The sequence below is a fragment of the Hordeum vulgare genome, chromosome 1H, assembly GCF_904849725.1.
Source record: "Hordeum vulgare subsp. vulgare chromosome 1H, MorexV3_pseudomolecules_assembly, whole genome shotgun sequence".
In the NCBI taxonomy this organism is placed as follows: Eukaryota; Viridiplantae; Streptophyta; class Magnoliopsida; order Poales; family Poaceae; genus Hordeum; species Hordeum vulgare.
This window is the reverse complement of record NC_058518.1, coordinates 428,737,973-428,810,061: the sequence shown is the minus strand read 5'-3', so window position 1 is coordinate 428,810,061 and position 72,089 is coordinate 428,737,973. Positions and strand designations below refer to the sequence as shown.

The following is a 72,089-nucleotide window of genomic DNA, read 5'->3' as shown; positions in this document are numbered from 1 at the left end:
GGTTCCGGGAGTTCACCGGGGGGCAACCCACCCCGGGGAAGCCCATAGGCCTTGGGGGTGGCACACCAGCCCTTAGTGGGCTGGTGGGACAGCCCAAGAAGGCCCTATGCGCGATAGGAAGAAAATCAAAGAGAAAAGAAAAAAAAAGGAGGAGGTGGGAAAGGAAAGAAGGACTCCACCCACCAAACCAAGTAGGACTCGGTTTGGGGGGGAGACCTTCCCCCCTTGGCTCGGCCGACCCCCTTGGGGCTCCTTGAGCCCCAAGGCAAGGCTCCCCGTCTCCCACCTATATATACGGAGGTTTAGGGCTGATTTGAGACGACTTTTCCACGGCAGCCCGACCACATACCTCCACGGTTTTTCCTCTAGATCGCGTTTCTGCGGAGCTCGGGCGGACCCCTGCTGAGACAAGATCATCACCAACCTCCGGAGCGCCGTCACGCTGCCGGAGAACTCTTCTACCTCTCTGTCTCTCTTGCTGGATCAAGAAGGCCGAGATCATCGTCGAGTTGTACGTGTGCTGAACGCGGAGGTGCCGTCCGTTCGGCACTAGATCGTGGGAGTGATCGCGGGACGGTTCGCGGGGCGGATCGAGGGACGTGAGGACATTCCACTACATCAACCGCGTTCACTAACGCTTCTACTGTAAGGTCTACAAGGGTACGTAGATCACACATCCCCTCTCGTAGATGGACATCACCATGATAGGTCTTCATGCGCGTAGGAAAATTTTTGTTTCCCATGCGACATTCCCCAACAGGGAGTTGCCCATACCACTGCTTAGTTGTCTTCCTTTGGTGGTGATGGTGGTGGAGTCTTTGAAGCAGTATGATCCTCCGTCTTCCAAGGCATAGGTGCTCCATCATGGTAGGATGAACGAGTCGCCGGAATCCTCAAATCTGCAGCCAATCGTATTGATTTAAATCTATACTCATACTCACAGTTTTGGTTCTGCAGGTCATAGATCTGACCCTGGAGTTGATCAACCCTGTCATAGAGCCTGGAGAGGTGCTTTCCAATGTCAATGGCATCCATCTTGTGATTGTTGGTGAACTCCGTGATCATCATGTGGTTGGCGTTGAGTCCACGCTCCACCATCCCTTGGCACTTGAAGACTTGTTGCTCTGTTGCTTCGAGCCTCGTCTCCATGCTTCCGGTCTTCTTAGGCCCCTCAACATCACGGATGTGCAACATCCCCTCACTCATCTTGATAGATTGAGGGTGATGCAACACTTTCGCGAGGTAAGGATTGATGACCTTCTCGAAGATCTTGTCCTTAGGAGCTTTTGGGGAAGTCATGATGATCCAGATCTGCAACAGAAACAGGCTCGAAACAAAAACAGAGGAAAAATGCGCGATACGGAGATCAAAACCCTCGGGCGTATATATAATGATTTTTTCAAGACCAGAAGGAGTGCTCCACAAGAAAACGGAGTCCGGGAGGCACACGAGGTGCCCACAAGCCCTGTAGCCGCGTCCAGGGGGCAGGCGGCGGCTACCAGGCTTGTGGCCGCCTCGTGCGCTCTCCTGACTGCTTTTTATTTTTCTATTTTTCCATAAATTCCAAAACGGAGAAAATTTCCTATTGGAAAAGATTTGGAGTCCAATTACTTACCGAAACACATACCTCTTTGTTTTCAGAGTCTGAAACAGGCTGATAAACATCCCTTATGTACTCCTCTGGAGTTATGATATTGATGATATTGGTCTCAACATTTACGGGAGTACCAGAGATATAATATTTGATTCTCTGCCCATTTACCACTCTAGGAAAATTACCTTCCGTGTTATTGATTTTGATGGCACCGGAACGATATACTTCCTCGACAACGTAGGGACCTTCCCATTTAGAGAGAAGCTTGCCTGCGAAGAATCTTAAGCGAGAATTGTATAGCACGACATAATCACCTACATTGAACTCTCGTTTTTGTATTATTTTATCGTGCCATCTCTTAACCTTTTCCTTGAACAACTTGGCATTCTCATATGACTGGGCCCTCCATTCATCTAATGAGCTGATATCAAACAACCGCTTCTCACCGGCAAGTTTGAAATCGAAGTTGAGCTCTTTGGTTGCCCAATAAGCTTTGTGTTCCAGCTCAAGAGGTAAATGACAGGCCTTACCATAAACCATTTTATATGGCGACATGCCCATGGGATTCTTATAAGCAGTCCTATAAGCCCATAGTGCATCGTCAAGTTTGCTAGACCAATTCTTTCGAGATCTATTGCCAGTCTTTTGTAAGATCAATTTGATCTCCCTATTACTCAACTCCACTTGACCACTAGACTGAGGATGATAAGGAGATGCAACTCTATGGTTGATATCATACTTAGCGAGCATCTTGCGGAAAACACCATGAATGAAGTGTGAATCGCCATCAGTCATCAGATATCTAGGGACTCCAAATCTTGGGAAAATGACGTCTTTAAGCATCTTAATAGAGGTGTGGTGATCAGCGTTTCTAGTGGGGATAGCTTCTACCCACTTAGTGGCGTAATCCACAGCAACTAAGATGTGAGTATACCCATTGGAACTCGGGAAGGGTCCCATATAATCAAAGCCCCAGACATCAAATGGTTCAATGACAAGTGAATAGTTCATAGGCATTTCCTGACGCTTACTGATGTTCCCTATTCTTTGGCATTCATCACAAGACAAGACAAAATTACGGGCATCCTTGAAGAGAGTGGGCCAATAGAAACCTGATTGCAATACCTTATGAGCAGTTCTGTCTCCCGCATGGTGTCCTCCGTAGGCCTCGGAATGACACTTCTGCAGGATCTATCCATGTTCATGTTCAGGCACACAACGTCTAATAAAACCATCTACTCCTTCCTTATAAAGGTGAGTGTCATCCCAAAAGTAGTGTCTCAAATCAAAGAAGAATTTCTTCTTTTGCTGGTAGGTGAAACTGGGTGGTATGTATTTGGCTACGATATAGTTTGCATAATCAGCATACCACGGTGCACTATGTGAAGTGTGGATGACATTCAATTGCTCATCAAGAAAGCTGTCATCAATAGGTCGTAGGTCATCAAGGACATTCTCTAGCCTGGACAAGTTATCTGCTACAGGGTTATCAGCACCCTTTCAGTCAACAACATGCAGATCAAATTCCTGTAGCCGGAGAACCCATCTGATTATCCTAGGCTTAGCGTCCTTCTTCTCCATAAGGTACTTAATAGCAGCATGATCAGAGTGAATAGTGACTTTGGAGTCAACTATATAAGATCTGAACTTTTCACATGCAAACACGACTGCTAAAAACTCCTTCTCCGTAGTGGCATAGTTTCTTTGGGCACTGTCTAGAGTTTTACTAGCATAGTGAATGACATTCAACTTCTTGTCAACTCTTTGTCCTAGAACAGCACCAACAGCATAATCACTAGCATCGCACATGATTTCAAAGGGCAAGTTCCAATCAGGTGGTTGAACAATAGGTGCGGTTATCAAGGCCTTCTTAAGTATTTCGAAAGCTTCCTCACAATCCTCATCAAAAACAAAAGGAACATCCTTCTGCAAGAGGTTGGTAAGAGGCCTAGAAATCTTAGAGAAGTCTTTAATGAACCTTCTATAGAAACCAGCATGACCTAGGAAACTTCGTATACCTCTGATATCTGTGGGGCAAGGCATTTTCTCAATTGCATCAACCTTAGCCTTATCAACTTCAATGCCTTTCTCAGAGATTTTGTGTCCTAAGACGATGCCTTCATTAACCATGAAGTGGAACTTCTCCCAGTTCAAGACGAGGTTGGTATCTTTGCATCTCTGTAAAACTCGATCAAGGTTGCTGAGGCAATCGTCAAAGGAAGAACCATAAAAGGAGAAATCATCCATGAAAACCTCAACAATCTTTTCACAAAAGTCAGAGAATATAGCCATCATACATCTTTGAAAGGTGGCAGGTGCATTGCATAAGCCAAAAGGCATACGTCTATAAGTAAAGGTACCGAAGGGGCAGGTGAAAGTGGTTTTCTCCTGATCAGATTGTGCAACAGGTATTTGCGAGAAACCTGAATAACCGTCTAGAAAGCAGAAGTGTGTGTGTTTAGATAGCCTTTCTAGCATTTGGTCGATAAACGACAAAGGGTAATGGTCTTTCCTGGTTGCCTTGTTCAGTTTTCGGAAGTCTATCACCATCCTATAGCCAGTAATAATCCTCTGTGGGATTAGTTCATTCTTATCATTAGGAACGACGGTGATACCTCCCTTCTTAGGTACGCAATGTACTGGACTTACCCAATCACTATGAGCAACAGGATAAATGATTCCTCCTTCCAGAAGCTTTAATATTTCTTTTCTCACGACCTCTTTCATCCTAGGATTTAATCTCCTTTGATGATCAGCAACTGGTTTAGAATCAGGATCAGTTTTAATCTTGTGCTGACATAGAGTGGGACTAATACCCTTAAGATCATCGAGAGTATATCCAATAGCCGCACGGTGCTTCCTCAAAGTTTTTAATAACTTCTTGTCTTCGTGATTCGAGAGGTGATCACTAATAATAACATGATATATCTCCTTCTCATCAAGATAGGCATACTTAAATGTATCTAGTAACTGTTTTAGCTCGAACACAGGATCACCCTTTGGCGGGGGAGGATCCCCAAGCAGTTCAACATGCAGATTATTCTTAAGGATGGGATATTGTTCTAAAGCAATTTTATCTATCTCATCTCTTTCATCCATATGCATATCATTCTCATGCTCAAGTAGATATTGCTCTAAAGGATCCGTAGGAGGTACGGCAATAGAGGCAAGAGCAATGATTTCATCCCTACCAGACGACTCTTTTTCATGGGGTTGTCTTCCAAACTTGGAGAAGTTAAATTCATGAGACACACCCTCGAAACTAACAGTGACAGTCTGTTTAATGCAATCAATATGAGCATTGACAGTGTTGAGAAAGGGTCTACCAAATATGATGGGACGAAAGCTATCTTGTGTAGTAGCAAGGATGAGGAAATCAGTAGGATAGTTCGTCTTACCACACAGGACTTCTACGTCTCACACAATTCCCACAGGGCAGATAGTGTCTCTATTAGCTAGAGTAATAGTGACATCAATGGGTTCTAACTCAGCAGGTGCAATCTCATCTTTGATTTCATCGTATAGGGATCGGGGTATTGCACTAACACTAGCACCAATATCACATAAACCATGATAACAGTGATCTCCTATCCTGACAAAAACAACGGGCAGGCCAACTACAAGTCCGTATTTGTCTTTCGCGTGAGGTTTAGCAATTCCAGCGGAGTCCTGACAGAATTTGATAACATGCCCGTCTATGTCTTCGGTTAAGAGATCTTTGATAATAGCAACACTAGGTTCAACTCTAATTTCCTGAGGGGTGCAAGTGGTCTGATGTAACCCCTGCGTATTACAGTTGGAGCTTTAGAATAATCCTTTTTCCTAGCAGGGTAAGGTGGTTTCTCAGTGTAGGCACAAGGAACAATAGGATCATTATAGGCAATGACTTTCTCTTCAACTAGATTGGGTTTAACTATGTTGACTTCTACAGGAGGATGATACTTAAACCACTTCTCTTTGGGAAGATCAATATGAGCAGCAAAAGATTCACATAGAGAAGCTACTATCTCAGAGTCAAGTCCATACTTAGCGCTAAAATCTCTAGAAGTGTTTGTTTCAACAAAAGATTTAACGCAATCAAACTGGAAATTCATACCTGACTCCTTACCTTCTTCAAGCTCCCAATCTTCAGAGTTACGTTTGATTCTTTCCAATAAATTCCACTTGCGCTCAATATCCTTCTCCATAAAAGAACCGGTACAAGAAGTGTCAAGCATGGTACGATCTTCATGGGAAAGCCGAGCATAAAAGTTTTGAGTGATAATTTCTCTCGAGAGCTCATGATTGGGGCATGAATATAGCATTGATTTAAGCCTCCCCAATCTTGAGCTATGCTTTCCCTGCCACGAGGCCAAAAGTTATAAATATAATTGCGATCACGATGTACTAAATGCATAGGATAAAACTTTTGATGAAATTCCAATTTCAACCGATTGTAGTCCCATGATCTAGTATCATCACATAGCCTATACCATGTCAACGCCTTATCCTTCAAAGATAAAGGAAAGACTTTCTTCTTTACCTCATCCTTGGGCAAACCAGCAACCTTAAATAAACCACAAACTTCATCTACATAGATTAGATGCAAGTCTGGATGTGAAGATCCATCTCCTGTAAAAGGATTAGCCAACAGTTTCTGAAGCATACCCGAAGGAATTTCATAAAATATATTTTCAGTAGGTACCTCAGGTTGAGGAGCAACCCCTCGCGCTTCCGTTCGTGGTGAAGATACCCCGAACAAATTCCTCAAAGGAACAGTTTTCATAGTGACAAGTGACAATAAATTTCAGCACAGTATATAAATGTTTCCTTACCAAATTCCACTTACCAAAGGCGCTTGCCTCCCCGGCAACGGCGCCAGAAAAGAGTCTTGATGGCCCACAAGTATAGGGGATCAATCGTAGTCCTTTCGATAAGTAAGAGTGTCGAACCCAACGAGGAGCAGAAGGCTCTGATAAACGGTTTTCAGCAAGGTAATAACTGCAAGCACTGAAAGTAGCGGTAACAAGTAATGGTGTAGTGAGGTGAAACGTAGCAGGTGAAAAGTTACAAGTAACAAGTAGTAGCAATGGTGCAGCAAAGTGGCCCAATCCCTTTTGTAGCAAGGGACAAGCCTGAACAAAGTCTTATAAGAGGAAAAACGCTCCCGAGGACACACGGGAATTTCTGTCATACTAGTTTCATCATGTTCATATGATTCGCGTTTGTTACTTTGATAGTTTGATATGTGGGTGGACTGGCGCTTGGGTACTGCCCTTACTTGGACAAGCATCCCACTTATGATTAACCCCTCTCGCAAGCATCCGCAACTACGAAAGAAGAATTAAGACAACGTCTAACCATAGCATTAAACTAGTGGATCCAAATCAGCCCCTTACGAAGCAACGCATAGACTGGGGTTTAAGCTTCTGTCACTCTAGCAACCCATCATCTACTTACCACTCCCCAATGCCTTCCTCTAGGCCCAAATATGGTGAAGTGTTATGTAGTCGATGTTCACATAACACCACTAGAGGAAACGACAACATACAACATATCAAAATATCGAACGAATACCAAATTCACATGACTATTATTAGCAAGACTTATCCCATGTCCTCAGGAACAAAAGTAACTACTCACAAAGCATAATCATAATCATGATCAGAGGTGTAATGAGTAGCATCAAGGATCTGAACATAAACTCTTCCACCAAGTAATCCAACTAGCATCAACTACAAAGAGTAATCAACACTACTAGCAACCTTACAAGTACCAATCGGAGTCGCGAGACGGAGATTGGTTACAAGAGATGAACTAGGGTTTGGAGAGGAGATGGTGCTGGTGAAGATGTTGATGCAGATGACTCCCCTCCGACGAGAGGAGTGTTGGTGATGACGATGGCGATGATTTGCCCCTCCGGGAGAGAAGTTTCCCCGGCAGGATGGTCCTGCCGGAGCTCTAGATTGGTTCTGCTCAAGTTCCGCCTCGTGGCGGCGGAGAATCCACGAAAAAGCTCCACCCTGATTTTTTTTCGGACGAAACCCTTCATATAGCAGAAGAGGGGGGCCAGTGGGCCACCAGGGCGCCCACAAGCCCTATAGCCGCGGCGAGGGGGAGGCGGCGGCTACCAGGCTTTTGGGCCCCTGGTAGCTCCCCTCTGGCACTTCTTTCGCCCAGCATTTTTATATATTCCCAAGAAATTATATGTTTATTTTCAGGTCATTTGGAGTTATGCAGAATAGAGGACTCAGACTTGCTCCTTTTTCAGTCAAGAATTCCAGCTGCCGGTATTCTCCCTCTTCAAATAAACCTTGCAAAATAAGAGAGAAAAGTCGTAAGTATGGTACCACAAAGTATAATAACAGTCCATAAAGCGATAAATATCAACATGATGCAAAATGGACGTATCAATGCATAATCATGATCATTCCACCAAGTAGAGTTACACCAAAGATGCATGATATTGTTATCCTTCACTTTCATTGTTCATATCATGGGTTGTTTGCGAGTACATTCAAAGTACTCATTGGCTTGCCACTGGTTATGTTATTGACCAGACATGGAAGGACCGGAGTTTGGAGATGAGTACGTCTTCGGAGACGCCCCTGCGAACTAGGATGCTTCCGAGTCAGAATGCTTGTCCGTGTAGGCTTGATGGCATGGGCACCCGCTTAGCCCCTATGTTTTCCGCTACTAGTGTATCAGAGTGATTTGGCCTTAGGCCCTGCCTTCTGAACTTGACCATTCGGTCATGTGTTGTAATAATCGGTACTCGGATGTAAGACTCTTTTATTCGATATATGTGTTCGGTGAGCATTGATCTCTGGGATCACTGAGCGCGGCGATCTCGACTCGTAAGTCGGGGTCCCCACACATCTTAACTAATAGTATTTAGTACTTGTTATGAACTTCACACTTAGTATTTCTATTCTAAGTGTTATTATGTTAGGGTGTATAAACTTGGAAGTAATTGAGTTTGTCTAATAAAAGTATTGATCTATAATGGAATGGCATTCACATATATAAGTTATCTTTGTTTGACATTCTACATGCTTGAGGGCGAGAACAGATTAATCTTGGGGCGCACTTTTGTATGTTTTATCTGGTTTATATCATTATATTAACATTTATACACACTGTGTGTACTCCTTTTTATCATTTTTTATTATTTCACTAATTAATCAAGTGCCCACTATCAATTCCTATTTTTTGGTTTTTCTTACAGGGAAAATAATTATTTTAATTTTTGGAAAAAACAAAAAAATGCTTTCTTATCTAAAGAAAAATTATATTGGAGAGTTTTACACCAGAAGACACCCAGGAGGTCTAGGCCCCAAACCTAGATAAGCACAGGGTTCCTATACGCCCAAAAGCACAAGGCGCATGCACACGACGCCTAGAGGCTACAAGAATCTCTTGGAGCTATACTTTTTCAGCAAGACTGTCCCCAAAGTTGTGGAATTGTCATAAGTTTTTCACATTTTTTGGAGGTACGAATCTCTATGAAATTACAAAACGGTGACTCGACTCAGTGAAAGTGCAACTAATCCCCGGGAGGTTTTGGTAATTCATAACAACATGTACTTCATTGAACTAACACTTACTCAATGAATATTTCAGGAAATTTTAGGTATGGCAATGGGATGTGAAAGTGGACTCCTCAAAATGATAAGGAACGATGTTGGCAAAGCTTCAAGAATCTACATTTTTTATCAAGTGATCCAAGAACACATTGTGTTCATAGTAAAGCCAGTTGAAAGGGGATGAGGTTTTGATCATGGGAAAACGGCTCAAGTGCTTAGAGATATTCCTCCAAAACCCTCAGCCACACTGTCACATTCATCTATGTCCAAAGCCCTAAAGTCTATCCCGGTCCCTGTTGGTGTCAAAACCGACAGATCTCTGGTATGGGGTCCAGAGCTATGAATCTTGGATCAATGGTAACACAAATAAGGGAGACGATGTTTACCTAGGTTCGGGCCCGATTGATGGAGGTAAAACCCTACGTCATTGATACGTCCATTTTGCATCATGTTTTCATGTTGATATTTATCGCTTCTTGGGCTATTATTTCACTTCACGGTACAATACTTATGCCTTTTCTCTCTTATTTTGCAAGGTTTACATGAAGAGGGAGAATGTCGGCAGCTGGTATTCTGGCCTGAAAATGGAGCAAGTCTGAGATACCTATTCTGCGCAACTCCAAACGCCGTAAAAATCAACAATGATTTTTTTCTGGATTTATAAAAAATATTGGGCAGAAGAAGTGCTAGAGGGGCGCCAGCAGGTGGCCACAAGACTGCTAGGCGCGGCCACCCCCCTGGGCGCGCCTAGGGGGCTTGTGGGCAGCCTGCTGGCCCACTGGCCCCCATCTTCTGCTATATGAAGGGTTTCGTCCGGAAAAAAATCAGGGAGGATCTTTTTCGTGGATTCGCCGCCGCCACGAGGCGGAACTTGAGCAGAACCAATCTAGAGCTCCGGCAGGACGATCCTGTCGGGGAAACTTCCCTCTTGGAGGGGGAAATCGTCGCCATTGTCATCACCAACACTCCTCTCATCAGAGGGGACTTGTCACCATCAACATCTTCATCAGCACCATCTCATCTCCAAACCCTAGTTCATCACTTGTAACCAATCTCCTATTGGAAATATGCCCTAGAGGCAATAATAAATTAGTTATTATTATATTTCTTTGTTCATGATAATCGTTTATTATCCATGCTATAATTGTATTGATTGGAAACACAGTGCATGTGTGGATACATAGACAAAACACTTTCCCTAGTAAGCCTCTAGTTGACTAGCTCGTTGATCAAAGATGGTAAAGGTTTCCTGACCATAGGCAAGTGTTGTCACTTGATAACGGGATCACATCATTAGGAGAATCATGTGATGGACTAGACCCAAACTAATAAGACGTAGCATGTTGATCGTGTCATTTTGTTGCTACTGTTTTCTGCGTGTCAAGTATTTGTTCCTATGACCATGAGATCATATAACTCACTGACACCGGAGGAATGCTTTGTGTGTATCAAACGTCGCAACGTAACTGGGTGGCTATAAAGATGCTCTATAGGTATCTCCGAAGGTGTTCGTTGAGTTAGTATGGATCAAGACTGGGATTTGTCACTCCGTATGACGGAGAGGTATCTCGGGGCCCACTCGGTAATACAACATCATGCACAATCCTTGCAAGCAATGTGACTTAGTGTAAGTTGCAGGATCTTGTATTACGGAACGAGTAAAGAGACTTGCCGGTAAACGAGATTGAAATAGGTATGCGGATACTGACGATCGAATCTCGGGCAAGTAACATACCGAAGGACAAAGGGATCTTCATAGAATATGTGGGATCCAATATGGGCATCCAGGTCCCGCTATTGGATATTGACTGAGGAGTCACTCGGGTCATGTCTACATAGTTCTCGAACCCAAAGGGTCTGCACACTTAAGGTTCGACGTTGTTTTATGCGTATTTCAGTTATATGGTTGGTGACCGAATGTTGTTCAGAGTCCTGGATGAGATTACGGACGTCACGAGGGTTTCCGGAATGGTCCGGAAACGAAGATTGATATATAGGATGACCTCATTTGATTACCGGAAGGTTTTCGGAGTTACCGGGAATGTACCGGGAATGACGAATGGGTTCTGGGTGTTCACCGAGGGGGGGGGGCAGCCCACCCCGGGGAAGCCCATAGGCCTTGGGGGTGGCGCACCAGCCCTTTGTGGGCTGGTGGGACAGCCCAAGAAGGCCCTATGCGCCATAGGAAGAAAATCAAAGAGAAAAGAAAAAAAAAGGGAGGTAGGAAAGGAGAGAAGGACTCCACCTTCCAATCCTAGTTGGACTAGGATTGGAGGAGGACTCCTCCTCCCTTGGTGGCGCAGCCCTTGGGGACCCTTGAGCCTCAAGGCAAGCCTCCCCTCCCTCCTCCTATATATATGGAGCAATTAGGGCTGATTTGAGACAACTTTTTCAAGGCAGCCCGACCACATACCTCCACGGTTTTACCTCTAGATCGCGTCTCTGTGGAGCTCGGGCGGAGCCCTGCCGAGATTAGATCATCACCAACCTCCGGAGCGTCGTCACGCTGCCGGAGAACTCATCTACCTCTCCGTCTCTCTTGCTGGATCAAGAAGGCCGAGATCATCGTCGGGTTGTACGTGTGCTGAACACGGAGGTGCCGTCCGTTCGGCACTAGATCGTGGGACGGATCGCGGGACGGTTCGTGGGACGGTTCGCGGGGCGGATCGAGGGACGTGAGGACGTTCCACTACATCAACCGCGTTCACTAACGCTTCTGCTATGCGATCTACAAGGGTACGTAGATCTGAAATCCCCTCTCGTAGATGGACATCACCATGATAGGTCTTCGTGCGCGTAGGAAATTTTTTGTTTCCCATGCGACGTTCCCCAACAGTGGCATCATGAGCTAGGTTCATGCGTAGATGTCTTCTCGAGTAGAACACAAAAGTTTTTGTGGGCGGTGATGTGCGTTTTTCTGCCCTCCTTAGTCTTTTCTTGATTCCGCGGTATTGTTGGATCGAAGCGGCTTGGACCGACATTACTCGTACGCTTACGAGAGACTGGTTTCATCGCTACGAGTAACCCCCTTGCTCAAAGATGACTGGCAAGTGTCGGTTTCTCCAACTTTACTTGAATCGGATTTGACCGAGGAGGTCCTTGTATAAGGTTAAATAGCAATTCATATATCTCCGTTGTGGTGTTTGCGTAAGTAAGATGCGATCCTACTAGATACCCATGGTCACCACGTAAAACATGCAACAACAAAATTAGAGGACGTCTAACTTGTTTTTGCAAGGTATGCTTGTGATGTGATATGGCCAACTATGTGATGTGATATATTGGATGTATGAGATGATCATGTTGTAATAGATAATATCGACTTGCACGTCGATGGTACGGCAACCGGCAGGAGCCATAGGGTTGTCTTTAAACTAACATTTGTGCTTGCAGATGCGTTTACTATATTGCTAGGACGTAGCTTTAGTAGTAATAGCATGAGTAGCACGACAACCCCGATGGCGACACGTTGATGGAGATCATGATGATGGAGATCATGGTGTGACGCCGGTGACAAGAAGATCGTGCCGGTGCTTTGGTGATGGAGATCAAGAAGCACATGATGATGGACATATCATGTCACTTATGAATTGCATATGATGTTAATCCTTTATGCACCTTATCTTGCTTAGAACGACGGTAGCATTATGAGGTGATCTCTTACTAAAATTTCAAGACGAAATTGTGTTCTCCCCGACTGTGCACCGTTGCGACAGTTCTTCGTTTCGAGACACCACGTGATGATCGGGTGTGATAGACTCAACGTTCACATACAACGGGTGCAAAATAGTTGCACACGTGGAACACTCGGGTTAAGCTTGACGAGCCTAGCATGTGCATACATGGCCTCGGAACACATGAGACCGAAAGGTCGAGCATGAATGGTATAGTAGATATGATTAGCATAGAGATGCTTACCACTGAAACTATTCTCGACTCACGTGATGATCGGACTTGAGATAGTGGATTTGGATCTTGTACCACTCAAATGACTAGAGAGATGTACTTTTTGAGTGGGAGTTCTTAAGTAATATGATTAATTGAACTAATTGTCATGAACATAGTCTAATGGTCTTTGCGAATTACGATGTAGCTTGCGCTATAGCTCTACTGTTTTTATATGTTCCTAGAGAAAATTTAGTTGAAAGTTGATAGTAGCAAACTTTGCAGAGGATTGTCATCGTTGCTGCGCAGAAGGCTTATGTCCTTAATGCACCACTCGGTGTGCTGTACCTCGAGCGTCGTCTGTGGATGCTGTGAACATCCGACATACACGTTTTTTATGACTACACGATAGTTCAGTGCAAAATACTTAATGGCTTAGAAGCAAGGCGTCGAAGACGTTTTGAAACGTCATGGAACATAAGTGATGTTCTAAAGAGATGAAATTGTCATTTCATGCTTGTGCCCTTGTTAAGAGGTACGAGACCTCCGACAAGATTCTTTGTCCATAAAGTAAAGGAGAAAAGCTCAATCGTTGAGCATGTGCTCAGATTGTCTGAGTACGACAATCGCTTGAATCAAGTGGGAGTTAATCTTCCAGATGAGATAGTGATGGTTCTCCAAAGTCACTGCCACCAAGCTGTGAGAGCTTCGTGATGAACTATAACATATCAAGGATAGATACAATGATCCTTGAGCAATTCGCGATGTTTGACACTGCGAAAGTAGAAATCAAGAAGGAGCATCAATAGTTGATGGTTAGTAAAACCACTAAGTTTCAAGAAAGGCAAGGGCTAGAAGGGATACTTCGTGAAGCGGCAAAACAATTGCTGCCCTAATGAAGAGACCCAAGATTAAACCCAAACCCGAGACTAAGTGCTTCTGTAATGAGGGGAACAGTCACTGAGGCGGAGCAACTCTAGATACTTGGTAGATAAGAAGGCTGGCAAAAGTCGAAAGAAGTATATTTGATATACATGATGTTGATGTGTACTTTACTAGTACTCCTAGTAGCACGAGGGTATTGGATACCGGTTCGGTTGCGAAGTGATTAGTAACACGAAATGAAAGCTACGACATAAACGGAGACTAGCTAAAGGCGAGGTGACGATGCGTGTTGGAAGTGTTTCCAAGGTTGATATGATCAAACGTCGCACGCTCCCTCTGCCATCGGGATTGGTGTTAAACCTAAATAATTGTTATTTGGTGCTTGCGTTAAGCATGAACATGATTGGCTCGTGTTTATTGCAATACGATTATTCATTTAAAGAGAATAATGGTTACTCTATTTGCTTGAATAATCACCTTCAATGGTTTATTGAATCTCGATTGTAGTGTTACACATGTTCATGATATTGGTGCCAAAAGATACGAGGTAATGATGATAGTACCACTTACTTGTGGCACTGCCGCTTGAGTCATGTTGGTATAAATTGCATGAAGAGGCTCCATGCTGATGGATCTTTATACTCACTTGATTTTGAATCAGTAGTGACATGCAAGTCACACCACATGAGCAAGGCCTTGTTTTCATTGAGATGAAACAAGATAGTAACTTGTTGGAAGTGATACATTTTGATGTATGCAGTCCAATGGGTGCTGAGGCACGCAGTGGATGCCATTATGTTCTTACTTCAATGACGATTTGAGTAGATACAAGAGTATTTACTTAATGAATCACAAGTCTGAAATATTGAAAAGTTCAATTCTGTTTCAGAGTGAAGTTCGTCGTAACAAGAGGATAAACTGTCTACGATATGATCATAGAAATGAATATCTGAGTTACGAGTTTTGGTACGCAGTTAAGACAATGTGGAAATTGTTTCGCAGTTCATGCCACCTGGAACATCATAGTGTGATGATGTGTCTGAACATCATAGCCACGCACTATTTGGTATGGTGCATGCTATGATGTCTCTTATCGAATTACCACTATCGTTTATGGGTTATGCATTAGAGACAACCGCATTCACTTTAAATAGGGCACCGCGTATTTCCGTTGAGATGACACAGTATAGACTGAGGTTTAGAGAAATCTAAACTGTCGTTTCTTGAAAGTTTGGGGCTTCGACACTTATGTGAAAAAGTTTCATTCTGATAAGCTCGAACCCAAAGCGGATAAATGCATCTTCATAGGATATCCAAAACAGTTGGGTACATCTCCTATCTCAGATCCGAAAGCAAAGTGTTTGTTTCTAGAAACGGATCCTTTCTCGAGGAAAGGTTTCTCTCGAAAGAATTGAGTGCGAGGGTGGTAGAACTTAATGAGGTTATTGAACCATCACTTCAACCAGTGTGTAGCAGGGCGCAGGAAGTTATTCCTGTGGCGCCTACACCAATTGAAGTGAAAGCTGATGAAGGTGATCATCGAGCATCAGATCAAGTTACTACAAAGCTCGTAGGTTGACAAGGTCGCGTACTACTGCACAGTGGTACGGTAACCCTGTCTTGGAGGTCATGTTGTTGAGCAACAGTGAACCTACGAGTTATGGAGAAAGCAATGGTGGGCCCGGATTCCGACAAATGGCTGGAAGCCATGAAATCCGAGAGAGGATCCATGTTTGAAAAAAAAGTGTAGACTTTGGAAGAACTACTTGATGGTCATAGGACTATTGAGTAAAGATGGATCTTTAAAAGGAAGACAGACGATGATGTGATAAATCACTATTAAGAAAAGCTCGACTTGTCGCAAAGATGTTTCCGACAAGATCAAACAGTTGACTATGATGAGACTTTCTCACTCGTAGCGATGCTAAAAGTCTGTTAGAATTATGTTAGTAGTTGTTGCATTATTTATGAAATATTGCACATAGGATCTCAAAACATTGTTTCCTCGACGGTTTCCTTGAGCAAACATTGTATGTGATACAACCAGGAGGTTTTGTCGATCCTAAAGATACTAGCAAGTATGCAAGCTCCAGCGATCCTTCAATGGACTGGTGCAAGCATCTCGGAGTTGGAATATACACTTTGATGAGATGATCAAAGATTTTCGGTTTGTACAAGGTTTATGAGAAACTTGTATTTCCAAAGAAGTGAGTGGGAGCACTATAGAATTTCTGACAGGTATAGTAGCACTATAGTAGCAGCATCTATAAGATGACATAAAGATTTGTAAAGAACACACGGGTCTGAAAGTTTCAGAACCGTTGACTAAAACCGCTCTCACGAGCAAGACGTGATCAGACCCCATGACTATATGGGTGTTGGATTCGTTGGAATCACATGGTGATGTGAACTAGATTATTGACTCTAGTGCAAGTGGGAGACTGTTGGAAATATGCCCTAGAGGCAATAATAAATTAGTTATTATTATATTTCTTTGTTCATGATAATCGTTTATTATCCATGCTATAATTGTATTGATTGGAAACACAGTGCATGTGTGGATACATAGACAAAACACTGTCCCTAGTAAGCCTCTGGTTGACTAGCTCGTTGATCAAAGATGGTCAAGGTTTCCTCACCATAGGCAAGTGTTGTCACTTGATAACGGGATCACATCATTAGGAGAATCATGTGATGGACTAGACCCAAACTAATAAGACGTAGTATGTTGATCGTGTCATTTTGTTGCTACTGTTTTCTGCGTGTCAAGTATTTGTTCCTATGACCATGAGATCATATAACTCACTGACACCGGAGGAATGCTTTGTGTGTATCAAACGTCGCAACGTAACTGGGTGACTATAAATATGCTCTACAGGTATCTCCGAAGGTGTTCGTTGAGTTAGTATGGATCAAGACTGGGATTTGTCACTCCGTACGACGGAGAGGTATCTCGGGGCCCACTCGGTAATACAACATCACACACAAGCCTTGCAAGCAATGTGACTTAGTCTAAGTTGCACGATCTTGTATTACAGAACGAGTAAAGAGACTTGCCGGTAAACGAGATTGAAATAGGTATGCGGATACTGACGATCGAATCTCGGGCAAGTAACATACCGAAGGACAAAGGGAATGACATACGGGATTATACGAATCCTTGGCACTGAGGTTCAAACGATAAGATCTTCGTAGAATATGTGGGATCCAATATGGGCATCCAGGTCCCGCTATTGGATATTGACCGAGGAGTCACTCGGGTCATGTCTACATAGTTCTCGAACCCGCAGGGTCTGCACACTTAAGGTTCGACGTTGTTTTATGCGTATTTGAGTTATATGGGTGGTTACCGAATGTTGTTCGGAGTCCCGGATAAGATCACGGACATCACGAGGGTTTCTAGAATGGTCCGGAAACAAAGATTGATATATAGGATGACCTCATTTGATTACCGGAAGGTTTTCGGAGTTACCGGGAATGTACCGGGAATGACGAATGGGTTCCGGGTGTTCACCTGGGGGGGGCAGCCCACCCCGGAGAAGCCCATAGGCCTTGGGGGTGGCGCACCAGCCCTTTGTGGGCTGGTGGGACAGCCCAAGAATCCCCTATGCTCCATAGGAAGAAAATCAAAGAGAAAAGAAAAAAAAGGGAGGTGGGAAAGGAGAGAAGGACTCCACCTTCCAATCCTAGTTGGACTAGGATTGGAGGAGGACTCCTCCTCCCTTGGTGGCGCAGCCCTTGGGGCTCCTTGAGCCTCCAGGCAAGCCTCCCCTCCCTCCTCCTATATATATGGAGCAATTAGGGCTGATTTGAGACAACTTTTTCAAGGCAGCCCGACCACATACCTCCACGGTTTTACCTCTAGATCGCGTCTCTGCGGAGCTCGGGCGGAGCCCTGCCGAGATTAGATCATCACCAACCTCCGGAGCGCCGTCACGCTGCCGGAGAACTCATCTACCTCTCCGTCTCTCTTGCTGGATCAAGAAGGCCAAGATCATCGTCGAGCTGTACGTGTGCTGAACGCGGAGGTGCCGTCCGTTCGGCACTAGATCGTGGGACGGATCGCGGGACGGTTCGTGGGACGGTTCGCGGGGCAGATCGAGGGACGTGAGGACGTTCCACTACATCAACCGCGTTCACTAACGATTCTGTTGTGCGATCTAAAGGGTACGTAGATCGGAAATCCTCTCTCGTAGATGGACATCACCATGATAGGTCTTCGTGCGCGTAGGAAATTTTTTGTTTCCCATGCGACGTTCCCCAACATCTCCGTCTCGCGACTCCGATTGGTACTTGTAAGGTTGCTAGTGGTGTCGATTACTCTTTGTAGTTGATGCTAGTTGGATTACTTGGTGGAAGAGTTTATGTTCAAATCCTTGATGCTACTCATTACCTCTCTGGTCATGAATATGATTATGCTTTATGAGTAGTTACTTTTGTTCCTGAGGACATGGGATAAGTCATGCTGATAGTAGTCATGTGAATTTGGTATTCGTTCGATATTTTGATGTGTTGTATGTTGTTTTTCCTCAAGTGGTGTTATGTGAACGTCGACTACATAACACTTCACCATTATTTGGGCCTAGAGGAAGGCATTGCTAAGTAGTAAGTAGATAATGGGTTGCTAGAGTGACAGAAGCTTAAACCCTAGTTTATGCGTTGCTTCGTAAGGGGCTGATTTGGATCCACTAGTTTAATGTTATGGTTAGACTTTGTCTTAATTCTTCTTTCGTAGTTGCGGATGCTTGCGAGAGGGGTTAATCATAAGTGGGATGCTTGTCCAAGTAAGGGCAGTAACCAAGCGCCGGTCCACCCACATATCAAACTATCAAAGTAACGAACGCGAATCATATGAACATGATGAAAACTAGCATGACAGAAATTCCCGTGTGTCCTCGGGAGCGTTTTTCCTCCTATAAGACTTTGCCAGGCTTGTCCCTTGCTACAAAAGGGATTGGGCCACTTTGCCACACCATTGCTGCTTTTGTTACTTGTTGCTTGCTACGAATCATCTCACCACACAACTACTTGTTACCGATAATTTTAGTGCTTGCAGATATTTCCTTACGGAAAACCACTTGTCAGATCCTTCTGCTCCTCGTTGGGTTCGACACTCTTACTTATCGAAAGGACTAGGATTGATCCCCTATACTTGTGGATCATGAAGACTCTTTTCTGGCGCCTTTTCCGGGGAGTGAAGCCCTTTGGTAAGTGGAACTTGGTAAGGAAACATTCATATAGTGTGCTGAAATTTATTGTCAGTTGTCACTATGGATACTAATCCTTTGAGGGGCTTGTTCGGGGTATCTTCACCTCGAACGTAAGCAGAAATAGTTGCTCCTCAACCTTCTGCACCTACTGAAAATATTTGCTTAGAATTTCCTTCGGGTATGCTTGAGAAACTGCTGGCTAATCCTTTTACAGGAGATGGAACATCACATCCAGACTTGCATCTAATCTATGTAGATGAAGTTTGTGGTTTATTTAAGCTTGCAGGTTTGCCCGAGGATGAGGTCGAGAAGAAGTTCTTTCCTTTATCTTTGAAGGATAAGGTGTTGACATGGTATAGGCTATTTGATGATACTGGATCATAGGACTACAATCGGTTGAAATTGGAATTTCATCAAAAGTTTTACCCTATGCATTTAGTACATCGTGATAGGAATTATATTTATAATTTTTTGCCTCGTGACAGATAAAGCATCGCTCAATCTTGGGGGAGGCATAAATCAATGGTATATTCATGCCCCAATCATGAGCTCTCGAGAGAAATTATCATTCAGAACTTTTATGCTCGGCTTTCTCATGATAATCGCACCATGCTTGATACTTCTTGTACCAGTTCTTTTATGAAGAGAGATATTGACTTAAAATGGAATTTATTGGAGAGAATTAAATGCAACTCTGAAGATTGGGAGCTTGAAGAAGGTAAGGAGTCACATATGAATTTCCAGTTTGATTGCGTTAAATCCTTTGTTGAAACAAATACTTTTTGTGACTTTAGCGCTAAGTATGGACTTGACTCTGAGATAGTAGCTTCATTGTGTGAATCATTTGCTGCTCATATTGATCTCCCCAAAGAGAAGAGGTTTAAATATCATCCTCCCTTAGAAGTCAATGTAGTTAAAGCCAATCCAGTTGAAGAGAAAGTCATTGCCTATAATGATCCTATTGTTCCCAGTGCTTACATTGAGAAACCACCTTTCCCTGTTAGGATAAAGGATCATTCTAAAGCTTCAACTGTGATACGTAGAGGCTACATTAGAACACCTACACCCCCTGAGCAAATTAGAGTTGAACCTAGCATTGCTATTATCAAAGATCTTCTGTCCAACGATGTTGAGGGACATAATATTCACTTCTGTGAAGATGCTGCTAGAATTGCTAAACCTCACGCTAGAGACAAACATAGGCATGTTGTTTGCACGCCTGTTATTTCTGTTAAGATAGGAGATCATTGTTATCATGGTTTATGTGACTTGCGTGCTAGTGTTAGTGCAATACCTCAATCCTTATATGATGAAATCAAAGATGAGATTGCACCTGTTGAGATAGAGCCTATTGATGTCACTATTCAGCTTGCCAATAGAGATACTATCTGCCCTGTGGGAATTGTTAGGGATGTTGAAGTCTTGTGTGGTAAAACGAAGTATCCTCCTGATTTCCTCGTTCTTGCTACCGCACAATATAGCTTTTATACCATCATATTTGGTAGACCTTTTCTCAATACCGTCAATGCTCATATTGATTATGAGAAGCAAACTGTCACTGTTGGCTTTGAAGGTGTGTCACACGAGTTCAATTTCTCCAAGTTTGGTAGACAACCTCATGAAAAGGAGTTGCCTAGTAGGGATGAAACTATTACCTTAGCTTCTATTGTCGTGCCTCCTACTGATCCCTTAGAGCAATACTTGCTTGAGCATGAAAATGATATGCATATGGATGAAAGGGATGATATAGATAGAGTTGTCTTAGAACAATATCCTATCCTTAAGAATAATTTGCCTGTTGAACTGCTTGAGGATCCACCCCCACCAAAGGGTGATCCTGCGTTCGGGCTTAAACAGTTGCTTGATACTCTTAAGTATGCTTATCTTGATGAAAAAGAGATATATCCTATTATAATTAGTGCTAGCCTCTCAGAGCATGAAGAAAAGAAGTTACTAAAAACTCTGAGAAAGCACCGTGCTGCTATTAGATATACTCTTGATGATCTTAAGGGCATTAGTCCCGCTCTATGCTAGCACAAGATAAAAACTAATCCTGATTCCAAACGAGTTGTTGATCATCAACGGAGATTAAATCCTAAGATGAAAGAGGTGGTAAGAAAAGAAATCCTAAAGCTTCTGGAAGCGGGTATTATCTATCCTATTGCTCATAGCGATTGGGTGAGTCCGGTGCATTGCGTTCCTAAGAAGGGAGGTATTACTGTTGTCCCTAATGATAAGGATGAATTGATCCCGCAGAGGATTATTACTAGCTATAGGATGGTGATCGGTTTTAGGAAATTGAATAAGGCCACTAGGAAAGATCATTACCCTTTGCCTTTTATCGACCAAATGCTAGAAAGACCGTCTAAACACACACACTTCTGCTTTCTAGACGGTTATTCTGGTTTCTCCCAAATACCAGTTGCACAATCTGATCAGGAGGAAACCACTTTCACCTGCCCTTTCGGTACCTTTGCTTATAGAGTCATGCCTTTTGGCTTATGTAATGCACCTGCCACCTTTCAAAGATGTATGATGGCTATATTCTCTGACTTTTGTGAAAAGATTGTTGAGGTTTTCATGGATGATTTTTCTGTTTACGGGTCTCCCTTTGATGATTGCCTCAGCAACCTTGATCGAGTCTTGCAGAGATGTAAAGACACCAACCTTGTCTTGAATTGGGAAAAGTGCCACTTTATGGTTAATGAATGCATCGTCTTAGGACATAAAATTTATGAAATATGTATTGAAGTCGATAAGGCTAAGGTTGATGCAATCGAGAAAATGCCATACCCCACAGATATCAAAGGTATAATAAGTTTCATTGGTCATGCTGGTTTCTATAGAAGGTTCACTAAAGACTTATCTAAGATTTCTAGGCCTCTTACCAATCTCTTGCAAAAGGATATTCCTTTTGTCTTTGACGATGATTGTGAGGAAGCCTTCGAAATACTTAAGAGGGCTTTGATAACTGCACCTATTGTTCAACCACCTGATTGGAACTTGCCTTTTGAAATCATGTGTGATGCTAGTGATTATGCTGTTGGTGTTGTTCTAGGGCAAAGAGTTGATAAGAAGTTGAATGTTATTCACTATGCTAGTAAAACTCTAGACAGTGCCCAAAGAAACTGTGCTACTACGGAAAAGGAATTCTTCGCAGTCGTGTTTGCATGTGAAAAGTTCACGTCTTGCATAGTTGACTCCAAAGTCACTATTCACACTGATCATGCTGCTATTAAGTACCTTATGGAGAAGAAAGACGCTAAACCTAGACTTATCAGATGGGTTCTCTTCCTACAATAATTTGATTTGCACGTTGTCGACAGAAAGGGTGCTGATAACCCCGTAGTAGATAACTTGTCTAGGTTGGAGAACGTTCTTGATGACCCACAACCTATTGATGATAGCTTTCCCGATGAGCAATTGAATGTCATCAATGCTTCACGTAGTGCACCGTGGTATGCTGATTATGCAAACTATATCGTTGCCAAATATATACCACCTAGTTTCACATACCAGCAAAAGAAGAAATTCTTCTTTGACTTAAGACACTACTTTTGGGATGATCCTCACCTTTATAAGGAAGGAGTAGATGGTGTTATTAGACGTTGTGTACCTGAGCATGAACAGGGACAGATCCTATAGAAGTGTCATTCCGAGGCCTATGTACGACACCATGCGGGAGATAGCACTGCACATAAGGTATTGCAATCAGGTTTCTATTGGCCCACTCTCTTCAAGGATGCCCATAAGTTTGTCTTGTCTTGTGACGAATGTCAAAGAATAGGCAATATTAGCAAACGTCAGGAAATGCCTATGAACTATTCACTTGTCATTGAACCATTTGATGTTTGGGGCTTTGATTATATGGGACCTTTTCCAAAATCCAATGGGTATACTCATATCTTAGTTGTTGTTGATTACGTCACTAAGTGGGTAGAAGCTATCCCCACTGGTAGTGCTGATCGCAACACTTCTATCAGGATGCTTAAAGAAGTTATTTTCCCTAGATTTGGAGTCCCTAGATATCTAATGACCGACGGTGGTTCACATTTCATTCATGGTGCTTTCCGTAAAACGCTTGCTAAGTACGATGTCAACCATAGAATTGTGTCTCCCTATCACCCTCACTCCAGTGATCAAGTAGAGCTAAGTAATAGAGAGATTAAACTGATTCTGCAAAAGACTGTCAACAGGTCTAGAAAGAATTGGTCTAAGAAGCTCGATGATGCACTGTGGGCTTATAGGGCTGCCTATAAGAATCCCACGGGCATGTCTCCGTACAAAATGGTGTATGGTAAAGCATGTCATTTACCTCTTCAGCTAGAGCATAAAGCTTATTGGGCAATCAAAGAGCTCAACTCTGATTTCAAACTTGCCGGTGAGAAGAGGTTATTTGACATTAACCCGCTTGATGAATGGAGAACTCAGTCATATGAGAATGCCAAGTTGTTCAAAGAAAATGTTAAGAGGTGGCATGATAAGAGGATACAAAAGCGTGAGTTCAATGTAGGTGATTATGTCTTGCTATATAACTCTCGTTTAAGATTCTTTGCACGCAAGCTTCTCTCTAAATGGGAAGGTCCCTATGTTGTTGAGGAGGTATATCGTTCCGGTGCTATCAACATCAACAACACGGAAGGTAATTGTCCGAGAGTTGTAAATGGGCAGAGAATCAAGCATTATATCTGAGGTACTCCCATAAATGTTGAAAGCAATATCATCAATACCATATCTTTGGAAGAATACCTAGGGGATATTTATCAGCCTGTTTCAGACTGTGAAAACGAAGAGGTATGTGTTTCGGTAAGAAAACAGAGCCCAAAACTTTTCTAGTAGGAAATTTTCTCTGTTTTGGAATATTTCAAAAAATACAAAAATTGGAAGTAGTCCGGAAAGTGCGCGAGGAGGTGACAAGCATGCCAGGCGCGGGCCCACCCCCTGGCCGCGCCTGGGGGACTTGTGGCCACCTCGTGCGCCTCCCGGACTCCGTTTTCGTGTGGAGTACTCTTTCTGGTCTGGAAAAAATCAATATATATTCTCCCGTGAGGTCTGACCCGTATATCACGCAAATTTCCTCTGTTATTCGTTTCGAGCATGTTTCTGTTGCAGATCTAGATCGCTATGACTTCCCCAAAAGCTCCAAAGGACAATATCTTTGAGAAGGTCATCAATCCCTACCTCACGGGAGTGCTGAAACACCCTCAATCTATCGAGATGCGTGATGGGATGTTGCACATCCATGATGTTGAGGGGCCTAAGAAGACCGGAAGCATGGAGACGAGGCTCGAAGCAATGGAGCAGCAAGTCTTCAAGTGCCAAGGGATGCTGGAGCGTGGACTCAACGCCAACCACATGATGATCACGGAGTTCACCAACAAGCACAGGATTGATGCCAATGACATTGGGAAGCATCTCTCGAGGCTCTCTGACAGGATTGATCAACTCCAGGCCCAGATCTATGACCTGCAGAACCAAAACTGTGAGTATGAGTATAGATTTAAATCAATAAGGTTGGCTGCAGATTTGAGGATTCGGGAGACTCGTTCATCTTTCCATGACGGAGCACTTATGCCTTGGAAGACGGAGGATCAAACCCATATGGCAACAACTCCACCACCTTCACCTCCAAAGAAAGAAAACTAAACATGGGTATGGGCAATCCCCTTGGCATGTGCCAAGCTTGGGGGAGTTGCCCCGGTATCGTATCACCATCACAACTTTTGCCTTTACCTTCGTTTTAGTTTGTTCCTTTTCAGTTTTCTCTTTCTCTAGTAGATTAAAAGTCTTAGTGTTTTATTCTTGAGTTTTGCTTTATGTCACCCCCGATGTATTCGAGCTCGTGGGCCATATAATAAAGAGTGTCTTAGTTGAAGGGCTTTGCCTCTTGCCATGATCAAAAGAGTGAGAAAAGAACAAAAGCATGAAAGATCATGTAATGATCTTATGGGAAGTGATGGCTTCACATATAAAAGGGATGTTGATTGAAACTTGTTGAGGGTAGACAAACGTAGACCTTGGTCATTGTTGCAATTAATAGGAAGTGATAAGGAAGGAGAGGTCCACATATAAATATATCATCTTTGACACCAACTATGATTGTGAATACTCACTAAACTATTGCATGCCTAGAAGTAGATGTTGGACAAGGAAGACAACATAATGAATTGTGTTTGCGTGGTTCCGAACAATGTTATATGATTAGAGATCCCTTAGCATGTGAAGATTGCTTCCACCTCATATTAGCCAAAAACTCCTGCACCAATTAGAGATACTACTTGTGCATCCATAAACCTTCAACCCAGTTTTGCCATGAGTGTCCACCATACCTACCTATGGATTGAATAAGATCCCTCAAGTAAGTTGTCATCGGTGCAAGCAATAAAAATTTCTCTCTAATATGTATGATCTATTAGTGTGTGGAAAATAAGCTTTGTATGAACCTGTGATGAGGAAGACATAAAAGCGACAGACTGCATAATAAAGTTCTTTATCACAGAAGGCAATATAAAGTGATGTTCCTCCGCACTAACAGGACACGCATCCAAACCTCAAAAGCGCATGACAACCTGTGCTTCCCTCTGCGAAGGGCCTATCTTGTACCTTTGCCCCTGAAAGAGTCATGGTGATCTTCACCAATTCCTTGTTTCGCCTTTATCTTGGCTAACGTCATATGCTTGGGAAAGATCTATATTCATATGTAAACTTGGAAGTCAGTATTCATGATTTATTATTGTTGACATTACCCTTGAGGTAAGCAGTTGGGAGGCAAAACTATAAGCCCCTATCTTTCTTTGTGTCCAACTGAAACTTTGATATCATGAGTACCACGTGAGTTGTAGAAATTGTAGAGAATGAAAAGATGATTGAGTATGTGGATTTGCTTTACAAGCTCTTATTTGACTCTTTCTGATGTTGTGATAAATTGCAATTGCTTCAATGAATACAGGCTATCGGTTGTTACTTCTTGGTAAGGTTCGTGATCCATGCTTTACTTTGTGAAGGATTTATCACTTTAGCATGAGAGATTATATGTTGGTATTGCTATTCTGATCATGATCATGATGCATGCATGTTCGTATCTTGTTTTGTCGACACTTCTCTCCCTAAACACGTGGACATATTTACTGAGCTCGGCTTTCGCTTGAGGACAAGCGAGGTCTAAGCTTGGGGGAGTTGATACGTCCATTTTGCATCATGTTTTCATGTTGATATTTATCGCTTCTTGGACTATTATTTCACTTCACGGTACAATACTTATGCCTTTTCTCTCTTATTTTGCAAGGTTTACATGAAGAGGGAGAATGCCGGCAGCTGGAATTCTGGCCTAAAAGTGGAGCAAGTCTGAGATACCTATTTTGCGCAACTTCCAAACGACGTAAAAATCAACGATGATTTTTTTTCTGGATTTATAAAAAATACTGGGCCAAAGAAGTGCTAGAGGGGTGCCAGCAGGTGGCCACAAGCCTGTTAGGCGCGGCCACCCCCCTGGCCGCGCCTAGGGGGCTTGTGGGCAGCCCGCTAGCCCACTGCCCCCCCCCCTCTTTTGCTATATGAAGGGTTTCGTCCGGAAAAAAATCAGGGAAGATCTTTTTCGTGGATTCGCCGCCGCCACGAGGCGGAACTTGAGCAAAACCAATCTAGAGCTCCGGCAGGACGATCCTGCCGGAGAAACTTCCCTATCGGAGGGGAAATCGTCGCCATCGTCATCACCAACACTCCTCTCATCGGAGGGGACTCGTCACCATCAACATCTTCATCAGCACCATCTCATCTCCAAACCCTAGTTCATCACTTGTAACCAATCTCCGTCTCGCGACTCCGATTGGTACTTGTAAGGTTGCTAGCAGTGTTGATTACTCTTTGTAGTTGATGCTAGTTAGATTACTTGGTGGAAGAGTTTATGTTCAGATCCTTGATGCTACTCATTACCTCTCTGGTCATGAATATGATTATGCTTTGTGAGTAGTTACTTTTGTTCCTGAGGACATGGGATAAGTCATGCTGATAGTAGTCATGTGAATTTGGTATTCGTTCGATGTTTTGATGTGTTGTATGTTGTTTTTCCTCTAGTGGTGTTATGTGAACGTCGACTACATAACAGTTCACCATTATTTGGGCCTAGAGGAAGGCATTGGGAAGTATTAAGTAGATGATGGGTTGCTAGAGTGACAGAAGCTTAAACCCTAGTTTATGCGTTGGTTCGTAAGATGCTGATTTGGATCCACTAGTTTAATGCTATGGTTAGACTTTGTCTTAATTCTATTTCGTAGTTGCAGATGCTTGCGAGAGGGGTTAATCATAAGTGGGATGCTTGTCCAAGTAAGGGCAGTACCCAAGCGACGGGTCACCCACGTATCAAACTATCAAAGTACGAACGTGAATCATATGAACATGATGAAAACTAGCATGACAGAAATTCCCGTGTGTCCTCGGGAGCATTTTTCCTCCTATAAGACTTTGTCCAGGCTTGTCCCTTGCTACAAAAGGGATTGGGCCACTTTGCTGCACCGTTGCTACTTTTGTTACTTGTTGCTTGCTACGAATCATCTCACCACACAACTACTTGTTACCGATAATTTCAGTGCTTGCAGATATTTCCTTACTGAAAACCACTTGTCAGACCCTTCTGTTCCTCGTTGGGTTCGACACTCTTACTTATCGAAAGGACTACGATTGATCCCCTATACTTGTGGGTCATCAGTCATGCTCTTGTTTATATTGATGATGGAGTATCAAATACAGAGTTGATCTACCTCGAGATCATATATTTTGGTTGGAAGGACGTGGATGCCGCCAAGAGGGGGGTGAATAGACGCTTTAAAATAATTGCGGTTTAGGCTTGAACAAATGCGGAATAAAATTAATGTTTAATTAGTCGAGCACAAAACCTAAAACAACTAGGCTCACCTATGTGCACCAACAACTTATGCTAAGCAAGATAAACAACTAAGTGATAGCAAGATATATAACAAGAAACAATATGGCTATCACAAAGTAAAGTGCATAAGTAAAAGGCTCGGGTCAGAGATAACTGAGGCACGCAGAGACGATGATGTCTCCCGAAGTTCACACCCTTGCGATGCTAATCTCTGATTGGAGCGGTGTGGAGACACAATGCTCCCCAAGATTCCACTAAGTCTACCGTAATCTCCTCACGCCCTCGCACAATGCAAGATGTCGTGATTCCACTAAGGGAACCTTGAGGGTGGTCACCGAACCCGTACAAACAAGGTTGGGGCAATCTCCACAACTTAATTGGAGGCTCCCAACACCACCAGGAAGCTTCACCACAATGGACTGTGGCTCCGAGATGACCTCAAATGCTCGGGGCAATCTCCACAACCTAATTGGAGACCCCGACGCTTGCCCGGATCTTTACACCACAATTATTGTGATCCAAGGCACCACCAAGCTTCTAGGATGCCAAAGCACCCAAGAAGAACAAGCTCTAGGATACCAAGCACCCAAGAGTAATAAGCTTCTCAAACTTCACTTCCACGTATCACCGTGAAGAACTCAAACCTATGCACCAAATGCAATGGCAAGGGCACACGGAGTGCCGAAGTCCTTCTATCCCAAATGGATCCACAACAACTAATGCTATGGAAGAAAATGAGAGGAAGAATGAGTAAGAACACGAATAACTCCACGATATATATCCAAGGGGTTCCCCTCACAAAGAGGAGAAAGTGATTGGTGGAAATGTGGATCTAGATCTCCTCTCTCTACTTTCCCTCGGGAACTAGCAAGGATCCTTGGAGGGGTTGAGAGTTACCAAGGTCAAAGAAGGTCAACATTGGGGGGGGGGGGAATATGAGCTAAAGAGTTGGGGAGCAATGGGGAAGAAGACCTCCTTTTATAGTGCTCCCCAAATCCAACCGTTATGTGCACTGGTCATGCACAAGCGGTACCACCGCTGGGCTGAGCGCTACTAGCGCTAGTGTGGTAGATTCAGGGAAAAAAGAGCAAAATGACAGAAACCTCGAGGCGGTAGTGTCGCCGGAGTGGTATTTCCGCCGGGAAGCAGTAAGACTCCAGAACCCAAAAATAAGTAGTAGTACCCGCGGTACTCGGGAGCGGTAGTACCGTGCGGGCAGTACTACCGCTAAGAACTGTCGCTCAAAAATCCACTTGAAACAGAATGCAACAGATGAAAAACATAAGCGAAAGTAGCAGCGGTAGTACACAGTGGAAGTACTTTCGGGGAACGTTGCATGGGAAACAAAAAATTTCCTACGCACACGAAGACCTATCATGGTGATGATTATCTACGAGAGAGAGATCAGATCTACATAGCCTTGTAGACCCCTAAGCGGGAAGCGTTAAGAAACGCGGTTGATGTAGTGGAACGTCTTTGCGATCCAAATCGCTGCGGTCCCACGATCCGTCCCGATCTAGCACCGAAAGGACGGCACCTCCTCGTTCAACACACGTACAGCTCGATGACGATCTCCGCCTTCTTTATACAGCAAGAGAGACGAAGAGGTAGCTGAATTCTCCGGCAACACGACTGTGTGGCAGTGATGATGGTGGAGCTACTCCCACAGGGCTTCGTCGTGTCGTACCGATCTAGCTACGATGTGTCATGAAGTAGTGGAGGGAGAGAGGTTTGCACAAAGGCTTGAGGTGAAAAAACCTCTCAAACCTCCACTATATATAGGAGGAACCAAGGGGTGGCTGCCTTCCCTCCTACTCCAAGTAGGAGGGGTCGGCCTATCCAAGGAGGAAGGTCTCCTCCTCCAACTCGGTTTGGTGGAGGAGTCCTTTCCTTCTTGCCCACCTCCTCTCTCTTTTTTCTTTTCTTTCCATTATTTGTGCTCTAGCCGAAATAGCCCTATTGGGTTGGCCTCACCAGCCCACTAAGGGCTGGTGTCCCACCCATGGGCCTATTAGGTTCTCTCCTGTGTGGGTGGCCCCTCCCGGTAAAACCCCGGAACCCATTCGTCACTCCCGGTACTTTATCGGTAATGCACGAAATCTTTCTGGAAGCCAAATGCAACAATCCTATATATCAATATTTGTTTCCGGACCATTCCGGAGACACTCGTGACATTCGGGATCTCATCAGGGACTCCGAAGAACATTCGGTCACCAACATCAATAATTCAACTATACCGAAAACATCACCGAACCTTAAGTGTGCAGACCCTGCGGGTTCGAGAACTATGTAGACATGACCGAGACACTCTCTGGACAATATCCAATAGCGGGACCTGGACGTCCATATTGGATTCTACATATTCTACGAAGAACTTATCGGTTGAACCTCTATGCCAAGGATTCACATAATCCCGTATATCATTCCCTTTGTCCTTCGGTATGTTACTTGCCCGAGATTCGATCGTCGGTATCTCCGTACCTATTTCAATCTCATTACCGGAAGGTCTCTTTACTCGTTCCGTAATACAAGATCCCGTGACTAATTCTTTAGTCACATTGCTTGCAAGGCTTGTTTGTGATGTTGTATTACCATGTGGGCCCCGAGATACCTCTCCGTCACACGGAGTGACAAATCCTAGTCTTGATCCATGCTAACTCAACGAACACCTTCGGAGATGCCTGTAGAGTACCTTTATAGTCACCCAGTCACGTTGCGACGTTTGATACACACAAGGCATTCCTCCGGTGTCAGTGAGTTACATGATCTCATGGTCATAGGAATGAATACTTGACATGCAGAAAAGAATAGCAACAAAATGACACGATCACGTGCTACGTTTATAGTTTGGGTCTTGTCCATCACATCATTCTCCTAATGATGTGATCCCGTCATCAAGTGACAACACTTGTTTATGGCTAGGAAACCTTAATCATCCTTTACCAACAGGCTAGTCAACTAGAGACTCACTAGGGACATTGTTTTGTCTATATATCCACACATGCATTTATGTTTCCATTCAATGCAATTATAGCATGGATAATAAACGATTATCTTGAAACAAGAAATATAATAATATCTATTTTATTATTGCCTCTAGGGCATTTTTCCAACAAGTACTTCCCAAGCGGTACTACCACCAGTTAAGAGAAAAACAACCCTAGCACTAAAACTGCCATAACTTTCGCATACGAGCTCTGAATTGAGTAAACTCAAGCTTGTTGGATTCAGGATGACAAGGGCTATCCAACAATATGGAAATCTTAAGAAGAGGCAGTATGGAAACGCCAATGATATAGAGATGTGAAACCTCTATGAATGAAGAACCGGCAAAAACTCCAACATCGAATACATCATAGAAGATGCATATGGACTCCATATTCAATGAACTCGAGCTTGTCATGAAGATGACCATAAGCTCTACAACTCATAAAGAGAACCACCAAACAAGAACCAAGAAAGATGATACAAGGATGAAATGGTTTGAGCTCTCAACGAATGATAAGATCAAGCTACTCAGTTGAGAGCCCCCCCCCCTTGATAGTACGACAATCTATCCTATAAACTAGTCTCTCAACTATCATCGTGAGACCGGTAACATAGAAAACCTATCAAGGGAAAACCTATACCTTGCACAAAATCCTCTTGATATGGATGATGACGATCTTGACTTCCTCAAGATGGACACCTTTCTTGATACTCCACTATGGGTGAGCCACTCTTCAGCACATCTTCACAAGTCCATTGCCACCACAATGAACAGCAAGATTCAAGCATTATCTCTTCATGATGCTCCACTTGAACTTGCACACCGCAATCTTCCATGGTCGGCTAGGGTTCCAGGGGTAAGTGGGAGGCCTCTTGCGTCACCGACGACGACATCCAGGAGCTGAAGCGCGTTGGCTATCTGTCGGTTCACATAGCTCATCGCGCTCCGAAGAAGGGCCAGATCAGCCCCATGCCAAAACCAGGTGAGAGGGTGGTGTTCATCCCCCACTTCATCTGGGGACTCGGCTTTCCACTCCACCCTTTTGTAGGGGGTTTGATGCTTTCCTATGGGTTAGATTTTCATGACCCCCCCCCCCCCCCGAATTCTTTCGTGCACATCTCAGACTTCATTATCATCTACGAGGCCTTTCTACGGATCCAGTCACATTTTGGCTTGTGGTTAAAAGTTTTCAATGTCAAGCCAAAGGTGGTTAACATGCATTAGTCGGAAAAGCCAATTACATGGAGTCGGGTTGACCATCCCGCAGTGATGCCGAACCCCGGCACATACGCGCTCGTCCTCGACCCCATCATCGCCTCCAACAGACTCACCTATCGGTTCTCGCGGGTGCTGGTCGATGGCGGTAGCAGCATCAACATCCTCTATCGCGACACCCTCCTCAAGCTCGGCCTTAAGGAGAAGGACCTGCAGCCGACCAGGACTATTTTCCACGGCATCGTGTTGGGACAGTCTTTCTCACCCATCGACAAGGTCCAACTGGACGTCCTCTTTGGCGACAAGGCACACTTCCACCACGAGCCAATCTGGTTCGAGGTGGTGAACCTCGAGAGCCCTTACCATGCACTGTTGGGCACGCCGACGCTCTCCAAGTTCATGGCGATCCCCCATTATGCCTACCTCAAGATGAAGATGTCTGGACCCAAGGGCATTATCACTATTGCCAGCGACTACAAGAAGTCGGTCGAGTGCACTCGCGACAGCAGCTGGCTGGCCGAGGCGCTGGTGATTGCGGAGGAGAGGAGGCAGCTCGACCGGCTCGTGGATCAGGCCACCGAGCAGCCGGCCGTGCCGACTCCCCCATCCTAGACGGCCAGCGAGGCCACGTTCGAGTCGTCCAAGGAAACCAAGAAAGTGTCACTCGACCCGGCCAACCCCAAGCAGTGCTTCGCCATCGGCGCCAACCTCAGCCCCAAATAGGAAGGCGAGCTCGTCGACTTCCTCTGTGAGAATTGAGATATCTTTGCATGGTCCCCCGAGGACATGCCAGGAGTCCCGAGGAAGTACACCGAGCACAAGCTTCATGTACGGACGGATGCAAAGCCGGTCAAACAACCTTTGCGTCGCTTCGCCGAGGGGAAGCGACCCACAATCGGAGAAGAGTTCGCCCGGTTGCTCGCAGCGGGCTTCATCATGGAAGTTTTCCACCCAGACTCGCCGGCAAACCCAGTACTGCTGCTGAAGAAAAACAAAACATGGCACATGTGCATCGACTACACAAGCCTGAATAAGGTGTGCCTGAAGGACCCTTTCGCTATGTCAAGGATAGATCAAGTGATCGACTCCACGGCTGGCCACAATTTGTTGTCCTTTCTGGATGCTTATTCCGGCTACCACCAGATCAAACTGGACCCGGCCGACCGGCTCAAGACCTCCTTCATAACCCCCTTCGGAGCTTACTGCTACACGACGATGACGTTCGGCCTGAAGAATTGATACGTTCCAAACGTATCTATAATTTCTGTTTGTTCCATGATCTTTTGCATGACATTGTCATACGTTTTGCTACACTTCTATATCTTTTTACACATATTTGGACTAACCTACTAACTCAGTGCACCGAGTGCCAGTTTCTGTCTGCTGATGTCTTTTTTGCAGGGACATTTACCCAAATTTCCAAAGTCCCAAAAATCCCGAGAAAAATGTATAAAAAACAGCATGGCGGAAGCTTCGAGAGCACCAAAGGTGGGCCAGAGGGGAGCCAGGGCCTGCCCAGGCAGTCTCCCTGCACGGCCCCCCTCCTGGCCGCGCCCACGGGTCGACTGGGTGGGCCCCACCTCCTCTGGTGCACTCCTTCAGCCTATATTTACCTCTCTGATAGGAAACCCTTCTAGGAGATCCAGAATCGCGAATTTCTCCATCGTTCCGCTGCCGCAGCGCTTCCGAGATCGGGAGCGTAAGAATACCTCTTCTCGGCACCCTGCTGGAGGGAGGATTGACCTCTGGGAGCTTCTCCACCACCATGGACACTTCCCGGACGTGTCGTGAGTAGTCTCCTTGGACCATGAGTCCATGACCAGTAGCTATGTGATATCTTTTCTCCAATTTTGTGCTTCAATGATTAGCCCTTGTGAGCTGCCCTACATGATCAAGGCATCTATGTAATTTTCCTACTATTGCTATGCTTGGTTTGCTGGGATTCGATGGATTATGATATTATGTTTAGATTGTGATGAGTTATATATTTGGTTCACCTTTTATATTATGTTCTTAGGTAATTCATGCATGTTCTCCGTTTCTTTTTATTGCTTTGACCGAGTAGTAGATTGTAACTCCAAGATGGAGCGTTATGCATAAACATGAGACTAGGGGATGTGTTGCTGCCACCACGGAGAAAACAACGGTGCTTGTGACCGCGGTTGCAAGGATTGTTTACCTTACGCAAAGTTCGTTAATGCAGTTGTCCGTTGCTTTGAGTTTACACTTTGGGTGGGGCTCGCAACTTAATACCAGCGAGATGTTCTGGATAGATATCTCAAGGTGGATGATTAGTAAGTAGATGTTGATGAATAAACGGTCTACTTGTGTTGGCGTACCGCCCATTACTTTTGAGCCTCTAACTTTCTTGTAGCATGATTAGCATTGTGGTGCGTTTATAATTTTGTCAATTGCCCAGCTGTAATTTGTTTAACCAGGATAGTTGTTTATCATATTTTGGAAGAGAGACATCACTAGTGAACATCATGTGACTCAGGTCCATATTACCACCATTGTTTATACCTCCACCATTTACTGCTTTCATTTACTTTTCCGTTGCAATCACTATCACTATTCCCGCTTGTGTTTTGATACTTTGCAAACTACAAGGCCGGAGAGATTGATAACCTCTCTGAACTCATTGGGAGCAAAGTTACTTGTTGTGTGTGCAGGTCCACGTCTTCTGCTAGCGTCAGAGCAGCGGACACCTACTTGTTGATCCTCGGAGTCCTCCTAGTTCGATAAACCTTACAGTCCCCATGTAAGAGAAATCTGCTGCTGACTACATCTCCACCTTCCACTTGGGGTAACCAACGAGGGGCGAGAAGTATATCCATCAACTCGTCATCAAGAATGCAGGCGCCACCTTCCAGCGCTGCATGCAGCAATGCCTCGTGCCGCAAATCGGTAGGAACATACACGTCTATGTCGACTACATCGTCGTCAAGACCAAGAAGCACTTCAGTCTCCTTGACGATTTGTGATAATCCCCAAGTGCAAGGAATCATGATAGCAATTTCCAAAGGTGGAAGTGATAATTATGGAGTGTCGAACCCACAAGGAGCTAAAGGTAAGGTCAATATTCTCTCAAGTCTTATCTGCCAATGATACGACTCTACGTACGCCGAACGTTTGCTTCCAACTAGAAACGAGAAATAAAACTACGTTGTGGGTATGGAGAATAGCTTTGCATGATAACGGAGAACTAGAATATAAAAATAGGTGTTGTTATCATAAAGTTAGAATATATTACAATATATTACAAACAGCGAGTGTGGAATAATGATGGGTCGGTGTGCGGAATTGTCCTAGGCAATTGTTAACAAGATCGGTAATCATTATTGCAATTTTATATGAGGGAGAGGCATAAGCTAACATACTTTCTCTACTTGGATCATATGGACTTATGATTGGAACTCTAGCAAGCATACGCAACTACTAAAGATCATTAAGGTAAACCCCAACCATAGCATTAAAGCATCAAGTCCCCTTTATCCCATACACAACAACCCCCTTACTCGGGTTTATGCTTTTGTCAGTCAAGCAACCCACTATAAGTGAATCATGAACATATTGCAACACCCTACAGCGGGAATCCTTCACGTGTGCGCGACACGAAAGGCACCATAGGAGAGCACCAAAATAAATATACAACTCACACCAATCTAGATCATCAATCAACCCAAAGGATAAAAGTAATATACTCAAAACATCATAGGATGGCAAGACATCATTGGATCATAATATGTGGCATAAAGCACCTTGTTCAAGTAGGGGGTTACAGCGAGGTGTGGGAGAGTGGACCATTGAAAGAATATGAGGATGACGATGAAGATGATCACCGCGGTGATGTTTCCCCCGATGGCACTCCAGCGCCACCGAGAGAGATGAAGAGGTTCTCCCCATGTACTTACTCCTCCATGGCCTCCCCCCTGAGTGGGGAGAGGTTCTCCCTGTGGTCCTTGGCCTCCATGGCGCTTATGGATACCGTCGGGATGATGAAGATGGCCTCCGGTGAAGATGACCCCCTCCGACAGGGTGCCGGAGAGGGCCAAGATTGGTTTTTTGTGGCTCTAGAGGCTTGCGTGGCGGAACTCCCGATCTAGGTTTCTTTCTGGGGGGTTTTGGTATTTGTAGGAATTTTTGGCGTCGGTCTCACGTCCGGAAGGTTTCCAAGGAAGTCACAAGCTAGGGGGCGCGACCTAGGGGGTGGCCGCGCCCAGCAGGCTTGTGGCTTCCTCATCCACTTCCTGGCCCAGCTCTCGTGCTTCGGGGGTCTCTTTTGGTCCATAAAAATCACCGTAAATTTTCAGCCCATTCCGAGAACTTTTATTTCTGCACAAAAAACGACACCATGGTAGTTCTGCTGAAAATCGTGTCAGTCGGGGTTAAGTTCTAATAAAATCATACCAAAATCATATAGAATTATTGTAAACATGGCATGAATACTTTATAAACTATAGATACGTTGGAGACGTATCAACATCCCCAAGCTTAATTCTTGCTCGTCCTCGAGTAGGTAAATGATAAAATAAATAATTTATGAAGTGTGAATGCTAGCAAGTGCACAAGTTTGACAAATGATACTTCCAATCACTTTTTATAGCATCAATATAAACCATAAACAGTAGCTCATCTCATAAAACTTCTCATGATCAAGTAAAAAGCTATTCACATGTTAAAGTATAGACCAAAAAGTTTCTTGAAAACTAACAAACCATAATCCTAGTCATCGAACAATTGCAATTCATCTTATTTTCACGAAGGATCTATGTAAGAGCTTTGATTTAGCAAATTCCATGCACTCGACTATCATATAGTCTTCCATGATTGCTAACACTCAAAGCATATTTTAAGAGCATCCGTCGAACACACAGAAAGATATGGGCTTAAAGTTTCGCCTCCCAACTTATTTATCCTATAGATAATTGTCAACAATAATAACTCATGACCAAATATATTTGAATGGCCATATATATGCTTTGATCTTTCCCCACCACATGATGCTTGCCAAGAGAAAAAGGCGAAATATAGGAAGTGGTGGAGATCACCATGACTCTTGTATAATGGTAAGTACTAGAAAGTAAAAGATAGGCCCTTCACATAGGGAAGCATTGATTTGCTGAGGTGCCGGAGCTCAAGCTTTTAAAACAGAGATGAATAATAATTTTGAGCGGTATGCTTTCATTGTCAACATAACAACCGAGAGATCTCAGTATCTTCCATGCTAGATACATTATAGGCGGTTCCCAAACAAAATGGTAAAGTTTTTGCTCCCCCTCCACCAATCAATCACACTCCACGGTGAGCCGAATCCACGGGTACCGTCCATACAAACAACAATCCTGGGGGAGTTTTGTTTCATTATATTTTGATTTGAATTTTGAGCATGGAAATGGGCATCCCAAATACTAGCCACTTTCTCGTGAATGATAGTGAATCAACACATATCGTGAGAATAACCCACCTAGCATGGAAGATACTGACAACCCCTAGTCACTATATGAGCGATTCGGGCATACAAAATAGAATATTATTTGAAGGTTTAGAGTTTTGCACATGCAAATTTACTTGAAACGGCAGGTAAATACCGCATATAGGTAGGTATGGTGGACTCATATGGAACAACTTTGGGTTTAAGGGTGTTTGGATGCACAAGTAGTATTTCTACTTGGTGTAAAAGTTTTGGCTAGTATGAGGTGGAAGCAAGCACCACATGTTGGAGGATCCATAACAATATAACTTCTATAAAAATATACCCAAGCATAACTCATTACGTTGTCTTCCTTGTCCAATCTTCAACTAATTTGCTTAAGTTTAAAAATAATTAATGGGTATTCACAATCATAGAAGATTTCCAAGATAGTATATTTATATGTGAAATCTCTCTTCCTTCACTATTCTTTCATGAATTGTTCAAGTGACCAATGCAATGTTTGCTATCTTTCAATAAATTTTACCACCTATACTTCTTATATGTAAAGTCATTACTCCCCACGGGATAAGCATATAAAACATATATAATTTCAGATTTAGGATATTCAATTTATTCAACCATTTACTCATAGGATATAAGTGAAGCACAAAAGTAAATGACAAAACTACTCCAAAACATATAAGTGAAGATTAGTGAGTAGTCAAATAATTAAGTAGCTATGTGAGGACTTTCTCTCTCTCTCTCTCTCTCTCTCTCTCTCTCTCTCTTAATAAAGATTTTCATATCTGAGTATTTTATTCAAACATCAAAACAAAATAAAAGTGGCACTCCAAGAATAGCATGCATCATGTGAACGAATAAAAATTTAGGCTCAACATAGTCTAACCGATAATTGTTGATGAAGAGAGGTGGGATGCGTAGCATCTCCAAGCTTAGATGCTTGAGAGTTCTTCAAATATTTACTTGGGGTGCCTTTGGCATCCCCAAGCTTGAGCTTTTGTATCTTGTTCGATCCTCTCGTATCCCGGTTTCACCTATTCTCAAAAACTTCATCCACACAAAAGTCAAAAAGAACTTGTGAGATAGGTTAGTGCACATAATAATAAATCAACTCTTTATGTACTGCCAAGACAAGTTACATAATAATTGCAAACATCATCTACTGTTTACTATCATTTCCACAATTTATATCTATCAATATAGGATATGGAAACTATAGGATAAGTAGATAAGAAAACTATGACAGCAATCTGTCCAAACAGAATAATCTGTAACAATTTATGAAAACAGTGTGCTTTCGTAACTCAAAAAATTATGAACATTTAGGAAATGATATAAAATTTATATTACAACACTTTGGAAAAAAATTAGAAACTTTACACGTTCCAGTAAAATATGAAAATTCAAACACTACAGCAAAAAGTCTGTGTTTTTACGCACCATACATCAAATATGCAATGCAAGCATCCTAAAGGCAATTCTTGGAACTTTTTATTGAAAAACAAGATTATTAATAACACCTAACAGAAAATAACAAAATATAATGACGATCCAAGCAAAGCACATATTATGTGACGAATAAAATATAGCTCCAAGTAAGATATAGCGATAATGTTGAAGCCGAAAGAGGAGATGGCTTCCAGGGCATCCCCAATCTTAAGTGCTTGAGTCTTCCTTAGATATTACCTTGGGGGTGCCTTGGGTATCCCCAAGATTAGGTTATTTTCACTTCTTATTCTCCTCATATCGTTTTTTCATCCAAAACTTGAAAACTTCAATCACACAAAACTTAACGGAACTTCGAGAGATGAGTTAGTATAATAAATAATGATCATTCACTTAGGTACTGCCAAGAAAAGATTCATAATTGTTCTAGCATGATACCTACTGTATTCTACTGTTCTCATAATTTATATCACTGAATATAAGCTATGGCAACAATAAAACAAGCAAAATATGCATGCAAAACAGAATCTTTGAAAAATAGAACAGTTTGTGAAGATCTGTAATGTAACCATACTTCCTTGTCTCTAAAAAATCTGAAAAATTAGTACAATCCAGGAAATTTATATATCAATCATGTGTAAAAATTAAGATCAAAATCACATTCCAGTGGATTTACAAAATCCCTGGACTGAGAGCAAAAGTTTCTATTTTTGCACGGAATCAAGTCAACTATCATCTACACTATCCCAAAGGCTTTACTTGGCACTTTATTGAAATAAAAAGCATAAAACATGATTAATAAAGTAGCTTAATCATGCTTAATCATGTGAACACCAAAAAACAGAAAATAAAAGTGTTGGGTTGTCTCCCAACAAGCGCTTTTCTTTAAAGCCTTTCTAGCTAGGCATGACATTGATACACTTCCAAGCCCAATTCCGATGGAAATTTTATTCATACTCTAAATGATATAAGTGAAGTTCATAGAGCATTATTCAATTAATATAGATCAACCAATATCCAAGCTCAAACTATATAAGTGAATCATATGAAGCATTCTATAGGGCCATACTCAAAAGATTTAAGTGAAGCACAAAGAGCATTCTACAAAGCCATACTCAAAAGATTTAAGTGAAGCACAAAGAGCATTATACAAAGTCATACTCAAAAGTTTAAGTGAAGCGAATGAAGCATTCTATAAATCAATGAAGGACTACCTCATACTAGAAGGGTGCATAAAAACGAAGAAAAACACTAAAGACGCATATCATGTGAACAAAACAAAAAACCAAGGTATATCGATAATTATCGAAGAATAAAGATGGGATGCCGGGGCATCCCCAAGCTTAGATGCTTGAGCCTCCTTGAAATATTTACTTGGGGGTGCCTTGGGTATCCCCAAGCTTGAACTCTTGTATCTATGTATTCTTCTTTTATCGATACCTCCTCGATCTTCGAACAATTCATTCACATAAAACTTAACAAAACCCTCCTAAGATCCGTTAGTATAATAAAAAAATACTACTTTAAGTATTGTTGTGAACTCATTCCAAATTCATATTAGCATTATATCTACTGTAGTCCAACTCTACCATGGTTCATACCCCCTGGTATTACCCATAGATTCATCAAAATAAGAGAATAATGCATAGAAAATAGGATCTTTCAAAAACAGGACAGTGCGTAGCATTATGGAAACTTCACATACTTCTGTAACTCAAACAATTTTGAAAAATTAGGAAAAAATAAAAAAAAAATTGTATATAAGTACCGTGTAAACATTTCAGACACCTTTGACGTTACAATAAAAAATGAAAATTCATGCACTACAGTTAAAGTTTCTGTTTTTGCACCGCACAAAGCAAACAAGCTATCTAGTCGTCCTAAAACCAAATCTTGACACATTATTTTTATAATACAACGGATATATACAAGGGGATAATTATTTTTGAGAAACTTTAATGAAAAATTCTACATTGTTTTCATGAGCATGAACACAAGTGTTCAAGGTCGACCCTCACTTCTCCAATGCACAACTTTCCAATCACTTCTCTTTTTAAAAAACTTCTTAGACATAAGGGGCAAGTAATTCTTTTAGTATTTTTCATTATTTAATTTTATTGTTTGTTTCACCCACAACTAAAGAAATAAAAAAGGGAAAACAAAATCTATTTAATGAAGAAAGCAAACAAGCACACACGAGAATACCAACCCCACGCTATTGCTCCCCGGCAACGGACCCGAGAAAAGAGCTTGATAATTCCCAAGTGCAAGGAATCATCGTAGCAATTTTCAAAGATGGAAGTGCTAAGTATGGAGTGTCGAATACATAAGGAGCTAAAGGTAAGATCAATATTCTCTCAAGTCTTATCTGCCCATGATACGACTCTAGATACGCCAAACGTACCAGTTTTTCTTATATATTTTTCCTTATTCTTTTATGTTTCTTTTTTTTGCTTCTATTTCAAAAAATGTTCTACATTTTTAAAAAATGTTCTTGATTTTTATAAAATGTTCTGCATTTTTCAAAAATTGTTTTCGGTTATAAAATTTGTTCTTAAGATTCAAATTTATTCTTAAGGTTCCAAAAATGTTCGTGATTTAAAAAACTATTCACAATTTTATAATTTCACTCATGAATTTGAAAATTGTTCACAATTCAAAAAAATTTGTTCTTTCAAAATTTGTTCATAATTCTAAAAATATTCACAATTTTTATAAAAAAATCACGAATTTGAAATTTGTTCATGTTTTAAAATTTCCTCAAAATTCAAAATTGTTCGCTGTTTCCAAATTAGTACACTATGTTCACATTTTTTCTAATTTTGTTCACAAATTTTAACTTTTTTATATTTTAAAAAATGTTTGTGGTTTCAAAAAAAAATCACAATTTTTTAATGTCGTTAATGAATTTGAAATTTGCCCATGTTTCAAAATTTGTTCACAATCTGAAAAATGTTCGAGGTTTAACGATAAATGTTTACATATTTATATTTTTATTCACGTATTTGAAAAAAAAAATCATGTTTCAAGTTTATGCACAATTTTAAAAATGTTTGTGGTTTCAAAATCTGTTCGCAGATTCAAAAAATGTTCACAATTTTAAGATTTTGTTCAAAAAAGTAAATTTATACATGTTTCAAAATTTGTTCATAAATTATCAAAAATTGTTCTAAATTTTCAAAAAGTATTCACATTTTAAAATATGGTTGGAAGTGTGAAAATGTTATGGATTTTGTTCATATTTACAAAAATTGTCAAACTTTTTCAAATTTTTCGAGTTTTGGAAAATTGTTTACCATTTCAAAAAATGTTCCTGTTTTTCTAAATTTCTCCACGAATTCAATAAATTATTTGTAGTTTATAAAATGTTTTATAAAATACCTTTCTGAAATTTCACGAAGTGTTTTTTATCTTCTCTAGATGTTTTCTTCAGTTTTGATTGGTATTGCGTTTAAAAAAATTTCCGAATTTAGAAGTTTAACATTTTTCAAACTTCATTCATAAATTCAAAAAATGGTCTTCAAATTCGTATTTTTCTTTTGTATTAATCCATTTGTATTACGTTTTCTCTTCAAAAAAACATATTTTTCTCAAAAAGTCAATGGTCAAGCGATGAACCATGATCGGAGAACCGGGAAAATCGGCTAGTCCCTGAGCGAGCGGCCGCTTCCTTGTTGGTCCGATCCATGATAGGGTGATCTCCTATTCGCTGCTTCACGCGTCGAAAAATATCCCAGCGCTCGCTAGCTTAGTTCGGGGGCATCGGCTTGACAACTCCATCTCACCTTCACGAGGTTTCCTGGTTCAATGAGGTTCTTTTTTTCGTTTGCTAGTTTGCTACTAATATGGCCAATGGTTTTTATATAGTTTTTGAAAATCCAACTATTCAAAAAAAATCAGGGAATTTTCAAAAAATATATGCAAATTTGGAAAAAACGTCATCAACTTTTGAGAAAACTTCATTGATTCAAAAAAAAATTCAATGATTTTGGAAGACAGTATCATAAATTTATAAAATGTTCATTATTTTTCTGAAATTTTGTCAAATGTTTTAAAAGTTCATAAATTTTATAAAATATTCACAAAAATGATAAAATTTTATCAATTATGAAATACTTCATAAATTTGTCAAATAATCAAAATTTTAAATAAATTTCATTGATTACGAAGAAGTTCCACGTTTTTTGAATTGTTTTCACGATTTGATAAAAAAGAAAAAAGGAAAAAAGAAAGAAAAAAGAAAAAGAAAAAGAAAAGGAAAGAAAGAAGAGAAAAAGAGCAAGTGAACACAGCAAGTGTGGTGTCCCTCGTGGTTACTCTTGTTTATCAAGAACAACATATATCACGTGTGTGTCGGTTTGCGATTTATAGGTTAATAGGCGCAACGGGCATCGAATAGAAAATGCCCGAACCTCAAAAGAAAGAAATAATAAAAAATGGCCAGTCATATAAAAAGAAAAGTCGAGCTACATACGTGCGTACTCGCTCATAGACCCGTACCCACATAACGGCAAACCTCCTTTGATGTAACGCTTCTCAAAGTTTTTGCACCGTCGCTCGTTCCTCGTGAGAGGGTCCTTGGCCAATGGACTGACGTCGTAACTTATCCAATTTCTCATGTGTTGTGGCTGTAGGCCCAAGCGGCCCAGCGAAAAAAGATTAATAGGATTGTTGGTCTTGTGTTTGGACCTCAAGCAAGAGAAAATTGAGATGTATTCTTTCTATAGGCATTGTATGCTTCTAAAGGGGTGAATGATATGGAGGAATTGCTGCAACATGTGCCAGTGCGTGTGACACCGGCGATCAACACTCCTTTCAATGGACCCTTCGAACCAGCCAAGGTGCGGGCGGCGCTATTTAAGATGGCACCGTCTAAGGCACCCGACGTCGATGGATTTACAACGGTTTTTTAGCGATGGTGGGACCTTGTGCCGTCAATTTTGGAGTTTGCTAATGGAGGGGATATGCCCATGGGTTTCAACGACACTACTATCACTTTTATCCCAAAGGTGTGTCACCCCGAGGCGATATCTCTATACCACCCAATTTATTTGTCCTAAATCGCAGCTAGAATGATCACTAACCGGCTCAAAGAATAGATGGATGTGTTAGTTGGAGAAGAACAAAGTGCATTCTTTCCTAGTCGTTTAATTACAGATAATGTACTAGTTGGGTTCGAAAGCATTCACTCTATGAGAAGAAGGAGAAGAGGCAAACATTATTCTCATGCTATTCACCTAGATATGGTGAAAGCTTGCGATAGAGTGGAGTGACATTGTTTGGAACCTATTCTTGTGTGAATGGGTTTCAATATCACTTTTCTTCAATTGATCATTGTTAGAGTTATAATATAAGTCATGTACCCTTTTGTATTTATCCCAATATATAAGGGTTTCCTGCATATAGTCCATCACCTGTACATGTATATATACCGGCCTATGGCCTCATGGGAATACAAGTTGCTTATTCCTAACATGGTATTAGAGCCTTAGGGTTTTTTCTCGCACGCGCAACTCGTGCTCCGATCCAATCTCGTCTCCCCCGCAGTCGCCATCCGTCTCGTCCGCATCTGGCGTCTGAGGATGCCACTCGCGTCAACGACGCTCCTGGCCGCGTTGCTTCAGATCGATCTGCTCCTGGCCGAAGACGCTCGTGGACGAATTGCTCCTGATCAAGGCTTCCTGGTGGTTCCCGTACCCATCGCTTACTCGGTCGCCGCTGTTGGATTTTGTCCCGATCTAGAGACAAACCAGCCGGCTCTTGCGCTGTTGGATAACATCCCGATCTGGAGTCAAACCAGGCAGCTGATCTGGCTAGGCTCACAACACGTGGGTCTCCACCGGTTCTTTAAAACTACTGCCTGGTAGCTCCCGTGGCCACCAGCTCCCGATCTCGTCGCCCCCCGGCTGCTGCCTTCGTCGGATTTCGTCGGATTCTTCTGTCTCGACGTGATAAATAAATAAAAATGTCTGCTGCATCCGGCTACATTGCTGTTCCTCATTGTCCAGTGATCTTTGATGGCACTAACTACGCCGAGTTTATTGGCTTCATGCGCATTCACATGCGTGGCATCTGTCTATGGGGTGTTCTTTCTGGCGAGGTTTGTTGTCCGCCATGTCCGGTTCCTCCCGTGGCTCCCACTCCGCCGACCCCACCGGCTCTTCCTGCGAATGCTTCTCAGACCGCAAAGGATTCGGCTAAACTTGCTGATGAGGCCGCTCTGAGTGCTTATGATGAGAAGGTCTTGGCTTATGAGGAGGCTCTTCAGGCGTATCGTGCTGCTCTGACAGTTTACACCCAGTGGCTTGATGATGATGCCCGTGCTACAGCTGTTCTCACTGCTAGTGTTCTACCTCAGTTTGCTTCTGAGTTTCTAGGCCTTCCTACTGTATCTGAGATGTGGACCCATCTTCGTCAACGCTATCAGCCCTCTGGTGATGCCTTATACCTCTATGTGATTTGTCAGGAGCATGCTCTTCAGCACGGTGACTCTACTTTTGATGACTTCTATGCGTAGAGTTTTTCTATCTAGCGCCAGCTCGATTCTCTCCGCACTGCTGGTTGTCGTACTTGCCCCTGTCGCCAGGCTGTCCAGGCCAACTTGGAGTTTCATCGTGTCTATGAGTTCCTCTCTCGGCTCCGTACGGAGTTTGAGCCCCGGCGTGCTCAGTTGTTTGCTCGTGGCCGTATTTTTCTCATGGAGGCGCTTTCTGAGATTCGTGCTGAGGAGACTCGCTTACGTGGTGCTGGTTTGCTGGAGGTTCCCTCGGTGCTCGCTGCTCGGTCTCCTTCTACGCCACCTGCTGCACCGACACCTTCTCGCTCGAGTGCTCCGCCGCTCTTGCCCACTCCTTCTGGAGGCTCAGGCCGCCCCCGTCCACATTCTGGCTACTGCAACAATGATGGTCCTATTGAGTCCCACTGCTACACGAAGAAGAAACACTTGCGTAAGGCGCGATCATCATCTACAGAGACTTCGTCATCTACCTCGACAGCTTCAGCCATCGCTTTGACTGAGCAGGATATTCTAAGACTTAAGTGTCTGCTCGCTGCTTCAGGTTCTTCCTTGACGGGTACTGCTGGTTGTGTGACTGCAGCTTCCCGCATTGAGCAACCACCTTCTACACAGTGAGGTACATCCCCATGGGTCCTGGACTCTGGAGCTTCCTTTCATATGACTTCTAATTTTTCCACTCTATCCTCTCTTTGATCGCTTGATTCTCCTATTCATGTCCTTACCGCTGATGGTACCCCCCTTCCCGTCGTTAGTAGAGGCACTCTTACCACTCCTTCTTCTTTTGTTCCTGATGTTGCTCATGTTCCTCGACTTACCATGAATCTGTTTTCCGTTGGTCAACTTGCTGATTCTGGTTGTCGTGTCATCCTTGACCTTGAATCTTGTTCAGTCCAGGACCGTCGCACGCACACTCTGGTTGGGGCTGGTCCTCGTCACCGTGATTCTGAGGGTCTTTGGGAGTTGGACTGGCTTCATGTTCCTTTCGCTGCCGACTCTATCGCCAGTTCTTCCGCTTTGGTTGCCTCGGCTACTGGTTCCTTCCAGCAGTGGCATCATCGACTTGGTCATCTGTGTGGTTCTCGTTTGTCGTCGTTAGTTCGTCGAGGTCTTGTGGGGTCTGTCTCAAGAGATGCCTCTTTAGAGTGTCAGGGTTGTCGTCTTGGCAAGCAGATTCAGTTACCATATCCACATAGTGAGTCAGTGTCTAAGTGTCCTTTTGATTTAGTTCATTCCGATGTATGGGGTCTGGCTCCCTTCGCTTCGAAAGGGGGTCATAAATACTATATTATTTTCATAGATGACTTCTCTCGTTACACATGGCTTTATTTCATGACTTCTCGTAGTGAGGTGTTGTCCATTTATAAGCGTTTTGCTGCCATGGTTCATACTCAGTTCTCTTCTCCCATTCGTGTGTTCCGTGCTGACTCCGCTGGCGATTATATCTCTAAGATATTGCGTGGTGTTCTTGCTGAGCAAGGGACTCTCTCTCAATTCTCTTGTGCTGGTGCTCACGCTCAGAATGGCGTGGCTGAGCGCAAGCATCATCATCTTCTTGAGACGGCTCGTGCATTGATGATTGTTGCCTCTCTCCCGCCTCACTTTTGGGTTGAGGCCGTCTCCACCTCCACCTATCTCATCAATTTCCAGCCTTTCGCTGCTCTACACGGTGGTGTTCCTTTCGAGCGTCTTTTTGATCGTTCTCCCGATTATTCGATGCTTCCCTTGTTTGGTTGTGTCTGCTATGTTCTTCTTGCCCCCCCCCCCCGAGCGCACCAAACTGACCGTTCAGTCTGTTGAGTGTGTCTTCTTATAAGGGCTATCGTTGTTGGGATCCTATCGGTCGTCGAATGTGTATCTCTCGGGATGTGACTTTTGATGAGTCTCGTCCCTTCTACCCACGCCCATCTTCCTCAACTTTTTCAGTGGAGGATATCTCTTTCCTCACTTTTCCTGACACACCTATCACACTCGTCGAGCCTTTGCCTCTTAGTTCCGCTCCCTCTGCTTCTCCACCTCCAGTCGATTTGTTGCCACCATCTTCCACGGTCTCCTCGTCTAGCATGTCACCAGATTCTACACCTTCATCTCCGGTGACTTCTTCGTCGCCACTCCCCGATTCTATCTTGGAGATTCCTCCTTCCATTGTTCCATCTTTTCCTCAGTGTTACACTCATCGTTCACGTTCTGTGGATGCCTCTGTGGATGTCTCATCATCCTCGTCTCAACCTACTTATGGCTTGTGTTTTCGTCCTTGTCCGCCTGTTGATCGTTTTGGATTTTCCACCGCTGGTGCTGCCGTTCTTGAGCCGACTACTTATCATCAGGCTGTTGTTCATCCTGAATGGCAGTTTGCGATGGCAGAGGAGATTGCTGCTCTTGAACACACTGGTACGTGGGATCTTGTTTCCCTTCCTCCCGGAGTCCGTCCCATCACTTGTAAGTGGGTCTACAAGGTTAAGACTCGCTCCGATGGTTCTCTTGAGCGTCACAAAGCTCGTCTTGTGGCTCGTGGTTTTCAGCAGGAGCATGGTCGTGATTATGACGAGACTTTTGCTCTTGTGGCTCATATGACCAATGTTCGTACACTTCTTGTCGTGGCCTCTACACGCCACTGGTCTATCTCTAAGCTTGATGTTAAGAATGCTTTTCTTAATGGTGAGTTGCGTGAGGAGGTGTACATGCAGCCACCACCTGGGTATTCTGCTCCTGATGGCATGGCATGTCGTCTTCGTCGCTCTCTCTATGGCCTTAAGCAAGCCCCACGCGCCTGGTTTGAGCGTTTTGCCTCTGTGGTGACTGCCGCTGGTTTTTCACCCAGTGTTCATGATCCAGCATTGTTTATTCACCTTTCTCCTCGTGTCCGGACTCTTCTTCTTCTCTATGTTGATGACATGGTCATCACTGGGATGACCCCGAGTATATTGCCTTTGTCAAGGCCCGCCTTAGTGAGCAGTTCCTTATGTCTGATCTTGGACCTCTTCGCTACTTTCTTGGGATTGAAGTCTCTTCTACCTCTCATGGCTTCTTTATATCCCAGGAAAAGTACATCCAGGATCTTATTGCTCGTGCTGCTCTTACTGATGAGCGCATTGTTGAGACTCCTATGGATCTCAATGTTCACCTCTCTGCTACTGATGGCGATCCCCTGCCTGACCTGACGCATTATCGTCATCTTGTTGGCAGTCTTGTTTATCTAGCTATCATCGTCCGGATATCTCTTATCCGGTTCATATTCTCCGTCAGTTCGTCTCTGCTCCCACATCAGTTCACTATAGTCATCTCCTCCGTGTTCTCCGATATCTTCAGGGCACGATCTCTCACCGTCTATTCTTTCCTCGCTCTAGTTCTTTACAGCTTCAGGCCTATTCGGATGCTACGTGGGCTAGTGATCCTTCAGATCACCGTTCACTTTCTGCTTACTGTGTTTTTTTGGTTGTTCTCTCATTGCCTGGAAGACGAAGAAACAGATTGCAGTTTCCCGTTCGAGTGCAGAGGCTGATTTGCGAGCGATGGCTCTTTTGACGGCAGGGGTGACTTGGTTACGGTGGTTACTTCAGGATTTTGGTGTTTCTGTCACTACACCGACTATGCTCTTATCTGACAGTACATGTGCTATTAGCATTGCGCGCGATCCTGTGAAGCATGAGCTCACCAAGCATATTGGTGTTGATGCTTTCTATGTGCGCGCTGCTGTGCAGGATCAGGTTGTTGCTCTTCAGTATGTGCCTTCCGAGTTACAGTTGGTGGATTTCCTCACGAAGGCCCAGACTAGAGCACAACATGGCTTTTATCTCTCCAAACTCAGTGTTGTTCATCCACCATGAGTTTGAGGGGGGTGTTAGAGTTATAATATAAGTCATGTACCCCTTTGTATTTATCCCAATATATAAGGGGTTTCCTGCATATAGTCCATCACCTGTACATGTATATATACCGGCCTATGGCCTCATGGGAATACAAGTTGCTTATTCCTAACAATCATGAGGTGTGTATCATCAGTCAAATTTGCAATTCGTGTGAATGGGGAACTTCTGCTTTTCTTCATGCCCTCATGTGGATTAAGACAAGGCGATCCCATGTCACCCTTTTTATTTATGTTGTCAGCTGAAGGTCTAACTTCACTACTTAATTTTTATGGAGGGGCCTTTATTGACAGAGGTATTCAAGCATCTTGAGAGCACCATGGATAAATCATTTGCTTTTTGTTGATGATTGCTTGATTTTTACCACTGCGAATCACCAGAGTGTTGCACGGCTGAACCAGATACTTGTGATCTATTCAACCTGTTGAGACTAGTGTGTGAATAAAGAGAAAAGTGCAATTTTCTTCACCCCGAACTCGCCATACCCCATTAGTCAATTGGTAAAATCTGTGTTGGGTATAACCGTGGAAGCGTTTTTGGATAGATACCTGGGTCTCCCTACTGTCGTTGGTCGGATTACCAGTGGGACGTTCGAACATATCCACGAGCGTGCTAGAAGCAAGATGCGCGAGTGGTTCGAAAGGTTAATGGTCTGTGCTGCGAGAGAGACTTTGCTCAAATCAATTATTCAAGCTATTCCAACTTTCAGCATGACCTGCTTTCGGCGGACCAAGAAAGTTGTGCGAGAAAATTACTTCAAGTATGGCAAGATTTTGGTGGAGTAGCTCTCTAGATAAACGCTCAATGGATTGAGTGTCATGGGAGAAACTTGCATCACCTAAAGATGGGGCGAGATGGGACTCCGTGACCTCGAGATCTTCAATCTTTCTTTACCACGCAAGAATGGAAGGCGGTTTATGATTGAACCTAATTCTCTTTGTGCTCGAGTGATGAACACACGTTATTTTCATGATACTCACTTATATCTAGCCATGGGCAACAAAGCCCGACCCGGCCCAACCCGACCTTGCCCATGGACCGGGCTTGGGTCTAATTTTAAGCCTGTCGGGCTCATCGGGTCGGGCTCGGGCCTAGAAAAAACCAGTTTACGCCTATGTCGGGCCGGTCTTGGGTCCAAAAGCTAGGCCCGACAGTCGGGCCGAGCCGGGCTTGGACCTGTGTTTTGTACCACGGGCTTTTTTGGCCCGGCTCGAGTCCCGACCCGGCCCAAGTTTTGCCGAGGTTTATACTCACTTCATGCATGCCAGAGTTCTGAAATCTGCATCTCCTATTTGGCGAGCAATTATTGCAGGACGGGAAGCATTGCAATTCGGCTTGATCAAACAGGTTATCTCTCGAACAAATATTTTAATTTGGATTGACAAATGGATTCACGAAAGTTTAATACCTCGTCCAATATTAAGGCCTCTAGATACAAATTTTGAGATGGTGAGTGAATTACTTGATTCTGATAATTGTACTTGGCGGATTGAGTTTCGAAGTGTTTTTTTGGCACATGACGCGGCAAAAATCCTCAACATTCCGCTCCGGTCTGGTGGGGGAGTAGATTATTTTGATTGGGCAACTGAAATGTTGGGTATCTACTTTGTTAAATTTGCTTGTGAGTCAGAAAGAGTGACATGCTCTAGAGGAAGGGACTAGTACTGGCACATCACAAACAGAACAACAGACATGAAGAACCCTTGAGAAGCTTAAGGTAATACCAAAAGTGCGGGAATTTTTTAGAATTAATGGGCTTGGCCCATCTACAAAATTCTGAAATCTCAAATTGAGCCCATGAATAAAATGGCAAGCGGTGGTGTGGTGGTGCTAAAGTTTAGTCCCATACCGCTAGTGGAGGAAGTGTTGGACCTCTTTATATAGTGAGTTCTCCCCACCACTCTAAATGTGTGTTGAGAAGAGAAAGGAGAGAACCACACGCCCGTGCTCGCTCGCCTCGTCTGGCCGGACGGGGAGGCGCGTACGTGCGACATGCGCGTGAATGGTCCGCCAAATTCTGGTTTGATGCCTTGCGGGGGCGCGGCTTCCTTTTGTCGTTTTATTTTTTATGTCTCGGCAAAAAAATTGAGAATTTCTTCTCCGGTAAGATACGACTTGGAAACCAAGTCGGTTTGAGACGTGGCCGCGACATGGAACCAACCTTGGTCCTCCTATATATACTGCTTATCGTGGTCGGCCAAAGACACACCGAAATCATCTAGGGTTTTGCCTCGTCTCACAACTTGCGCCGCCATCGTATTCTACCTCACCTCAAATGCCGGCGTGCATGGGCGTGCGAGAGAGCATGTCTCCGGAACCGTTCGTCTTTGCGATCCTGCACTCGGAGAGGACGGATTAGGTTTTTGGGAAGCGCTTTATGCAACTGCTCAAATTCGTCACCATAGGTCGTCTACCATCCAAGTCAGGTGATGCTACTCATCGTCATCTTCATCGCCATCATTAAAGGATTGTCACCAACATCATCGTCAACACAGTCGCTCGTGATGCAACTAACGAAAAAAACGTTATTCGTAATCTGTTTATGATGATCGATGTTGTTGTTGCTTCTTGCGCGGTGATGTTGTGCATGTTTAGTTGTTCTGCCGGTTTGCTAGAGTATTGCATGCTACTTTCTGTGTTAGTCATGAATTATTTACTGGAATTAATCATGAACTTGCCTAATCTTCCAACAATCCAAAAACCTAATTGTAGGCAATTTCCTGAGTTAACTATGGCTAGATTTGCTCATGCACTGAGGCCGGATAAGTTTACCGGTGTGCACTTTAAGAGGTGGGAGGTGAGATCCACGCTCTGGCTTACTGCTCTGAAAGTTTTCCATATTAGTGCTGGCATGCCAGAGGGAGCTTCTGATGAAGATCAGAGAAAGTTCCAGGAAGCCAACACTGTGTTTGTGGGATGCGTTTTGAGTGTTCTTGCTGACCGTCTGTGTGATGTGTACATGCACATACAAGATGGAAAGATACTATGGGATGCACTGAAGGCTAAATTCGGTGCTACAGATGCAGGCAGTGAATTGTACATCATGGAGAATTTTCACCACTGCAAGATGGTGAATAACCGTTCTGTGGTTGAACAAGCTCATGAGATACAATGTATTGTGAAGGAATTGGAACTCCTTAAGTGTGATCTACCCGATAAATTTGTGGCTGGGTGCGTGATTGCAAGGTTGCCTCCTTCATGGAGAAACTTCGCCACTTCTCTAAAACATAAGAGATAGGAGATATCAGTTGAAAATCTGATTGCATCTCTTTATGTTGAAGAGAAAGCTCGGGCTAAAGACACTACTGAGAAAGGAGGTGAGGTTCAACCTACTACCAACATGGTACAAAGGTTCCCACAGAACAAGAACAAAGGAAAGAACAAGCCTGTTTCAACAAGCCTAGAGAGACTACTACCTTCAAGAAGAAGAAGTTCAACAGGGCTGAGCTAGAGTGCTACGCCTGTGGGAAGCTCAAACACTTATCCAACGAATGCCCAGAACGCGCAGACCGCAGAGGGAAAACCAGCTCCAAGACAGTCTACATGGTGACCGCTAGCAATACTGATGGGTATGGTAATTTGCCTATTGTGCTTTCAGTATTCCAATCATCTTCATGGTGGATTGATTCAGGATCTAACATTCATGTGTGTGCTAACGTCTCTTTGTTTACTTCTTATCAGGTCGCAAGGGATTCTTCCGTCCTAATGGGGAATGGGTCGCATGCTTCTGTTCGTGGCATTGACACGGTGGATCTGAAGTTTACTTCGGGAAAGATCGTGCAACTAAGGAACGTGCAGCATGTCCTAATATGAACAAGAATCTAGTTAGCGGCTTCCTTCTATGTAGAGATGGGTTTAAGGTAGTTTTAGAGTCAAATAAAAAAATCGTGTCGAGATTTGGATAATTTATAGCAAAGGCTATGAGTGCGGATGCTTGTTCCGCTTTTCCCTTTCAGATTTTTGCAATAAGTCGGTAAACCAAATTTGTTCTAGTATTAATGATGATACAAGTGTTTGGCATTCTCGTTTATGTCATATTAATTTTGGTTTAATGTCTCGGCCATCCAGTATGAGTTTAATTCCTAATTTCACACTTGCCAAAGGTTCTAAGTGCCATAGTTGTGTGCAATCGAAGCAACCTCGAAAGCCTCACATGGCTGCCGAAGAGAGAAACTTGGCACCTCTAGAACTCATACATTCTGATCTATGTGAGATGAATGGTGTGTTGACAAAAGGTGGAAAGAGATATTTCATGAATTTGATTGATGATGCGACTAGATTTTTCTATGTTTATTTGTTGCAAACTAAAGATGAAGCTCTCAATTACTTTAAGATCTATAAAGCTTAAGTTGAAAATCAACTAGAGGGAAAGATCAGGCGTCTTAGGTCGGATCATGGTGGAGAATATTTTCCCAAAGTTTTTGATGAATTTTGTGAGGAACATGGTATCATTCATGAGAGGACGTCTCCTTATTCGCCCCAATCAAACGGGATTGCCGAGAGGAAAAAAATGCACGTTGACTGACTTGGTGAACGCCAAGATAGACACTGCTGGTTTATCTAAGGCATGGTGGGGGAGGCTTTGTTGACTGTATATCATGTCATGAATAGAGTTCCTAACAAAAATAAAGAGAAAACCCCTTATGAAGAGTGGGTTAGGATAAAACCATCACTTTCTTATTTGCGCACTTGGGGATATTTGGCACACGTCAATATTCCTAACCCCAAGAAACACAAACTTATACCAAAGACAGTGGATTGTGTTTTTCTGGGTTATGCTCATCGGAGCATTGCTTATAGATTTTTAGTAGTTAAATATGAGGTTCCTGATATGCATGTACATACTGTAATGGAATCTCGTGTTGCAACATTTTTTGAGAATATGTTTCCTATGAAAGATATGCATAACATTGCTAGATTTTCTTCTGAGTTAAATTCTAAATCTAGTACATTTGATGATTATATTGAACAAACACACGAGGAAGTCCATGAGAAGGATAACGATGAAGCTCCTGAAAGGAGCAAGAGACAAAGGGTTGCAAAATCCTTTGGTGATGATTTCATCGTAGACCTTGTGGACGATACTCCTAAGTCTATTGAAGAGGCATATGTATCTCCGGATGTAGATGATTGGAAAGAAGATGTTCATAATGAGATGGACTCAATTCTTTCTAATGGAACTTGGGAGTTAACTGAACGACCTTATGGTTGTAAACCTGTGGGTTGTAAATGGGTGTTCAAAAAGAAGTTAAGGCCTGATGGTACTATTGATAAGTACAAGGCGCAACTTGTGGCCAAGGGCTGCACTCAGAAAGAAGGCGAAGATTACTTTGACACCTATTTACGTGTTGCTAGAATAACCACCATTCGGGTGCTACTTTCCCTGGCTGCCTCTTATGGTCTGATCATTCATCAAATGGATGTAAAGACAACTTTCCTAAATGGAGAGTTGGAAGAGGAAATTTATTTGGATCAGCCTGATGGGTTTGTGGTAAAACGAGAAGAGAAAAAGGTGTGCAAGTTGCTAAAATCTTTGTATGGTCTGAAACCAGCACCTAAGCAATGGCATGAGAAGTTTGAAATAACTTTGACTTCTGCGGGATTTGTCATTAATGCGGCTGATAGGTGTGTCTACTATCGCCATGGTGGAGGCAATAGTGTCATATTATGTTTGTATGTGGATGACATATTGATCTTTGGTACAAACATTGTTGTGATCAATGAGGTGAAGACTTTCCTATCAAAGAGTTTTGACATGAAAGATCTGGGAGAAGCCGATGTGATCCTAAGCATCAAACTTATTAAGGATGAGAGTGGGATTACTCTAACGCAATGTCACTATGTAGAGAACGCCTTGAGCCGTTTCGGCTTAATGGATAGCAAGCCTTCTCCAACACCTTATGATCCCAGCGTGACACTTAGAAAGAACAAGAAAGAGAAGAGAGATCAATTAAGATACTCTCAAATTGCCGGTTCACTCATGTACCTAGCTAGCGCTACAAGACCAGACATCTCTTTTGTTGTGAGCAAACTGAGTAGGTTCATGTCCAACCCGGGTAATGATCATTGGCATGCACTAGAAAGGGTCTTGCACTATCTGAGAGGTACTATGAGTTGTGGAATTCACTATTCAGGGCACCCCGCTGCGCTAGAAGGATATAGTGATTCAAATTGGATCTCTGATGTTGATGTAATCTACGCTACAAGTGGGTATGTATTTACTCATGCAGGTGGTGTAGTGTCATGGAGGTCTTGCAAGCAAACCATATTGACAAGGTCAACTATGGAAGCAGAACTAACGGCTTTAGACACAGCCACTGTAGAGGCAGAATGGTTGCATGAACTCTTGATGGACTTTCCTGTGGTTGAAAAACCCATACCTGCTATTCTTATGAATTGTGACAACCAAACGGTTATTCCTAAAGTAAATAATTCTAAGGATAACGCAAATTCATCAAGACACGTGAAGAGACGTGTGAAATCTGTCAGGAAGTTGAGAAACTCCGGAGTAATAACTGTTACGTATATTCAAACAGACAAAAACCTAGCAGATCCTTTTACGAAGGGACTATCACGAAATGTCATAGATATTGCATCGAGGGGGATGGGTATGAGACCCATAGACGTTACACCATAGTAGTAACCTAACCTTTGTGATCGGAGATCCCGTGAATTAGGACCTGAGAAGAACAAGCTATTGGTTAACAGAGGAGAGTAATAAGTGACCATCTCTAAGTGAAGATGCAAAACTCTCAGCGGTGTAAGGCTTAAGTGTTGTAAGGCAGGTTGGCAACATGCCTTAATGTGATTCTATTGGCTGTTATAGCAAATATGTTGTCCTAGAGAGCAATCTTGAAAGAACACACCTATATGAGCTCCGATTGTAAAACGTCACAATCTAGGAGATTTGGGTAATCTATAGTAAGCTCACGAAGAGACCAGGGAGTACGACGTATATGCTCCAAACCTCGGGGTAGCCTACTGGCAACCAAGTACTGGTTAAGACTTTGAGTGAAACCTGTTCACACAAAACTAGTAATTCAAGGCATAGTCCATTGTCAAGTTGTGGATGGATGTAGCTTAAAGTTCTAGGCAGAAGTTCAACTTAACAATCTCTGCTGAAACACCGGTATATTAAACGAGTGGAGAGAAAAGGCAAATCTGTAAATGGTTATTTGAGATCTGGTGGGGGGTTGTTAGTATTAATGGGCTTTGCCCATCTACAAAATTCTGAAATCTCAAATTGAGCCCATGAATTAAATGGCAAGTGGTGGTGTGGTGGTGCTAAAGTTTAGTCCCATATCGCTAGTGGAGGAAGTGTTGGACCTTTTTATATAGTGAGTTCTCCTCACCACTCTAAGTGTGTGTTGAGAAGAGAAAGGATAGAGCCACACGCGCGCGCTCGCTCGCCTGGCCGGGCCGGGCGTACGTGCGACATGCGCGTGAATGGTCTACCAAATTACGGTCCGATGCCTTGCGAGGGCGCGACTTCCTTTTGCCGTTTTATTTTTTATGTCTTGGCAGACAAGTTGAAAATTTCTTGTCCGGTAAGTATACGATTTGGAAACCAAGTCGGTTTGAGACGTGGCCACGACATGGAACCGACCTTGGTCCTCCTATATATACTACTTATCGTGGTCGGCCAAAGACACACTGAAAACATCTAGGGTTTTGCCTCATCTCACAACTTGCACCGCCCATCGTAGTCTACATCATCTCGAACACCGGCGTGCATTGGCGTGCGAGAGAGCAGGTCTACGAAACCGTTCATCTTTGCGATCCTGCATCGGGAGAGGACGAATTAGGTTTTTGGGAAGCGCTTTGCGCGAGTGCTCAAATTTGTCACCACGGGTCGTCTACCATCCAAGTCGGGTGGTGCTACTCATCGTCGTCTTCATCGCCATCATCAAAGGATCGTCACCAACATCATCTTCAACGCAGTCGCTCCTGGTGCAACTAACGAACAATACGTTACTCGTAATCTGTTTATGATGATCGCTGTTGTTGCTGCTTCTTGCGCGGTGATGTTGTGCAGGTTTAGTTGTTCTGCCGGTTTGCTAGAGTATTGTATGCTACTTTATGTGTTAGTCATGAATTATTTACTGGAATTAATCATGAACTTGCCTAATCTTCCAACAATCCAAAAACCTAATTGTAGGCAATTTCTTGAGTTAACTATGGCTGGATTTGCTGATGCACTGAGGCTAGATAAGTTTACCGGTGTGCACTTTAATAGGTGGGAAGTGAGATCCGCAATCTGGCTTACTGCTCTGAAAGTTTTCCATGTTAGTGCTGGCATGCCAGAGGGAGCTTCTGATGAAGATCAGAGAAAGTTCCAAGAAGCCAATACTGTGTTTGTGGGATGCATTTTGAGTGTTCTTGCTGACCGTCTGTGTGATGTGTGCATGCACATACAAGATGGAAAGACATTGTGGGATGCACTAAAGGCTAAATTCGGTGCTACACATGCACGCAGTGAATTGTACATCGTGGAGAAGTTTCACGACTAGAAGATGGTGAATAACCGTTCTATGGTTGAACAAGCTCATGAGATACAATGTATTGTGAAGGAACTGGAACTCCTTAAGTGTGATCTACCCGATAAATTTGTGGCTGCGTGCATGATTGCATAGTTGCCTCCTTCATGGAGAAACTTCGCCACTTCTGTGAAACATAAGAGACAGGAGATATCAGTTGAAAATCTGATTGCATCTATTGATGTTGAAGAGAAAGCTCGGGCTAAAGACACTACTGAGAAAGGAGGTGAGGTTGAACCTGCTGCCAACATGGTACAAAGGTTCCCACAGAACAAGAACAAAGGAAAGAACAAGCATGTTTTCAACAAGCCTATAAAGACTACTACCTTCAAGAAGAAGAAGTTCAACAAGGCTGAGCTAGAGTGATACGCCTGTGGGAAGCTCGAACACTTTTCCAAGGAATGACCAGAACGCGCAAACCGCAGAGGGAAAACCAGCTCGAAGACAGTCAACATGGTGATCGCTAGCAATACTAATGGGTATGGTAATTTACCTATTGTTCTTTCAGTATTCCAATCATCTTTATGGTGGATTGATTCAGGAGCTAACGTTCATGTGTGTGCTGACGTCTCTTTGTTTACTTCTTATCAGGTTGCAAGGGATTCTTCCGTCCTAATGGGGAATGGGCCGCATGCTTCTGTTTGTGGCATTGGCACGGTGGATCTGAAGTTTACTTCGGGAAAGATCGTGCAACTAAGGAATGTGCAACATGTACCTACTATGAACAAGAATCTAGTTAGCGGCTCCCTTCTATGTCGAGATGGGTTTAAGGTAGTTTTAGAGTCAAATAAATTAATCGTGTCGAGATTTGGACAATTTATAGGCAAAGGCCATGAGTCGGAGGCTTGTTCCGCTTTTCCCTTTCAGATTTTTGCAATAAGTTGGTAAACCAAATTTGTGCTAGTATTAATGATGATACAAATGTTTGGCATTATAGTTTATGTCATATTAATTTTGGTTTAATGTCTCGGCTATCGAGTATGAGTTTAATTCCTAATTTCACACTTGCCAAAGGTTCGAAGTGCCATAGTTGTGTGCAATCGAAGCAACCTCGAAAGCCTCACACGGTTGCCGAAGAGAGAAACTTGGCACCTCTAGAACTCATACATTCTGATCTATGTGAGATGAATGGTGTGTTGACAAAAGGTGGAAAGAGATATTTCATGACTTTGATTGATGATGCGACTAGATTTTGATATGTTTGTTTGTTGCAAACTAAAGATGAAGCTCTCGATTACTTTAAGATCTATAAAGCTGGAGTTGAAAATCAACTAGAGAGAAAGATCAAGCGTCTTAGGTCGGATCGTGGTGGAGAATATTTTCCCAAAGTTTTTGATGAATTTTGTGAGGAACATGGCATCATTCATGAGAGGACGCCTCCCTATTCGCCCCAATCAAACGGGATTGCCGAGAGGAAAAACCGCACGTTGACTGACTTGGTGAACGCCATGATAGACACTGCTGGTTTATCTAAGGCATGGTGGGGGAGGCTTTGTTGACTGTATGTCATGTCATGAATAGAGTTCCTAACAAAAATAAATAGAAACCCCCTTATGAAGAGTGGGTTGGGAGAAAACCATCACTTTCTTATTTGCGCACTTGGGGATGTTTGGCAAAGGTCAATATTCCTATCCCCAAGAACGCAAACTTGGACCAAAGACAATGGATTGTGTTTTTCTGGGTTATGCTCAGCGGAGCATTGCTTATAGATTTTTAGTAGTTAAATATGAGGTTCCTAATATGCATGTAGATACTATAATGGAATCTCGTGATGCAACATTTTTGAGAATATTTTTCCTATGAAAGATATGCATAGCATTGCTAGATTTTCTTCTGAGTTAAATTCTAAATCTAGTACATTTGATGATTATATTGAACAAACACCCGAGGAAGTCCATGAGAAGGATAACGATGAAGCTCTTGTAAGGAGCAAGAGACAAAGGGTTGCAAAATCCTTTGGTGATGATTTCATCGTATACCTTGTGGACGATGCTCCCAAGTCTATTGAAGAGGCATATGCGTCTCCGGATGTAGATGATTGGAAAGAAGTTGATCATCATGAGATGGACTCAATTCTTTCTAATGGAACTTGGGAGTTAACTGAACGACCTTATGGTTGTAAACCTGTGGGTTGTAGATGGGTGTTCAAAAAGAAGTTAAGGCCTGATGGTACTATTGATAAGTACAAGGCGCAACTTGTGGCCAAGGGCTGCACTCAGAAAGAAGGCGAAGATTACTTTGACACCTATTTACGTGTTGCTAGAATAACCACCATTCGGGTGCTACTTTCCCTGGCTGCCTCTTATGGTCTGATCATTCATCAAATGGATGTAAAGACAACTTTCCTAAATGGAGAGTTGGAAGAGGAAATTTATTTGGATCAGCCTGATGGGTTTGTGGTAAAACGAGAAGAGAAAAAGGTGTGCAAGTTGCTAAAATCTTTGTATGGTCTGAAACCAGCACCTAAGCAATGGCATGAGAAGTTTGAAATAACTTTGACTTCTGCGGGATTTGTCATTAATGCGGCTGATAGGTGTGTCTACTATCGCCATGGTGGAGGCAATAGTGTCATATTATGTTTGAATGTGGATGACATATTGATCTTTGGTACAAATATTGTTGTGATCAATGAGGTGAAGACTTTCCTATCAAAGAGTTTTGACATGAAAGATCCGGGAGAAGCCGATGTGATCCTAAACATCAAACTTATTAAGGATGAGAGTGGGATTACTCTAACGCAATCTCACTATGTTGAGAAGGTCTTGAGCCGTTTCGGCTATATGGATAGCAAGCCTTCTCCAACACCTTATGATACCAGCGTGACACTTAGAAAGAACAAGAAATAAATGAGAGATCAATTAAGATACTCTCAAATTGTCGGTTCACTCATTACCTAGCTAGCGCTACAAGACCAGACATCTATTTTGATGTGAGCAAACTTAGTAGGTTCATGTCCAACCCGGGTAATGATCATTGGCTTGCACTGGAAAGGGTCTTGCACTATCTGAGAGGTACTATGAGTTGTGGAATTCACTATTCAGGGCACCCCGCTGCGCTAGAAGGATATAGTGATTCAAATTTGATCTCTGATGTTGATGTAATCTACGCTACAAGTGGGTATTTATTTACTCATGGAGGTGGTGCAGTGTCATGGAGGTCTTGCAAGCAAACCATATTGACAAGGTCAACTATGCAAGCACAACTAACTGCTTTAGACACATCCACTTTAGAGGCAGAATGGATGCGTGAACTCTTGATGGACTTGCCTGTGGTTGAAAAACCCATACCGGCTATTCTTATGAATTGTGACAACCAAACGGTTATCGCTGAAGTAAATAATTCTAAGGATAACGCAAAGTCATCAAGACACGTGAAGAGACGTTTGAAATCTGTCAGGAAGTTGAGAAACTCCGGAGTAATAACTGTTACGCATATTCAAACAGACAAAAACCTGGCAAATCCTTTTACAAAGGGACTATCACGAAATGTGATAGATATTGCATCGAGGGAGATGGGTATGAGACACATAGATGTTACACCATAGTAGCAACCCAACCTTTGTGATCAGAGATCCCGTGAATTAGGACCTGGGAAGAACAAGCTATTGGTTAACAGAGGAGAGTAATAAGTGAACGTCTCTAAGTGAAGATGCAAAACTCTCAGAGTTGTAAGGCTTAAGTGCTGTAAGGCAGGTTGGCAACATGCCTTAATGTGATTCTATTGGCTATTATAGCAAAGATGTTGTCCTATAGAGCAATCTTGAAAGAACACACCTATATGAGCTCCGATTGTAAAACGTCGCAATCTAGGAGATTTGGGTAATCTCTAGTAAGCTCACGAAGAGACCTGGGAGTAGGACGTATATCCTCCAAACCGCGGGGTAGCCTACTGGCAGCCAGGTACTGGTTAAGACTTTGAGTGAAACATGTTCACACAAAACTAGCAATTCAAGGCATAGTCCATTGTCAAGTTGTGGATGAATGTAGCTTAAAGTTCTAGGCAGTAGTCCAACTTAACAGTCTCTGCTAAAACACTGGTATATTAAACAAGTGGAGAGAAAAGGAAAATCTCTAAATGGGTATTTGAGATCTGGTGGGGTATTGTTAGAATTAATGGGCTTGGCCCATATACAAAATTTTGAAATCTCAAATTGAGCCCATGAATTAAATGGCAAGTGGTGGTGTGGTGGTGCTAAAGTTTAGTCCCATACCGTTAGTGGAGGAAGTGTTAGACCTCTTTATATAATGAGTTTTCCCCATCACTCTAAGTGTGTGTTGAGAAGAGAAAGGAGAGAACCACACGCGCGCTCGCTCGCCTGACCAGGCGGGGCGTACGTGCGACATGCGCGTGAATGGTCCGCCAAATTCTGGTCCGATGCCTTGCGGGGGCGCAGCTTCCTTTTGTCGTTTTATTTTTTATGTCTTGGCAGACAAGTTGAGAATTTCTTGTCCGGTAAGTATACGACTTGGAAACCAAGTCGGTTTGAGACGTGGTCGCGACACGGAACCGACCTTGGTCCTCCTATATATACTGCTTATCATGATCGGCCAAAGACACACCGAAAACATCTAGGGTTTTGCCTCGTCTCACAAGTTGCGCCGCCATCGTAGTCTACCTCATCTCGAACGCCGACGTGCATCGGCGTGCGAGAGAGCAGGTCTCCGGAACCGTTCGTCTTTGCGATCCTGCACCGGGAGAGGACGGATTAGGTTTTTGGGAAGCGCTTTGCGCAACTGCTCAAATTCGTCACCACATGTCGTCTACCATCCAAGTCGGGTTGTGCTACTCATCGTCATCTTCATCGTCATCATCAAAGGATCGTCACCAACATCATCGTCAACACAGTCGCTCCTGCTGCAACTAACGAACAGTATGTTACTCGTATTCTGTTTATGATGATCGCTGTTGTTGCTGCTTCTTGCGCGGTGATGTTGTCCATGTTTAGTTGTTCTGCTGGTTTGCTAGAGTATTGCATGCTACTTTCTGTATTAGTCATGAATTATTTACTGAAATTAATCATGAACTTGCCTAATCTTCCAACTGTATTTGTGATGGCGAGTTGTGAGAGGCATTTTACCTGATGAATGTTCTTTGCAATGCCGTCATATAAAAGAATCCAACACTTGCCGTGTGTGCTTTGCTATGGAAGAGGATTTGATGCATGCATTATTGCAATGCTCACACGCCAAGAGATTTTGGGCTGAAGCATGTTCGTTGCTGGACATTCGGATGCCTCGGCTCCATCCTGTTACTTGGACTTGTGATATCATTTGTGAGGATCGGTTCAATAATGCTAAGCGAGCAAAGTTAATTACTGTTATGTGGGCGATAGGGCTCTCCAGAAAGCGTTTGACACATGATGAACAGAGGATTGATCCAGTATTCCCAGTTAAGCGCATTAGAAAGGATTTAGCACTGCTTGACATACCTAATCAACATGTAATTATTTTACCTGGGTATGGATGGTGCCTTCCAACAGAAGGGTGTGTTCAAATCAACATTGATGCTGCTCTAAACTTTGATGTAAACAAAGCTGGTGCTGGTGGAGTGGTAACTGGTAAGGTCTCCGTCCTCCTTTCTTGGATCATGGAGCAAACCGCTTGAAGAAGTAACATACCCGTTCATAGCTGAGGCGTTGGTACTACGAAAAGGCGTGATCTTTCCTCAACTCGGAGGCTGCTATCCACATGTGATATTTGAGACAGATTGTCAGGAACTTGTGAATTCTCGCGGCAACTATCGGTCGGCTGTGGCACCGATCCTTCATGAAATTGGAGAACTAGCCTTTTTTTTTTCATCTTTTGTAATTCATCATGTTTACAGATCAGCCAATTAACCGGCCCATCTATGCGCAAAGCATGCTTCTGCGCTGATGGTCATCGAAGATTGGCCGAGCTCAGCACCTTCCTTCCTGGTGACAAGCCTCTTGGATGGCTGACTATCCCGGGAGCTTATATGTTGAATAAAGTTCTCTGATTTCTCCGGGAAAAACCATATACGTACTTCTTATCTTCGAGAGTAAAAAACCACAGGCACGGCACGCTGCACCTCGCCAGCTGCTGTCGGCCATGGCTGGCGTAGTCGCGAGCACGCGCCCCAACAGAGCCCCATTTACTCCTCATCTCCATGGCAGCAATGGCAGGAGCCGCATTTACTCTTTCCCTCATCCACCCACCAACTACCCCAAAACCCTCTCCCCTTCGCTCCCCGCTCTATATACCACGCTCCCCTTCTTCCACACTGCGCACCCTGCTTTCTGCCTAGCTCTGTCTTGCATGCCACACACCTAGGCACCTATCTAATCTACCTAGCCAAGCTTGGAACCCCACGTCGTTCCAATGGCGGCCTCCTCCACGGCGACGGTGCTCCTCCTGGTGCTCCTCGCGTGCGGCGGCGCCACGGCGCAGGTGTTCCCGCGCGCGCCGTGGAACTTCACGTTCCCCAACGGGCCCGGCGACGCAGCAGGGGCCAGCGGCACCGGCGCGACGGGCGGCGGCGGCGGCGGGCCGTCGGTGCCGGCCATGTTCGTGTTCGGCGACTCCCTGACGGACAACGGCAACAACAACGACCTCACGTCGCTGGCCAAGGCCAACTACCTGCCCTACGGCATCGACTTCGCCGGCGGGCCCACTGGACGCTTCTCCAACGGCTACACCATGGTCGACGCCATAGGTACGTGCGTCGCTCCATCCTCCATGCATGCTTCCTTGTGCTTGTGCTGCATGCATGCTCTCCTGGCCATTTTCGTTTCCTACTAGCTAGTACGTACTTGAGTTTTTTTTTCTTTTGCGTTAAACTTCTTGAGTGCTTCAGAGCAAGCTTAAATTTCCTCACCAGGAAAACAACTCATAAAAATGCCGCCGGTAGTATACGATGTGTTATTTTCGCATATAAATCAAACCCTTTTGTTGCCTGCAGAAATAGCAAATCAGCTGGCAAAGTGGTATAGTGCCTCTTTTGAGTAGAAATTGCTAATTTTAGTACATCCTAGAATGAGCCAGTCATATTGCAAATAATGCAATGAGAGGCTAGAGCGTCAGGAAACCCGTGATCTAGCGCGCGGTACACCACACCGGCCGCACGGCTATTTTTATGTCATTCTCATAGTCATTTCCATGTTCGGACTTGTTTACAGAAAAGGAATATACATAGTCATTTGATGTGTTTTAGTCTTTTTATATGCACAAACATATCAAGTGGGCGTAATTAGTCTGTCTCTTCATAGAAGAATGTCTTAGTACAAATCATAGAGTAAGTCGTTATCATTAGCTTACATTATTGGTATGTGTGTCGAGTGTCGACCGTCGACCATATTTTACTATTAAATCATTAGAGTACTATATGCAAGCATTAGTTAACTTATTACTATATAAAGGCAAGATCCTCTGAAATAGTTAATTAAAGATTCTAGCTGGTTTGATGGAATTGGATGTGCATATGCTGGTACGTTCCTCAGGGTTTCTATTTCTATATCTATATGTTCACGGTCCATAATTATTGACTAGCTATAATTTCGTTGTGTCAAATGTTAGGTTAGGTTGCTTCTCCTTTTTTCACTGCTTGATGAAGCAATGCAATTACCCCGTACTGTTTTTCATATATGCAAGTGTGTGAGTTCCACACAGAAAGCCTACATGCATGTATAGTAGTACTCCAATGGAAATCTACACCGGATAGTACACTGTTTAGGGAGATCCAAGCAAATCATGCAATACATAGTGCACGGTCCTTGCAAACGAAATCTAAAATGATTAGTTTCAACTGTAATCTCAGTACATATAATTAAGCACTGCGATATCCTGCTAGCATAGTAGCATAGCTTGAAGCCTAGTACCAGTACTGACTGTAATAACTACTGACCGGCCTCCTCCATGTGCTCATTCAAGTGTATGAGAGAGAGAGAGAGAGTGAGAAGAGTGAAAAGAGAGTGAGACACTCCACACCAGTACTAGTAATACGTACTACTAGTAATAGTGTAGCACAGCGGTACTCGGTTTCCTCCGGGATCATAATGCCGTCCCATTGATTCAACACATACAGTGCACGTGATGCGATGAATTCGGCCAGTCAAAACCTGTACCACCACCACTATGGTGGCCTCGTCAATGTTTCCATGTGACCCTGGCCAGGCTATGGACATGACGCCTTGTATAGTAAGTACGGTGGTAATTAACCACTCGGCCAATAATTCACCACAAAACTAGTAACTAGGGTTGCAGCTGTAGCAAATTCAATCTTAGTTACCGCAAACAATTAACCATACACCTGCTAGAACGTATGTACAGTGGATTATATCTTAAATATAAGTTTTTCTAGAGATTTCACTAGTAAACTATATACAGATGTATATAGACATACTTTGAGTATATATTCATTTATTTTTGCTGGTATGTAAACTCCTAGTGAAATCGTTTAAAAGACTTATAGTATTTAATAACGGAGGGAGTACTATAGTTAATTAACTTTCGTCGTGGTGTGCATGCATGCAGCTGAGCTTCTGGGGCTGCCCCTGCTGCCCTCGAACAACGACGCCTCCAACGCCGACAGCGACGGCGGCGCCCTTCAGGGCGTGAACTACGCCTCCGCCGCCGCCGGGATCCTGGACAACACGGGCCAGAACTTCGTGGGGCGCATCCCGTTCAACCAGCAGATCAAGAACTTCCAGGCGACGCTGAACCAGATCAAGGGGAAGCTCGGGGCGAGCAAGCTGGCCTCCTCGCTGGGCCGCAGCATCTTCTACGTGGGCATGGGCAGCAACGACTACCTCAACAACTACCTCATGCCCAACTACAACACCCGCAACGAGTACAACGGCGACCAGTACTCCACGCTCCTCGTGCAGCACTACACCAAGCAGCTCACCGTAAGCCATGCATGCATGGACTCTTCTTGGTCTTAGCAGTAGTAGTACGTATGAGTAGTAAGCTGCATCGGTCTCTGACGAACCTGAACATGCATGGACGCAGAGCCTGTACAACCTGGGCGCCCGGAGGTTCGTGATCGCGGGGGTGGGGTCGATGGCGTGCATCCCCAACATGCGCGCGCGGAACCCGGCCAACATGTGCTCGCCGGACGTGGACGAGCTCATCGCGCCCTTCAACAGCAAGGTGAAGGGCATGGTGGACACGCTGAACCTCAACCTCCCGCGCGCCAAGCTCATCTACATCGACAACTTCGAGATGATCTCCGAGGTGCTGCGGAGCCCCTGGAACTACGGATTCAGCGTGGTGGACCGCGGGTGCTGCGGGATCGGCCGGAACCGCGGGGTCATCACCTGCCTGCCCTTCCTCCGCCCATGCCCCAACCGCAACACCTACATCTTCTGGGACGCCTTCCACCCCACCGAGAGGGTCAACGTGCTCCTCGGCAAGGCCGCGTACTCCGGCGGCACCGACCTCGCCTACCCCATGAACATCCAGCAGCTCGCCGCGTGGCAGCCGTAGATGGAGTTTCTTCTCGAGGGGAACCAGCTAGCTAGCCACTAGCTACGTACGTGACATGCAGTGTTCTTCCGTGAGTTAATTCCCAGATTAGGTCTATCTGGAGTACTGCGTGCTCAGTTCAGTTCAGTGCGTCTGTTTTTGATCGATCAGTCATACGAGTGTGTGTACGGATCGTTCAATGGTGTTGTGTATTGTCGTCGTTCTAATGATACAAGTAGATGGAGTACCTCAGTAATTATGAGCACGTCGTGACATCGTCGACCTGGCCAGTATTTGATTGAGGTGTTTCAGACCGTACTTACGGGTAGATGCGTAGGCCAAAGCCAGTGAACGAAGATCTGGAGTGAGGCAGTTTAATTACTCAAAAATGCTAGACCTACAAAAACTTACAAAGGTTTACTTAACCTTTCAAACTAACTCTTCTCTCCCCCCTGATTTTCAGTGGGGTGGGGCCCCTCATCCCTCAATTACCAATCACAATCTTACGCATCAGTTTGTACGTAAAATCTTTACGTAAATCTTTGTAGGTGTAGCATTACTCTTAATTACTCTACGCCAGGAGGCCCAAGACGCGCGCGTACCGCGAACTACGTACGTACAGACTATCAAGACAAACACGATGCATGCTCATGCATTTCTGCCGTAATTAACTAGCTCGTGGCCGCGCGGGGGATACGGAATTACGGACCCGGCTCGCGTGGATGGCTTGGGTTATATCGCCACAGGAAGCGGCGCAGAGCTTTTAATCACTGCCGCCGGCCGTATGTACACCATCATCGCGGTGAAGTTGCAACGGTGCTTGGGTTTTTCTAATTGCTCTATGCAGACGCCACAGGCCATACTGTAGTTCTCTTGGAACTTGGTGGAATGGGACCCTGGACACCGGTGCGTGGGATTCGCATGCACAGGCATCTCGACAACTCTAACGAGGAAATGCTATAAATCCATTCGAAATAAACGATAAAGAAATAGTTACGACTATTTAAGAAGTTATCACCTAAGTAAATCCAAACAGCCCCCGTAGCTCAGTTGGTTAGAGCGTTGGTCTTATGAGCCGAAGGTCGCGGGTTCGAGCCCCGCCGGGAGCACTATTTTTTCTCTGCTTTATGCTTTTTTTTGCACATTTCACGGCTTATATAAAACACTCAGGTTGATTCTCCTATAAAATATGCCGTCGCTTATGTAAAATACTCAAGTTGATTCTCCAATAAAAATATGCCGTCAAGGCTAGTCTATGGGTGGCCTCATTTATTACGTCATATAAAGAGTCCGTGTGTTGCAACGGAAGCAAACCGGACAACACGTCCTAACTTAATAGTCATGACTTGAGACCTTTATTTAAACTCACATCTACGTTGTCTCTTTTTTGTGAATACATCTATGCTCTCTTTCTCTCGAAGATGAACATCACTTTTCTGTTTTCATGTGATGTTTTACCGAGGCGTGCATATGCGATTATTGATACTTTCTTTTGTCTTCAATCTCATTTTGATGAGGTGTACAACATGGATCGACCTCGGTACGAAAAAATAGATTGTGTACTATTGATTAAATTACAGCATAAATAGAATTTTAAAATTATTAAATAGGTAAAAATAACATCGTATTTAGATTGTACGCATCACTGTAGATTCAAATTACATTATAAATAGAATTTTTTAAAATTAAATAGGTAAACTAACATTATATTTCGATTCAACACATTTTTTGAATCAAAATTCATATATAATAACTTAAAATTAGAGTTAAAGTTTAAAAGATATAATTTCTAAAGTATTTGTCAACTATAATTAAACCACGGATTAATTAACAACATGGATCGGCCTCGGTATGAAAAAATGGATTGTACGCTATTGATTAAAATTATAGCATAAATATAATTTTAAAATTGTTAAATAGGTAAAATAATATCATATTTAGATTGTGCGCATCACTATTGATTAAAATTACATTGTCAATTTTTTAGTTTAAATAGATAAACTAACATTATATTCAGATTCTACATATGTTTTTAATAAAATTTCATATATAATAATTTAAAATTGGAGTTACCGTTTAAAAATATGATTTTTAAAAGTATTTGTCACTTATAATTGAACTGCAGATTAATTAATATAAAACTGTAGGGGTGTTTCTGAAAACATACGGAAAACAATTCGTTTTTTATTTAAGTATGTACTACGGGTTTATTTTATGAAAATTGAAGGACGTTTCTATAAAAACTACAAAAAACGATTCGTTCCCTCACTTAAGTCATGACTGCGGGTTGATTTCGAAAAACCACAAGGGGTTTCCTGGAAAAATATATAAAACAATTCGTTTTCTCATTTAAATCCAGTCTGTGGGTTGACTTCGGTGAACTCGAGTTTTTTTTTTTGCAAAACGACCACAACGACGCACGACAGAAACACTCCGTGTTTTAGGATTAGGAAAGGATATAAACACATGAGAACACAACAACATATTGTTGGCACGTGCCGCGGGTGTGTCGGGAGCATTTATTCTTTCAATATGACCACTTTATATTATTATTATTTTTGCATATTTGACCACTTATGTAAACCCTCCGGTGATTCTCCCATTAAATATGTCGTCAAAGGTTAGTCTTTGTTGTCTCGCTTATTATATGTTATATAAAACCTTTATATATTTTTATATATAAACACCCGAGAACAAAGCATCACTATGTTGGCACGTGCTGCGGGTGTGTCGGGAGCATTTGTATTCTTTTAATATGACCACTCTATGTTTTTTGCACATTTCACCACTTATGTAAAACACTCAGGTTGATTCTCCTATAAAATATGCCGTCAAGGGCTACTCTTGGTTTGTCTCATTTATTATGTTATATAAAACCTCTATATACCTTTTTTATATATAAACACCTGAGAACACAACATCATTTTGTTGGCACATGCTGCGGGTGTGTCGGGAGCACTTTTTCTTTCAATATGATCATTTTATGTTTTTTTACACATTTCACCACTTATGTAAAACTCTAAGGTTGATTCTCCTATAAAATATGTCCTCAAAGGCTAGTCTTGGTTTGTCTCGTTTATTATGTTATATAAGACCTCTATATACTTTTTTATATATAAATACCCAAGAACAAAACATCACTTTGTCGGCACGTGCTGCGGGTGTGCCAGGAGCACTTTTTTCTTTCAATCTACCACTTTATGTGCTTTTGCGCATATTTCACCACTTATATAAAACCCTCAGGTTTATTTTTCCTATAAAATATGCCGCCAAATGCTAGTCTTGGTTTGTCTTGTTTATTATATTATATAAAACTTCCATATACTTTTTTTTATATATAAACACATGAACACAACAACGATTTGTTGGTACATGCTCCGGATGTGCATGTTGTCCATCCAGGTTCGAGACTTGGGCTTGACGGGTGGTCAGGTTGATTCTCCTAAAAAAAATATGCCGTCAAAGGCTAGTCCTAGTTGGTCTCGTTTTTTATATAAAACACATGCTCTACGTTTTCCATTTCTACTACTTCTGTGTGTACTTTCACATCTTTTTTGTGGAAAATGTGATATAGGGTTAGAGTTAGTTCTTCGTGGAAAATTTCTCAGCCAACGTTGAATGTTTTGTTGAGATTAACCCAAAAGATCGAGGTCATGGTAGATTTTTTTGATCGCGGCGACTTTAACAAATCACACGAGCTAGTTCTTCATAGAAATTCACTTAACATACATGCTTTGTTGGGATCGACCCCCAAGATCAAGGTCATGAAAAGCTTTATTTTGACCGCGACGACTTTAACGAGTGAAATGTCCCTTTCTTCAGGCAATAAACATGTTGTCTCTCTTGCCTAACGAATGTGCTTGGAACGTCTATGATATGTGTTTTCAATCAAGCTTGTTACCCCAATCCCCCTCCCAGAAAACACATGAGAGAACAAACTCAAAGCTGAGTCGATTAAAGAGCGATGGTGTCTTGGCTAGGGATTCTCTCACCACGTCGTCTCTTGATTTTGTGGGGCGGACCGAGGACCCTCATAACGGTTCAGGAGTTCGCCACATTAAGCGCCCATGATGCATAGATGGAAGGTTTTAGAAGACATGTCATGTACTTCAAGATGTTGTATTTGTCGTAGACTCTATCTCCTCATACACAATCGACTAGGATGATCGGGACACAACAATCTCATGGTAGATCATCTATACTCTGTATTCAATCCAATGCAATAAACACAAGCATGATTTAGGATTTTATCTCCTGGAGAGCCCTAATCTGGGTAAAACCTCGTGTCCTTGTTACCCTCATGCCTAGACGCTTAGCTCGTGATCCCCTACCCTGAGATCTGCTGGATTTAACTATGTACTTTGTGGCCCATACATATCCCACTAGGCGATTGTCGTGTTACGATGGGAGTCAAGATCAACTAACAGATTAGCATTGGCACAACCTTCCTATCATGGCAAGTCTTCATCTTCAGCAGTGTCACTCTTGTTGGCAAATCCACCAACCACCTCGGTCATGTCGAAACCTTCACTCCAGGCCAGATCATTAGATTCATTAATATGAAGTACACCATGGATTTTTGCAGAGCTTGTTTTCATAAGCTGGGAGTCATCCAAGGCGAGGATTAGCTCGGGTCGTTGACT

The 72,089-nt window shown here is 43.2% G+C and overlaps 1 protein-coding gene and 1 non-coding gene across 2 annotated transcripts; both read left to right on the top strand.

The window, feature by feature from the left end:
• Positions 1 to 64,169: 64,169 nt before the first annotated feature.
• On the top strand, positions 64,170 to 67,711 carry LOC123442736 (GDSL esterase/lipase At1g71691-like). The gene is made up of 3 exons (XM_045118868.1): positions 64,170 to 64,696; positions 66,514 to 66,887; positions 66,991 to 67,711. The coding sequence occupies exons 1-3, from the start codon at positions 64,363 to 64,365 to the stop codon at positions 67,465 to 67,467; spliced, it is 1,185 nt and encodes a 394-aa protein (XP_044974803.1). The 5' UTR covers positions 64,170 to 64,362; the 3' UTR covers positions 67,468 to 67,711.
• Positions 67,712 to 68,481: 770 nt separating this feature from the next.
• Positions 68,482 to 68,555, top strand: TRNAI-UAU. The gene has a single exon. It is a non-coding gene; the product is annotated as a tRNA-Ile (tRNA).
• Positions 68,556 to 72,089: the final 3,534 nt, after the last annotated feature.

Bases quoted from the DNA above. Each gene is read 5' to 3' on its own strand.
- LOC123442736 (XM_045118868.1), top strand. From the start codon at position 64,363: ATGGCGGCCTCCTCCACGGCGACGGTGCTCCTCCTGGTGCTCCTCGCG. The intron at 64,697-66,513 runs GTACGTGCGTCG...GCATGCATGCAG, and splicing joins CACCATGGTCGACGCCATAG to CTGAGCTTCTGGGGCTGCCC. The intron at 66,888-66,990 runs GTAAGCCATGCA...GCATGGACGCAG, and splicing joins ACTACACCAAGCAGCTCACC to AGCCTGTACAACCTGGGCGC.